Source organism: Ranitomeya variabilis, chromosome 2 (assembly GCF_051348905.1).
Source record: "Ranitomeya variabilis isolate aRanVar5 chromosome 2, aRanVar5.hap1, whole genome shotgun sequence".
In the NCBI taxonomy this organism is placed as follows: Eukaryota; Metazoa; Chordata; class Amphibia; order Anura; family Dendrobatidae; genus Ranitomeya; species Ranitomeya variabilis.
In genome coordinates this window covers 238,028,286-238,083,591 of record NC_135233.1, presented here as the reverse complement: position 1 = coordinate 238,083,591, position 55,306 = coordinate 238,028,286, and the positions used below count along the sequence as shown (strand labels likewise).

At 46.1% G+C, this 55,306-nt stretch overlaps 1 protein-coding gene across 1 annotated transcript; it reads right to left on the bottom strand.

Moving 5' to 3' along the window:
- Window positions 1-709: 709 nt before the first annotated feature.
- Window positions 710-53,747, bottom strand: ATP6AP1 (ATPase H+ transporting accessory protein 1). Its single transcript, XM_077284194.1, has 10 exons — window positions 53,589-53,747; window positions 51,988-52,114; window positions 51,768-51,842; window positions 11,058-11,251; window positions 10,893-10,933; window positions 10,658-10,743; window positions 8,983-9,215; window positions 3,079-3,114; window positions 2,697-2,940; window positions 710-1,701 (listed from the first exon to the last, which is right to left on the bottom strand). Exons 1-10 carry the CDS (start codon window positions 53,696-53,698, stop codon window positions 1,492-1,494), a joined length of 1,356 nt encoding a protein of 451 aa, XP_077140309.1. The 5' UTR covers window positions 53,699-53,747; the 3' UTR covers window positions 710-1,491.
- Between the last annotated feature and the right edge of the window lie 1,559 nt (window positions 53,748-55,306).

The following is a 55,306-nucleotide window of genomic DNA, read 5'->3' as shown; positions in this document are numbered from 1 at the left end:
CAGGTACAGAGTAATTTAGGGGTTTGGTGGGAGGGTTAATTCAGAGGTCAAGGGTCTAAAATTCAGGGATCGGATCTGGGGTCTAAATGTAGGGGTTTAGTCTAAGGCCAGAATAAATGTAAAGGTCTGACTCATTTAGGAGGTCTGCATTCATTTAAGTCATCTTTTGGACCCCCAATGCTCCATTGTACGGTTCCTGACGACCCCTGCCAGTCTCCTGGCCTCTTCTTCCATCAGGGGGGCACTAAGTCACCACTGCAACCAATCCATGGCCACAGACTGTCCGCTTCTGAGCCAGAAGAAAAAGACTCCTAGCTCTTTAGTTTAGGGGTCTGAGGTCTAAATTAATTTAGTGATCTGATCCAGGATCAGAATTGGGGTACAGCAAGACAGGGGGGCCAAAATTGCGCCCACTAATGGCTGCATGATTGTGAACCAGAATCGTGCGACAATCAGCCATCACGGTGGGAAGAGCTGTCCTTTCACTGTCAGGCCTTATTTAGGAGTCCAAGTCTAGCATCTGAAGCAATATAGGGGTCTTATCTGGGGGGGGGGGGGGGGTGTGTGTGTGTGTGTGTGTGAATGTCTGCATGTTGTACTTATGGGGCCGATTATATGTAGTGTATTATCCCAGCATGCTCTGGTCTTTGTACAGATGTAGCAAAGCTGAGTTTGTCAATATACAGTAAATGAAGCAGAAGCCACAACATGACAAACACAACCACAAGATTTATTTCATTTCTCATAATTTATACAGTGAATAGTTACAGAGGAAAAAAATTGTACTTAACTAATTCGTTTTAGAGAGCACATCACAATGAGCAGATATCCAACACAAAAGCATGTGACTGAAGCCGTCGATGCACTAAAGATCCCAGCATTATCCAACCAGATTACCACAAATAAATAGCGACTCTATGTACACATCCTAGAGAATTTATACATCGTGGTGGCTCCCCCTGCTGGGATCATGGGGAACGACAAGAAAACTTTGTGAATAGCTTTTTGTTTTCGGAGCCATGTTGTGCCCTCTTACACCCGTCCATGAGAGTATAGAGACCCCACAGTTACTATTTGTCAATGTTTTAAGTTCATCTGTGCCCGTGGATGGGAGGATTTCACAGAAGGGGCAACTGAAAATAAAGTCATGGCTACCGTTTCCTCGACTGACCTAAGCCTTAAATATGCAGTTCAATGAGAGGATGCTTGATTATGAGCTTAATTAACCCTTGAATCTATTAATACTATATCAGGATAGTAAACATTAAAAAAGTGACCCCCTTCTCCACCGCTGAGGTATGAGATCAATTACGCCTCAGTCATTGGTAGAGCAATCACCGACAACACATAGGTAAACCAGACCCCTCACACTTGGAAACTTGTGTGAAGACAACAGTCAGAAAAATGGATGGAATGTGGTAGGACCTGGACACAGACGTGGGAGGCGAGGACATTGCAATAAGGGGATTAGGGGAGAGTTCAATGGCAAGATCATTCGTTCTGGGGCACAGAGATGGAGGGTCCCTTGGGGTCATCAAAGCGATCCATGGTCTTTAGACTCATCACCATGTGCAGACCATAGGTCAGGATGAAAACAAAAAGCAGAGTGGTGATGAGACCCATCCAGATGCCGGGAGAGAAGAATCCTGCACAGTCACTGGCGTAAGAAAACCTCATGACAGTCACATTGAAGGCCTGGATCTAGGAGAGAAGGGTGGAATTAAATAGCAAAGACATATATAAAGTAAATATACAGCACCTCCTGTATTACACTCCAGAGCTGCATGCACTATTCTGCTGATGAAGTCAATGTGTACATACATTACTGATTCTGAGTTACATCCTGTATTATACTCCAGAGCTGCACTCACTATTCTGCTGGTTCAGTCACTGTGTACATACATTACTTACCTTGTACTGATCCTGAGTTACAGCCTGTATTATAGTCTAGAGCTACATTCACTATTCTACCGCTGCAGTCACTGTGTACATACATTACTGATCCTGAGTTACATCCTGTATTATACTCCAGAGCTGCACACACTATTCTGCTGGTGCAGTCACTGTGTACATACATTACATTACTGATCCTGTTACATCCTTTATTATACTCCTGAGCTGCGCTCACTATTCTGCTGGTGCAGTCACTGTGTACATACATTACATTATTGATCCTGTACTGATCCTGAGTTACATCCTGTATTATACCCCAGAGCTGCACTCACTATTCTGCTGGTGCAGTCACTCTGTACATACATTACATTATTGATCCGGAGTAACATCCTGTATTATACTCCAGAGCTGCGCTCACTATTCTGTTGGTGCAGTCACTGTGTACATACATTACATTACTGATCCTGAGTTACATCCTGTATTATACCCCAGAGCTGCACTCACTATTCTGCTGGTGCAGTCACTGTGTACATACATTACTGATCCTGTACTGATCCCGAGGTACATCCTTTATTATTCTCCAGAGCTGCGCTCTATTGTATATTGTCTGCTGTAAAGACGACATTTTCAAAAAGCTAAATCACCAGAGTGAGAGGAAACCGAACAAGCGGGATACTTGGAGAGATTTCAGCTCTGGCGTAATGTATTTATAAAGTAATCTCTATACAAGCTATGAAATATCCCTATAAAGATGGGCACAGGTTCATAATGTTCAGACTTCGGTGACACCGGCACACACCTACCTGAAAATCATTGATGGTGAGGCGCCAGTTAAAGCCTGGGGTTTTATCGCTGCTGTTCTGGACCAGGAGAGATCCGTACTTGGGCAGGCTGCTGACGTACTCACAGTGATAGGAGTAAATACTGGGAGCGGTCACTTGGGGTGCCAGGAAGGTGGCATTCAGGGTGCCGTTAAAAATTTCGACACGTTTCAAGGTGAACCAGAACCGTGCCGATACTGGATATCTGCGGCTCTCCAGTTGGAAACTGCAAAAGATGGCGACATACAGTAAGGCGGGGGGAGGAGAACAAGAAATCTTGGTGGTGACATCACTGAGAATTTTAGTCAGCACAATCCATAATCAGGGGTCACACAGGGGCTGCCGCACACACGCCAATACTTACATCATTCTGATCCCATTGTTGTAGTTCAGCACCAACCTGGAAGAACCACAATGAAATTGTTACGGCCATATTCACACATCTGATGTGTTTCACAGTCACAGTATGCACTACGCTGCACTGATCTCCTGACCCGAACATGAAAGATTCATATACAGTGGCATGTAAAAGTTTTGACACCCCTGATCAAAATTACTGTCATTGTAAACAGTTAAGCACGTTGAAGAAATGATCTCTAAAAGACCTAAAGTTAAATATGACACATTTTTCCCTCTCTCTCTATAATTACAGGATAATTTTATACATTATAAAACTTACAAAAGGGAAAATGGGCAGAAGCAAAAGTTTGGGCACCCTTGGAGCTTTGTCTGCTTCGAGAACTTTGACCAAGGTTTCAGACCTTAATTGGCCTGTTATGGATTGTTCATCATCGTTAGGAAAGGCCAGGTGATGCAAATTTCCCAGCTTTATAAAAACGCAGCCTCCTCTAACCTTGTGCCAAAAAGCAGCAGCCATGGGTTCTTCTAAGCAGCTGCCTAGCACTCTGAAAATTGTGGCGGCCCAGGTAGCAGAAGGCTATAAGAAGATAGCCATGCATATGTAATTAAGAAATGGCAGTTAACACGAACAGTGGAGGTCAAGATAAGGTCTGGCAGACCAAGCAAATTTTCAGTGAGAGCTGTTCATAGGATTGCTAGAGAGGCAAATCAGAACCCCCACTTGACAGCAAAAGATCTTCAGAAAGATTTATCAGATTTTGGAGGTGTGGTACATTGTTCTACTGTACAGAGACGCCTGCGTAAACATGGACTTCATGGAAGAGTCATCAGAAGAAAACCTCTCTGGCATCCTCACCATAACATTCAGCATCAGAAGTATGCAAAAGAACATATAAACAAGCCTAAAGCATTTTGGAAACAAGTCCTGTGGACCGGTGAGGGTAGAATACAACACTTTGGCCACAATGATCAAAAGGGTTTGTGTGGATAAAAAAGGGCACAGAAGTCAGGAAAAGAACATTTTGATAACCATTAAGCATGGGGGTGGATCAGTCATGCTTTTGGGTTGTGTTGCAGCCAATGGCACAGAGAAAATTTCACGGGTAGAGGGAAGAATGGATTCAATGACATTTCAGTAAATTCTTGATGCAAAGATAACACCATCTGTAAAAAAAAGGTGAAGTTGAATGAATGGCTTCTACAAATAGATAATTAATCATCCTAAACACACGTCAAAATCCACAACAGATGACCTCAAAAGGCGCAGGATGAAGGTTTTATAATGACCCTCACAGTCCCCTGATCTGAATATCATTGAAAATCTGTGACTAGACCTCAAAATAGCAGAGGATGCAAGACGACCCAGGAATCTCACAGAACTGGAAGAATTTCCAAGGAAGAATGAATGAAAAGCCATCAAACCAGAAAGTGAAAGACTTTTGTCTGGCTACAAAAAGTGTTTACAAGCTGCGATACTTTCAAAACAGGGAGCTACTAACCATGCAGGGTGCCCAAATGTTGGCATTGGCCCATTTTCCTTTTAGGAATTTTTCAAAATGTTGAATATATATGAGACATATATATGTCTTATATATATACCGTATTTTCCGGCGTATAAGACGACTTTTTAACCCCTGAAAATCTTCTTAAAAGTCGGGGGTCGTCTTATACGCCGGGTATCGTCTTGTACGCCGGGTGTATATGGTGGGTGGGGGAGTGGTCCTGATGACGACGAGGGGGCGTCTCACAGGAAAGTGCGTGGAGTATCCCCCATTACCTCATTGTAGCGCTGCAGCGTGGGGTCTCTGTGCTGGGAGCGGCGGCTGCTGCTCCTCTTTGTGCCGCGTGGGTGCTGTGCTGTGGGGCGGCGGCTCCTCTTCTGCAGTGTGGGGCCTCTGTGCTGTGGGGCGGCGGCGGCGTATTTTCATGCAGTCAGTCAGGGCTCCTCCGGCATCTCCTTAAAGCCCGGAGGCCCCGCCGGCAGCTCCATTGCTATGATGCGGTGGCCTCCGGGAAAATGGCCGCTGCTCAGATTCAGATCTCGTCTCCCGAGATCTCGGGACGAGATCTGAATCTGAGCATGCGCCGCCCCCAGCGGCCATTTTCCCGGAGGCCACCGCATCGCAGCAATGGAGCTGCCTCCGGGAAAATGGCCGCTGCTCAGATTCAGATCTCGTCTCCCGAGATCTCGGGATGAGATCTGAATCTGAGCATGCGCCGCCCCTAGCGGCCATTTTCCCAGAGGCCACCGCATCGTAGCAATGGAGCTGCCGGTGCCTCCGGGCTTTAAGAAGATGCCGGAGGAGCCCCGACTGACCGCATGAAAATACGCCGCCGCCGCCCCACAGCACAGAGGCCCCACACTGCAGAAGAGGAGCCACCGCCCCACAGCACCCACGCGGCACAAAGAGGAGCCGCCGCTCCCAGCAGAGACCCCACGCTTCAGCGCTACGATGAGGTAATGGGGGATAGTCCACTCACACTTTCCTGTGAGACGCCCCCTCGTCGTCATCGGGACCACTCCCACCCAAAAGGCACATTAGTCACCGGCCCTATAAGACGACATACGGCGTATAAGAAGACCCCCGACTTTTAAGAAGATTTTATATTTTAACTGGAAAAGTTGGGGGGTCGTCTTATACGCCCAGTCGGCTTATACACCGGAAAATACGGTGTATGTATGTATGTATGTATGTATGTATGTATGTATGTATGTATGTATGTATGTATGTATGTATGTATGTATGTGTATATATATATATATATATATATATATATATATATATATATATATATATATATATATATATATATATATATATATATATATATATATATACTATGTGCAAAAAGAAAAAAAAAAAGAGCATGAGCCGCACATCCCAAAATCATACGTTGATCTAAAGCCGCTAGGCAAAAATTTAAATACTGAACATGAGGTTTTCAGTTTAACATTCTGATCAGACTGTATGAAGCCCACTGCCCCTTCACGGCAAACCTCGTAGTGGGTCCTACGAGGTTTGCCGTGAAGGGGCAGTGGGCTTCATACAGTCTGATCAGAATGTTAAACTGAAAACCTCATGTTCAGTATTTAAATTTTTGCCTAGCGGCTTTAGATCAACGTATGATTTTGGGATGTGCGGTTCATGCTCTTTTTTTTCTTTTTGCACATAGCATGTACTTGTCTCTTTTTTTGGACCAGCACTCCTCCCATTTGGCTCAGGTGATTTTAATTAGCAGGAGACTGCAAAGTAAGGGGTCTAGCCCATTTTGGCTCTCACTGAAGAGCTGGAGGAAGGTGAGTTGAAATGCTCCCTTCATTTTGGTGCTGGTGCTGTGTGGCGGCCATTGTTGCTGTGGCTTTGTGCTGGTGGGGCGGCGCGGTCTGGAGTCTTGGGGACTCAGTCTCGCAGCATGGGTGCTGTGCGGCAACAGGCCGTCCACCCTGCTGGTGCATGGCCGCTGCGGCGGTGGTCGCCGCACGGCTCCGCTCCGTTAGGGCGTTAGGACCCACTACGAGGTTTGCCGTGAAGGGGCAGTGGGCTTCATACAGTCTGATCAGAATGTTAAACTGAAAACCTCATGTTCAGTATTTAAATTTTTGCCTAGCGGCTTTAGATCAACGTATGATTTTGGGATGTGCGGTTCATGCTCTTTTTTTTCTTTTTTTTTTTTTTTCTTTTTTTTTCTTTTTGCACATAGCATATATATATATATATATATATATATATATATATATATATATATATATATATATATATATATATATATATATATATATATATATATATATATATATATATATATATATATATATACATATACATATATATACACATACATACCCGTATTTTCCGGCATATAAGACGACTGGGCGTATAAGACGACCCCCCAACTTTTCCAGTTAAAATATAAAATCTTCTTAAAAGTCGGGGGTCTTCTTATACGCCGTATGTCGTCTTATAGGGCCGGTGACTAATGTGCCTTTTGGGGGGGGAGTGGTCCTGATGACGAAGAGGGGGCATCTCACAGGAAAGTGTGAGTGGAGTATCCCCCATTACCTCATTGTAGCTGCAGTGTGGGGTGCTGGGGAGCGGCGGCGGCGGCCACCACCCCACAGCACAGCACCCATGCGGCACAAAGAGGAGCAGCAGCTGCAGCCTCTCCCCAGCACCGAGACCCCATGCTGCAGCTACAATGAGGTAATGGGGGATACTCCACTCACACTTTCCTGTGAGATGCCCCCTCTTCGTCATCGGGACCACTCCCCCCCCCCACCATATATACACATTGGTGTCTGCACTCGGCGTACAAGACGGCACCCGGCGTATAAGACGACCCCCGACTTTTAAGAAGATTTTCAGGGGTTAAAAAGTAGTCTTATACGCCAGAAAATACAGTATATATATATATATATATATATATATATATATATATATATATATATATATATATATATATATATATATATATATATATATACACACACACACATATACATATACACACATATACATATACACACACACATATACACACACATACAAAATTTGGAACCGCACTGGACAGAATACCTTTACAATGTGCACACATCCCCAGCCAGCAGGCACAGAAGGCTCCTCAGGATAATGAAAAAAAAGAGGGGAAACAGCACAGCCAACTTTCAAAAAAGTGATGTTTAATGCCCAAACGGCATGGTGGATTGTATGCGAAACGTCGCCACGCTGTTTGGGGGTATATATATATATATATATATATATACACACACTCACCGGCCACTTTATTAGGTACACCATGCTAGTAACGGGTTGGACCCCCTTTTGCCTTCAGAACTGCCTCAATTCTTCGTGGCATAGATTCAACAAGGTGCTGGAAGCATTCCTCAGAGATTTTGGTCCATATTGACATGATGGCATCACACAGTTGCCGCAGATTTGTCGGCTGCACATCCCAAAGATGCTCCATACAAGGCAGGATGGATCCATGCTTTCATGTTGTTTACGCCAAATTCTGACCCTACCATCCGAATGTCGCAGCAGAAATCGAGACTCATCAGACCAAGCAACGTTTTTCCAATCTTCTACTGTCCAATTTCGATGAGCTTGTACAAATTGTAGCCTCAGTTTCCTGTTCTTAGCTGAAAGGAGTGGTACCCGGTGTGGTCTTCTGCTGCTGTAGCCCATCTGCCTCAAAGTTCGACGCACTGTGCGTTCAGAGATGCTCTTAGGCCTACCTTGGTTGTAACGGGTGGCGATTTGAGTCACTGTTGCCTTTCTATCAGCTCGAACCAGTCTGCCCATTCTCCTCTGACCTCTGGCATCAACAAGGCATTTCCGCCCACAGAACTGCCGCTCACTGGATTTTTTTTCTTTTTCGGACAATTCTCTGTAAACCCTAGAGATGGTTGTGCGTGAAAATCCCAGTAGATCAGCAGTTTCTGAAATAATCAGACCAGCCCTTCTGGCACCAACAACCATGCCACGTTCAAAGGCACTCAAATCACCTTTCTTCCCCATACTGATGCTCGGTTTGAACTGCAGGAGATTGTCTTGACCATGTCTACATGCCTAAATGCACTGAGTTGCCGCCATGTGATTGGCTGATTAGAAATTAAGTGTTAACAAGAAGTTGGACAGGTGTACCTAATAAAGTGGCCGGTGAGTGTATTTTTTTTTTACAGATCATTTCATGTTCAACTTGCCTGACTGTTCCTAATAACAGTAATTTTGAACAGGGGTGCCCAACCTTTTACATGCCATGCCACTGTATGCCTATGACTCTGCTGACTTACGGTCAGGACACTTGCGGCCGGTCCTTGCACTGAGCTGCGAGTAACACAGATGTGTGAATATGGCCCAATACTTGGTCGACCTGTTCCTTATTTTTCCTAGACTTTGGCATCACTGACCTGGCATCCGTATTGTTGCAGAAAGAGCCCTCGGTGATTGGTTCAGTCCCCTGGAACGTGGCAAAGGTGAGGTCCAGCTCCCGATCCATTGTCACTGTGATGTTTGAGGCCCAGAACAGGATGCAGGGTTGATTCTGGGTTCCGTTATAGGACAGAGGAGGATAAGTGGGTGTCGCGGCCGCCAACAGCTGACGCCCAAAACTGCCGACAGAGAAGTCAATTTCCCTGTTCACCTAAAGGAAAACAAAAGAGAAATTAAAGTTGAGAGTTTGCTGGGCGACACAGCAGCCACGTATGGATGCGCCATCCTGGAAGATCTGTGCCACCTGAATGGACAGCAGGCACCACCTCATCCTACCAGTAGTGACAAGGACACAAGCAACATTAAAGGAGAGAATGGTTTGTGGTCCCCATTCCCTTTTTGGCGCTGTCTTGCTGTTCCCTCCAGTCATCTGTTGTCACTTTCATTTACACCAAAGATGGTGAGATACAAGCGAATGCGAGTCTGCTTCCGGACTGGACATACACCCCCCAAATCACTAATATAAGGGCAGTTACGTGGCTGATTTTCTCATAAACCTTTGTCAAATTTTCTGCACTGAAAATCAACATGAATTCTGCCCATTACTTTCTATAGGAATCCATGTTGCTGATTTAAGAACCACATTACAGGGGAGGGTGGGGGCAGCCTCAGGTCAATTCATGGTGCAGAACCCTTGCTCAATTTTCCTACTGAAATCAATGGACGGCAGAAGCGTGCTGAATCTGTGCCAAAATCAGGGTGTATTTAAAATCAGGTGCTGATCTTGTACAGGGAAAAATCTGAGTCTTACTTTTGAGATGCAGTGAATTATCAATGTAAAAAAAAAAATTTGTTCCTTAGGACAACACAGTGTCAATACGGCCACTTGTGCGGGGGAGAATTATTCTTAATCATGCCAGATGTACTGTTCGTAGGTCAAGGTACATGGCCATTATTTCATGTGAAACTGTCCATTGACCCTTTTTGTATGTTAAATTAGGAATTCTTGCTGATTACGTACTGCATCATCCCCCTGCGGTGTGCGAGTATGCACAACTTGAAGGGCAAATATGCAGTCTAATTAACAATCCAACAAGGACAGATTCCCCCCCCCCCCCCAATCTTGTGGAACAATGCCCTGAAATAAGAGCTTTGGAAAATAAAAAGGTCTTGCTCCTGTCACCGGTGAGACTCTACAGGATGTCATCGAAGGAATCATGGTTCTAGCTGGTGGATTATAGATCTGCTCCACTGTCAATCACTGGAGAACCCAGGCCACATACCTCGATCAGCTTAAGTTTGCCGCTACCTCTTCTCTGTGAGTGCCCACCAAAAGCAGGGTGGTACTGTTTGGGGTAGTTAGCCCTGGAAGCACCAAAGGTTCTGATACCTGGCAAGCCAGCGGAAGGGCGAGACTGTCATTTGCACCATCTTGTGTACTTGCTAGGAATGTACTATATGTTGGTGATCCAATAGTCTTACTGGAGTGTGGTACCCTTACCCTGAGTTGTGTTCTGCCCATAGGAAGGAATACAGGCGTTCAGTGGGATGAGCCTGTGACCAGTGAAGTCTTTCTAAAGAAAGCCATGCCAGCAGACGAGACCATCCACTGACCCTTGTGTCTTTGCATTCCTGTCCCCTGACTGCACGTACCCGTGATGGCCTGAGGGCTGTTAGCAAGGCGGTATAAGGGACACCCTCGGACTTCAGGGTGCTCAGCACCTGTCCTATTACTTCATCTGGAAAAGAAACAAAGAAGATAAAATCATTTCTATTCCCCCGCAGCCTAGATCTACAGATTTAATATCAGCCAGTGACAGATACACAATTAAGCAGACATTATTTGAACGGTCAGAAGCCAGATTAGAGAAATAGTGATTTAGCTTACCGTTTGCTCTGAGGACGTCCTTAGCTGCCAATAACCCAGCACTAAAAAAAAACAAAAAAAACCTGATCATTTTAAAATGTTAAATCCAAGACTAGACGGGAACAGGAGGTTCCAAAAATATAAAATACAGAGGGTCAGCACACTACAGGAAAAACGATACCCCACCTATTGGCATAAGGCAGCCTCACAATGAGCAGGGATGGGATAGTCTCATTCAGCCTCAGCTCCAAGAGCGTCGCCTGATCCACATGTAGGGGGCTCACACTCAGCTTCTCCTTTAAGTAGGTTGGCAGGATGTTGGTAGCGTACCAGTCCACAGAGGGCAGCACCAAAGAGGATGGCGAGGACTCCATAATGTTCTGCAAAGCAAATAAGTCTTATGTGAGAAGATACGCGTGTACGGAAGGCACGTGACATGTACCCAACCCCATGGAAGCAGCGCTTACAGCACCAGGAGCCTCCCCTCCCTCCAAAACAAAGTCACAGTGTCTATAATAATCCAGACTTTTAGATAACCTGATACTTAGAAGGGTGGGAGATACAGTTTACAGGACTTGAAACAGAAGCCTATACTATGTCACTGCTGATTGTGGCCACATTGTGGACTTTGAGGCCACCGTCATGGATTTCTGGGTGTCCCAGTGGACAGACCCAACAGTGATATAGCTTTTTTCCCTCTTAACTATTACACAAAAATTGTCCTAAATCAAATCTCTCTGGGTTGAATTTAAAACATGGGATGTGGTCTTGCCCCCACAACATCCTTTTTTTTTGGAAAATAGTACTGAATATTGTAGATTCCCCTTGGAGTTCATCATTACTCTATTACTCTTATGAAACACTATATAGATATAGAAAAGACGGTACTGAAAAAGCAAAGAAATGCAGTAAGATTCATTTCCACAGAAGTGGAAACAATTTTTCTAAACTAGGTCAACTCCGTATTATTGCATATTATACATCTGGAATACAAGAAGTTGCTAAGTATGTAAAGGTTTCGGAGTTTCTCCCTCCACCTTGTAGGTTTTACAATACGGCATTGTTCTGCATGTTTATTTTTATTATGTACGTTATGACAACCTAATGATATATTATTTCTGAGTACTGGATATTGAGCTGTACACTATTGCTTTATTATACATGTTTACAAAGATTACAATAAGATTTATAAAAGTGTTTGCCCCTTCCTGATTTCTTATTCTTTTGCCTGTTGTCACAAGGTTTCAGATCACCAAACAAATTGAAATATTAGAAAAAGATAACACAAGTAATCACAAAATGCAGTTTTAAATGAAGGTTTTTATTATTAAGGGAAAAAGAAATCCAAACCTACAGGGCCCTGTGTGAAAAAGTGATTGCTCCCTTAAACACATAAATTAACTGCGGTTTATCACATCTTTGGGAAGCTGAGTTCCCATTCACTAGCCACACGCAGGCCTGATTGAGAACAGATGTGTCAGTAATCAAGAAATCACTTTAATAGGACCTGCCTGACAAAATGAAGTAAAACAAACAAGATCTTCAAAAGCTTGACATAATGCCGCGATCCAAATAAATTCTGGAACAAATGAGAAAAAGTAAAGGGAACCTGTCACCCCCAAAATCGACGATGAGCTAAGCCCACCGGCATCAGGGGCTTATCTACAGCATTCTGGAATGCTGTAGATAAGCCCCCGATGTATCCTGAAAGATAAGAAAAAGAGGTTAGATTATACTCACCCTGAGGCGGTCCCGCTGCGGTGGGCGTCGCGGTCCGGGGCCTCCCATCTTTTTACGATGACGTCCTCTTCTTGTCTTCACGCTGCGGCTCTGGCGTACTTTGTCTGCCCTGTTGAGGGCAGAGCAAAGTACTGCAGTGCGCAGGTGCTGGGAAAGGTCAGAGAGGCCCGGCACGTGCGCACTGCAGTTCTTTGATCTGCCCTCAACAGGGCAGACAAAGTATGCCTGCGCCGGAGCCGCAGCGTGAAGACAAAGAGCTTGATTGCAGTTGTTGCTGCTACGGGGGCCCAACCAGTTATTAGGGGGCAATCAATTTTTCACACAGGAGCCTACAGGTTTGGATTATTTTTTTCCTTAACGACCGCCAATACGCCTTTTAACGGCAGCAGTTAAGGGTACTTAAAGGGAACCTGTCACCTGAATTTGGCGGGACCGGTTTTCGGTCCGATGGGCGGTGTTTTCGGGTGTTTGATTCACCCTTTCCTTTCCCGCTGGCTGCATGCTGGCCGCAATATTGGCTTGAAGTTCATTCGCTGTCCTCCGTAGTACACGCCTGCGCAAGGCAATCTTGCCTTGCGCAGTATGCTTTGCCCAACTGCGGGCAAAGCCGAAAAGCATTAGTGCGCATGCACCAGCGCACTATGTCCCGGAAGTATTTCGCTGTGTTCCGGGACATAGTGCGCATGCGCCGGCGCACTATGTCCCGGAACACAGCGAAATACTTCCGGGACATAGTGCGCTGGTGCATGCGCACTAATGCTTTTCGGCTTTGCCCGCAGTTGGGCAAAGCATACTGCGCAAGGCAAGATTGCCTTGCTTAGGCGTGTACTACGGAGGACAGCGAATGAACTTCAAGCCAATATTGCGGCCAGCATGCAGCCAGCTGGAAAGGAAAGGGTGAATCAAACACCCGAAAACACCGCCCATCGGACCGAAAACCGGTCCCGCCAAATTCAGGTGACAGGTTCCCTTTAAACCACAGCGCCGTTAATTAACGGCGCTGTGGGAAAAGTGAATAGCACCTCCCAAAGTCGGATTTTCCCTGGGGTCCCAGTTACCGGGGGTAGCCGAGACCCCAGAGAACATGATTCGGGGTTTTTTTACCGACTCCCGGGTTGCGATCGCCGGTAATTAACAGTTTACCGGCGGTCGCAAAAACAAACCGCGATTTCCCATTGAATTTCTCTGTCCTCCGATGTGATCGCACATCAGAGGACAGAGAAATGGGGTCCCCGATCGCCCCCCCGATACTCACCTGTCTCCCCCGATGCTCCTCGTGGCTCTTGTTCCGGCCAAAAAAATGGCGGGCGCATGTGCAGTGTGCCCGCCGGCCGGCACCCGGAAGATCTTTGGGGTCTCGGCTGCCGGGGGTATCCGAGACCCCAAAGAACATGATCGGGGTCAGTTTTTACCGACCTCTGTTTTGCGATCGCCGGTAATTAACTGTTTACCGGCGACCGCAAAAAAACAGTGATGTGTAATTCTCTGTCCTCTGATGTGATCGCACATTAGAGGACAGAGAAATAGGGGGATTAGGGGACCCTATTATACTTACCAGTGTCCCTGGGTCCTCCTGCGTCCCCTCCTGCCCGCTGGCTTCTTCATCCGGTAAAAAAATGGCGGACGCATGCGCAGTGTGCCCGCCATGATCTGCCGGCCGGCATGGGTTGGAGTTAGGGTTGGAGTTAGGGTTGGAGTTAGGGTTGGAGTTAGGGTTGGAGTTAGGGTTGGAGTTAGGGTTGGAGTTAGGGTTGGAGTTAGGGTTGGAGTTAGGGTTGGAGTTAGGGTTGGAGTTAGGGTTGGAGTTAGGGTTGGAGTTAGGGTTGGAGTTAGGGTTGGAGTTAGGGTTGGAGTTAGGGTTGGAGTTAGGGTTGGAGTTAGGGTTGGAGTTAGGGTTGGAGTTAGGGTTGGAGTTAGGGTTGGAGTTAGGGTTGGAGTTAGGGTTGGAGTTAGGGTTGGAGTTAGGGTTGGAGTTAGGGTTGGAGTTAGGGTTGGAGTTAGGGTTGGAGTTAGGGTTGGAGTTAGGGTTGGAGTTAGGGTTGGAGTTAGGGTTGGAGTTAGGGTTGGAGTTAGGGTTGGAGTTAGGGTTGGAGTTAGGGTTGGAGTTAGGGTTGGAGTTAGGGTTGGAGTTAGGGTTGGAGTTAGGGTTGGAGTTAGGGTTGGAGTTAGGGTTGGAGTTAGGGTTGGAGTTAGGGTTGGAGTTAGGGTTGGAGTTAGGGTTGGAGTTAGGGTTGGAGTTAGGGTTGGAGTTAGGGTTGGAGTTAGGGTTGGAGTTAGGGTTGGAGTTAGGGTTGGAGTTAGGGTTGGAGTTAGGGTTGGAGTTAGGGTTGGAGTTAGGGTTGGAGTTAGGGTTGGAGTTAGGGTTGGAGTTAGGGTTGGAGTTAGGGTTGGAGTTAGGGTTGGAGTTAGGGTTGGAGTTAGGGTTGGAGTTAGGGTTGGAGTTAGGGTTGGAGTTAGGGTTGGAGTTAGGGTTGGAGTTAGGGTTGGAGTTAGGGTTGGAGTTAGGGTTGGAGTTAGGGTTGGAGTTAGGGTTGGAGTTAGGGTTGGAGTTAGGGTTGGAGTTAGGGTTGGAGTTAGGGTTGGAGTTAGGGTTGGAGTTAGGGTTGGAGTTAGGGTTGGAGTTAGGGTTGGAGTTAGGGTTGGAGTTAGGGTTGGAGTTAGGGTTGGAGTTAGGGTTGGAGTTAGGGTTGGAGTTAGGGTTGGAGTTAGGGTTGGAGTTAGGGTTGGAGTTAGGGTTGGAGTTAGGGTTGGAGTTAGGGTTGGAGTTGTCAAGGTGAAAATATACTTTCTTATATACCTTTGTACTTTTATATATCATATACTGTGAAACAATAAGTTTTCCCCTGCTAAAGCAAATGTAATTGTATTTAAAGATGGCCGCCAGAGTTCAGTTTCGTTTCAGGTTAGTGTCTGGAGGGATGAAGATTCATTTCTTTAGAAACGAAACTGAAGGAATGTGAAGAAAAGGAGGATCCACCAGAAGATGTTAGAACAAATCAGAAAGACTGAATGCTAGCTTAAACCCCGCCTAATGCACGCCTTCCCCTAACACTCAATATAGTATTGTGTATTTTTAGAATAAAGCCAGTTGCTGTGACCGTTACACACGTGTGTGGATTCACGAGCATGCACTGAGATTGAACCAGCTACCTGTCTGACTCATTCTTACCCGGTACCACATGCTTATAGTTTAATTTGGAATGACTGGTGAATGAGGATTTATATTGTCGTTTACGACCCCGACAATTTGGCAGCCCAACGGGGGGCGTGGCCAGCGATCCGAGACCCTCTGGACCCATGCCTGGATGTCTGTGGATGATACCCATAGTGGCTGACCTCGAGGACTGATTACCCTCCGTACACGGTAAGTGGCGATCATGTACATTGTATATGTCACACTTGCTAGTGTCTCAGCCGTTATTGGTTTGTCTGTGGTCTCCTTGGGTCTGGAGAGCGACCGGTCGAGTGGTGAGATCGAATGTGATCCTGTGCCACGCTCTGAACCAGCAACTGAGAGACGTCACATCCTGTGCGACCTCTGTACACCATACCTCCTCCACCGGTCATTGTACTCCGTTCAACCACCTTACCCGTGACTATTGTCCAGTAGTGAAGTGGAGTGAAAGATTGAGCTAGTTGTAGAGTGTGGGGCAGCTTAGAGAAAGGGATAGGAGACGCAGCCTCTGTGATATTGTACCAGCTAGGTAATTAAGACGTCCCGAGCAGGGACCACCTGTATTTCTGTGGAGGGCTCTCACTAGGAGACCGCCTCCCGACTGTTTAGAATATCGTGGCAGGATAGTCTGTTAATCACTGGTGTTCAGGTTAGGGACAGAAAATATTGAGCGCGAGGCTCTAATTTTTCTAATACGTTGAGCGAGATTCCGTATTGCAGAATACCAGTGTTGATATCGCTGCCAGCGATCCTGAGCTATAGCAGGGCGTAGTATTCTGTGAGCCAAGCTGCGTATCTTAAAGCAGAAGAAGTCAGTGCCCCACAAGTTAGATGAGGATGCCGTGGAAGTCAAGACAATAGTCACGGGAGGGCAAGAGGCAGTCAAGAAGCTTATCTGCGAGTTGCTTAAAGAATAAAGGATGAAAATAGGTTGAGAGGAAGGATCAGAGAATGCGGAGCCCATGTTTGGTTATAAAATGCCTTTGAACTGTGATTTTACAGATTGTAAAATGGCCGCCGTGCCACTGATGATGAAAATGCAGTCTCAGCCAGCGCCCTGTAATGGCGGCGGAAAGAGATCTCCAGAAGTGTAGGTGTGTCCTGTTTGTGTTGTGCAGAATCCAACCTGGGTGGAGACCTGCCTTGTGTGTGCGTACGGACCGTCCTTGGGGCTCCGCCCAGACCACGGAGGACTATAGGAAAGTTTTGTAGAAATTAAGTCTGAAAACTGCTGTAATTTGTGACTTAGTAGAGGATACGGAGCTTTGTATCAGTGCTATGTAGTGTAGGGGAGGGGCGGAGCAGACCGCTGCGAGACTTCTTTGTCAGTTCTTCTCTTTTCTCCTTATCTGCGCTACGTGCTGGAGTAAGGGGGGGCATACATCTGGGCTTTTGTATTCTCCCTTGTGCGCTGTGGAATGCAGTGATTTTTCTTATCACCGTGTTACTAGATGGGAGGGGCTGAGTGAGCCCCTGCGCGACCTGCTTGCAATTTTTCCCCTCGGTGCTGTGGGCTACAGAAAGGGGGGCAATGTATTGCATTCCAAAGTTTTCTCTGTCCTTGGTTTAGTACACACTGAGAGATTTATGTTTAAAGCAATAAGTACTGTATGAAATTGAAAGTGAAATAGACCTGCCTAGTCTTAGATGAAAACTTGTAAGTAATTGAAAGATTGGTAATTACCTGTATCCAGTTGAGTGGTTGATATATAGCAAATTGAAGAGAAACAGGGGGGGGGGGCTCCCTGTTAGATAATATGGTCCCTCCCCAAGAAATTAAGCCTCTACTCCTGACTGTAAACCCTGTGCCCCTTACAGTCAAGGCAGCAATATATATACTGGATTGCCGAGAAGTTCTATGGGCGTCTTATGGTAGTATTTAAAGATCTGAGATTCCCATTGTAATAAAAAGCCCATTCATACCTTTTTGTAGTAGATCCGATATTGAGATTTCCACTCCGGATGATGTATTGAAAATAGTAAAAGAGTTTTCAAAAGAATTTAGCCCAGCAAGAAAGGCAGGGGTTAAATCACTAGCCGTAGTAATTTTTGCTCGCTCACTGGCCCCCATCGCTGCTGCTGCAAGATCAGTGTTTCTTATCTCCATGTAACAGATTCCAGTTTTTGCCCCCTCCTATCGTACATGCAAGTCCAGCTTCACACTGCAATACGCCTTTAACCCTGTATAGGAATCTAACTCCCTCTCAGCTTCGTCATGTCAATTTTCAGACCAAGAGCTTGCTTTAATCGGTGTAAATGCCAGACCTCCCAGCCCGGAAAGGCCTCTACATCTCCTCTTCCCGTGAAACCTTCACACTTACAAGGCCAGACTTTCTAGGAATCTGAAGTTTGGTTTCCCTGTCATTCACGCTACTATATCACACCTCAGGAATCCCAGGTTCTTTTCTCAGTAGGGTATGGGGACATAATTACCCACCAGGCAGGAGCCATAGTGAACCCAGCTAATTCTACCCTGTCATATAGAGGTGGTTTGGCCCAACAGATAGCAAAAAAGGGGGGCCAGTTATAGCCCAAGAGTGTCAGGCCTACCTTGCCGCTCATGGCCCCTTGCATCCAGGAGACGCTATGTCCACCCAAAGAGGGAATTTGCCCTGTGATATAGTGTTACACATTGCAGGCCCCGTATATGATTGCAAGACACCCGAGCACTGCCGTACAGTATTGCAGACAGAGCTCACCTGCAGGACATGCTACAGGTGTGCTGATTCAGCTTCATGGAGACAAACAGAGACCTGTTGCTTATTACAGTGGCCGCCTGGATACGGTGGCAAGAGGAAGTTTCTCCTGTGTTTGGGCTGTGTTGTCTGTCCAGCTGTTGCTACACAAATCTTCAGAGATTGTTTTGGATTATCCACTGATGGTCCACACCCCACACGATGTACATAGTATCCTTAACCAGGTACAACCTAGCCACATGTCCATGGCTGGACAGCTGCGACTTCAGTCTGCTATTCTCATGCCTACTAATGTGACTTTGAAAAGGTGCACTGTCCTGAACCCCGCTACTTTTCTCCTAGTTCCCCTGGATCCAAAGGGGGGAGGAGTAGGTGACATGAACAAGGACACTTTTTCTTTCTAGAATGGATCCAGAGGAACAAGATTAGGTTTCCAAACCCCATGATTGTCTAGAATTGATGTCTCAGGAAACGGCTGGTCTCTAGTGTGCCTATTCTAATGCTGATTTTGAGCTTTTTGTAGATGGATCCCGTCACCAAGATGACCGAGGACGCTACTGTACCAGATATGCTGTGGTCTCAGAACATGAGGTAATCAAGGCAGAGTCAATGCCAGCTCATATGTCTGCACAAGAAGCAGAAGCTCAAGGCGCTTACAGAAGCGTGCAAACTAGCAGAAGGTAAGACTGTAAATATCTACACTGATTCCAGGTATGCTTTTGGCATTGCACACGGTTATGGGCCTATCTGGAGAGCCAGGGCTTTCCTGACAGCAAATGGCCACCCCTTTAAACATGCTGAGGCAGTCCAGCAACTTATGAATGCACTACAGTTTCCCACCCAAGCAGGCATCATAAAGGTAAAGGCACATACCAAAGGCACTGATGGACGGACAAAAAGGGTAACGCACTGGCAGACCAGGCTGCCAAGAAAGCAGCAAGCACTCCTGTAGCCTCTCAAGTACATCACCTAGACACCCCACCATCTCCACTTGTGTTGAAAGACATCTTAGCCCGGTTACAAGAACAGGCAAGTAAGGAGGAGAAAAATAGGTGGCAAAAGATAGGGGCTTGCTCTGATACCGTTACCGGACTATGGGGGAGGGGTGAAAAGGTCTGCCTACCACAGGTACTGTACCCAATGATGGCACAGGTTCTGCACGGGAATGTGCACCACTCGAAGACGGCCATGTGTGACACCCTACAGAAACAATGGATTGCCCCCGGGTTTTCCACCTGCGCAGAAAGGCAGGTACAGAGCTGCATGATATGTGCCACACATAATCAGGGTAGGACAGTGAAAACCCCATCCAAACACACTCCCCGGCCCTTTAACCAATTCCAGAGACTGCAGAATGATTATATTCAGTTACCCAGGGTAGGGACGTATGAGTATGTGTTGGTCTGCATTGATTTATTTTCAGGTTGGCCAGAAGCCTACCCAGTTGCCAAAGCTACGGCTAAGACAACGGCGAAGAAACTGATGGCTGAGATCATATGCAGGTATGGAATTCCTGAAGTCATTGAAAGCGATCAGGGTTCCCATTTTACTGGAGAGATCATGTCAGAGGTAATGGCAGCACTGGGGGTAAGTCAAGCATTGCATACTCCATCCGCAGAGTAGTGGAAGAGTGGAGAGACTAAATGGAATTTTTAAGCTTAAAATCCAGAAGGCAATGACAGAGACTGGTAAACCATGGACAGAATGTCTCCCTCTAGCTTTGTTTTCAGTAAGATATACCCCAAACAGGAAGATAGGACTGTCACCGTATGAGATTCTGTTTGGCAGGAGCCCCAATCTTGAATGTTTCTTTCCACAACAGTTGTAGCCCAAGTATCAGGACTTGACTAGCTATGTGCAGGCCTTACATGGACACCTTGTCAAAGTGCATTTAACTGTCTTCAGTTCTCTTCCAGACCCAGACAAGGTTCCTGGACACCATCCTTTTGTGCCAGGAGACCTGGTGTATGTGAAAAAGTTTGTGCGCAGAGATTGTCTCCAGCCGAGATTTGAAGGACTCCACACGGTGATCCTGGTCACCCCCACTGCAGTAAAACTTGAAGGAAAGAGCACCTGGATTCACGCTTCACACTGTAAAAGAGACCGAACCAGTGTTTAGTCACAGAAGTGACTGAAGGGAAATGTTGCTGTTGTTTTTGATCCTGGAACTGAGGGCCATCCTCGCCCCTACCTCTTCGGCCCCTATTGTAAATAAGAATTCTGGTCCCACTATACTCTGGGTAAACCTGACAGCCCCGGTGAATATCTGGCGATTTGATTTCTGTGATGTAGTCAAGTGTCCCGAGACTGAACGGGTGGTAGAGGGGACCATCCAGTTTTTATATGTGTGTTACCAGAAATGACAACAATAACTGTTATTATTGGTCAGATCAGGGGCGGACACAGACAGCTTAGGGCCCCTGTGCAAGAAATGTATCTGGGCCCCCCTCCTTTCATCGCGACCAAGCTACAGATATACATATTTTTTTTACAGTCTCCTCTCATATATATTGCAACCCTTATTACACAGTGCTCTCTCTTTATGTATAACACCGTCCCGTATCATATAGTTCCCTCTTGTTATGTACAGCACCGTCCCTTACATATCAGATTCTCATTATTTTTGTTATTTATACCTCCCTGTTCTTTATTACATATCATCCACTCCTGTTAGATATAAACTGAAATGATGGCTGATGGAACATGGGAAAGCTTCTTTTGTGATGGATGCGGCTGATGGACTGGTCTTCTGGTCAGATGCTGCTCCCTCAGCAGTCATTTTACATTTTACAGGAGAGGATACCATGCAATAAAGAGAAGACGCTGTGAATAACAAAAATAATAAGAATACTCAATGTAAGGGACGGTGCTGTAGATGGCAAGAGATGATACTGGGTAATAATGGACGGCGCTCCACATAACAGGATGCTGTTAGTGATGAGCGAATCTACTCGTTACTCGAGATTTCCCGAGCACGTTTGGGGGTCCTCCGAGTATTTTTTAATGCTCGGAGATTTACTTTTTCTTGCCGCAGCTGAATGATTTACATCTGTTAGCCAGCATAAGTACATGTGGGGATTCCCTAGCAACCAGGCAACCCCCACATGTACTTAGCCTGGCTAACAGATGTAAATCATTCAGCTGCGGCGAAGAAAACTAAATCTCCCAGCGCTAAAAAATACTCGGAGGACCCCCGAGCGTGCTCGAGAAATCTCGAGTAACTAGTATGTTCGCTCATCACTAGACGCTATATAATAAAGGACGGCACCATACATAAATAGGATGTTACATAATAAGGGACTGGAGGGTACCGATACCGCAGATGCGATTTCAGGATACGGTCACCGCCGAAGCAGTCACAGGAAGCGAGCACTAATAACAGTAAACAGGGTATGGGATATGGGCAGTGGCGTAACTACAAAGTTATGGGCCCCGGTGCGAACTTCCAAATGGGGCCCCACCCCGCAGCCCTGCCATACAACTCAAGGTAACCCCCATAGAATACAACGCAGCCCCCCTCATAGTCCGTTGATTATTGCCCCATAGATGCTCCATATAAAGCTGCCCCATATATAATGCTCTGCACCGTTCATTATGGCCCCATAGATACTCCATAGAAAGCTGTGCCATATATAATGCTCTGCACCGTTCATTATGGCCCCATAGATGCTCCATAGAAAGCTGTGCCATATATAATGCTCTGCACCGTTCATTATGGCCCCATAAGATGCTCCGCACAGCCACTTGCCCCTTATAGTGCTGCACAAGTGTTATGGCCCCATAAGAAGCTCCGCACAGCCACTGCCCCTTATAGTGCTGCACAAGTGTTATGGCCCCATAAGATGCTCCGCACAGCCACTTGCCCCTTATAGTGCTGCACAAGTGTTATGGCCCCATAAGAAGCTCCGCACAGCCACTGCCCCTTATAGTGCTGCACAAGTGTTATGGCCCCATAAGATGCTCCATCCAGCCACTGCCCCTTATAGTGCTGCACAAGAGTTATGGCCCCATAAGATGCTCCGCACAGCCACTGCCCCATATAGTGCTGCACAAGCGTTATGGCCCCATAAGATGCTCCGCACAGTCACTGCCCCTTATAGTGCTGCACAAGTGTTATAGCCCCGTAAGATGCTCCGCACAGCCACTTGCCCCTTATAGTGCTGCACAAGTGTTATGGCCCCATAAGAAGCTCCGCACAGCCACTGCCCCTTATAGTGCTGCACAAGAGTTATGGCCCCATAAGATGCTCCGCACAGCCACTGCCCCATATAGTGCTGCACAAGCGTTATGGCCCCATAAGATGCTCCGCACAGCCACTGCCCCTTATAATGCTGCACAAGAGTTATGGCCCCGTAAGATGCTCCGCACAGTCACTGCCCCTTATAGTGCTGGCGCTGCACAAGTGTTATGGCCCCACAAGTTGCTCCGTATAGCCACTTGCCCCTTATGCTTTTGCTGCCATAAAAAAAAATAAAAAATCACATACTCACCTCACCTCTCTCTCTTCGCTCAGGACCCGGGCACTATCAATATTTACCTGGCTGCTCCTCGTGCGGCTCCGTCTTCGGCACTGACGTTCAGCAGAGGGCGCGCACTGACTACGTCACCGCGCCCTCTAACCTGAACGTCACTGCCAGAGGACGCTGATGACAGAGCCGCACCGGAACGAGGAGAGGTAAATATCGCCCAGCGCTGTGCAGCGCTGTATACTCACCAGTCACCACCAGTCACCTGCAAGCTGCTCCTGGCGCTGCGTCCCTGCTTCTTCCACCGCTGCATCTTCTTCCTGTATTGAGCGGTCACATGACCCGTTCATTACAGAAATGAATATGAGGCTCCGCCTCTATGGGAGGTGGAGCCGCCTATTCATTTCTGTAATGAGCGGGACCATGTGACCGCTCAGTGCAGGAAGAATCTGCAGCGGTGGAAGAATCAGGGACTTCCAGGGACCGTGCCGGGAGTAGGTAAGTATAATTAGAGAGCGGTGACGGCTCCCTGCTGCGGGTCACTCACAAATGGGTGCAATCATGGGTCATTTCATTCTCCGGCTTACTGTCCATGGGGCCCCCTAAGTAGTCTGGGCCCCGTCGCAACTGCGACCGCTGCGACCGCGGTAGTTACGCCCCTGGATATGGGATACTATATCAGACTAGGGATGGGGACCTGGCAAGATACAGTTGCATACACACCAACTACCTAACATACTGTAACTATAGGGATTGCTCAGGCACCTCCCTACTGAGGAGGGTGCTTTTTATACAAGATGTCTCCACACTTTTGGCTGGGAGACACGTTGCAAGTGAACACACATTTAACTAAATGCCTCCCAGCTGAGCATTTACCATGTGTACGTGCTGCCCCTTTTAGAACAGGGGAGTGCGCACAGATGCACCCTAGGCACCCCATCGGGACACAGTGCAGCATGCATAGTGGAGGTAGAAGGCAGGAGCATGCTGGAGACAGTGCCATGGGCCGGTGAGTAAGCTGGTGTCACTGCATAGAGGGAGGAGGGGATACCATGTCAGGCATAGCGCTACATGCCCCTTTCTGAATTTGTCTTGTTCTTCTGCAACACATGGAAAAAAACTCGATTCTACTCACCTTTCTCCGCTCCCATGCCACACGGCGTCCTCTTCTGCAACCGGCGCAAGAGCCGCCAGCTGACTTGTCGTCACTGCCACATGCCCCCCAGTCATGGAAACACCGAGGTCAGATGCTGGATGCAAATTGGTCAGCGGCGTGTACTGCAGCGGAACTGGCGGATCACCGGTGCTGCAATATATTTCAGCTGAATGTGCGTCCAAGGATGCAGATCGAGCTGAAATATTCTCTGGTGTCAGTGGCCGCACTCCACTTCTGGGCCCAATGCAGCTGCGACTTGTCTGGCCCTGGGAATGCCCCGCTAAAGGGAACCTGTCACCAGGTTTGGCAGATATAAGATACAGCCACCACCTTTCAGGGCTCATCTACAGCATTCTATAATGCTGTATATAAGCCTCCGATCCGACCTGTAAGAGAAGAAAAATAAGTTTTATTATACTCACCCGGGGGCGGTCCGGTCTGATGAGTGTCACAGCTCCGGGTCCGGCGCCTCCCATCTTCTTATGATCGCCGCCGTGCTGCTTGCATCATGGCTCCCCGGCATTGCGCTCCTGCGCAGTCGTACTTATCTGTGCATAGTACTGCAGTGCGCAAATGCCAGGAAAGGTCAGAGAGGCCCAGCGCCTGTGCACTGCATGACTTTGCTCTGCCCTCAACAGGACAGATAAGTACGCCTGTGCAGGAACACGATGCCGGGGAGCCATGAAGCAACAGGAGGACGGCATCGCAAGAGGATGGGAGGCTCCGGACCCTGAGCTGCGACACCCATCGGACCGGACCGCCCCCCAGGGGAGTATAATAAAACTTATTTTTCTTATCTTTCAGGTTGGATCGGGGGCTTATCTACATAATTACAGAATTCTGTAGATAAGCCCTGAAAGGTGGTGGCCGTATCTTATAGCGGCCAAAACTGCTGACATGTTCCCTTTAAGTGATATTTACCTTTACACTTACTACCTACTGTGTCTCAGATACTAATATATATATATATATATATATATATATATATATATATATATATATATATATATATATATATATATATATATATATATATATATATATATATATATATATATACATATACATATACAGTGGGGCAAAAAAGTATTTAGTCAGTCAGCAATAGTGCAAGTTCCACCACTTAAAAAGATGAGAGGCGTCTGTAATTTACATCATAGGTAGACCTCAACTATGGGAGACAAACTGGGAAAAAAAAATCCAGAAAATCACATTGTCTGTTTTTTTTATCATTTTATTTGCATATTCTGGTGGAAAATAAGTATTTGGTCAGAAACAAACAATCAAGATTTCTGGCTCTCACAGACCTGTAACTTCTTCTTTAAGAGTCTCCTCTTTCCTCCACTCATTACCTGTAGTAATGGCACCTGTTTAAACTTGTTATCAGTATAAAAAGACACCTGTGCACACCCTCAAACAGTCTGACTCCAAACTCCACTATGGTGAAGACCAAAGAGCTGTCAAAGGACACCAGAAACAAAATTGTAGCCCTGCACCAGGCTGGGAAGACTGAATCTGCAATAGCCAACCAGTTTGGAGTGAAGAAATCAACAGTGGGAGCAATAATTAGAAAATGGAAGACATTCAAGACCACTGATAATCTCCCTCGATCTGGGGCTCCACGCAAAATCCCACCCCGTGGGGTCAGAATGATCACAAGAACGGTGAGCAAAAATCCCAGAACCACGCGGGAGGACCTAGTGAATGAACTGCAGAGAGCTGGGACCAATGTAACAAGGCCTACCATAAGTAACACACTACGCCACCATGGACTCAGATCCTGCAGTGCCAGACGTGTCCCACTGCTTAAGCCAGTACATGTCCGGGCCCGTCTGAAGTTTGCTAGAGAGCATTTGGATGATCCAGAGGAGTTTTGGGAGAATGTCCTATGGTCTGATGAAACCAAACTGGAACTGTTTGGTAGAAACACAACTTGTCATGTTTGGAGGAAAAAGAATACTGAGTTGCATCCATCAAACACCATACCTACTGTAAAGCATGGTGGTGGAAACATCATGCTTTGGGGCTGTTTCTCTGCAAAGGGGCCAGGACGACTGATCCGGGTACATGAAAGAATGAATGGGGCCATGTATCGTGAGATTTTGAGTGCAAACCTCCTTCCATCAGCAAGGGCATTGAAGATGAAACGTGGCTGGGTCTTTCAACATGACAATGATCCAAAGCACACCGCCAGGGCAAGGAAGGAATGGCTTCGTAAGAAGCATTTCAAGGTCCTGGAGTGGCCTAGCCAGTCTCCAGATCTCAACCCTATAGAAAACCTTTGGAGGGAGTTGAAAGTCCGTGTTGCCAAGCGAAAAGCCAAAAACATCACTGCTCTAGAGGAGATCTGCATGGAGGAATGGGCCAACATACCAACAACAGTGTGTGGCAACCTTGTGAAGACTTACAGAAAACGTTTGACCTCTGTCATTGCCAACAAAGGATGTATTACAAAGTATTGAGATGAAATTTTGTTTCTGACCAAATACTTATTTTCCACCAGAATATGCAAATAAAATGATAAAAAAAACAGACGTTTTGGCGTAGTGTGTTACTTATGGTAGGCCTTGTTACATTGGTCCCAGCTCTCTGCAGTTCATTCACTAGGTCCCCCCGCGTGGTTCTGGGATTTTTGCTCACCGTTCTTGTGATCATTCTGACCCCACGGGGTGGGATTTTGCGTGGAGCCCCAGATCGAGGGAGATTATCAGTGGTCTTGAATGTCTTCCATTTTCTAATTATTGCTCCCACTGTTGATTTCTTCACTCCAAGCTGGTTGGCTATTGCAGATTCAGTCTTCCCAGCCTGGTGCAGGGCTACAATTTTGTTTCTTGTGTCCTTTGACAGCTCTTCGGTCTTCACCATAGTGGAGTTTGGAGTCAGACTGTTTGAGGGTGTGCACAGGTGTCTTTTTATACTGATAACAAGTTTAAACAGGTGCCATTACTACAGGTAATGAGTGGAGGAAAGAGGAGCCTCTTAAAGAAGAAGTTACAGGTCTGTGAGAGCCAGAAATCTTGATTGTTTGTTTCTGACCAAATACTTATTTTCCACCATAATATGCAAATAAAATGCTAAAAAACCAGACAATGTGATTTTCTGGATTTTTTTTTCTCAGTTTGACTCCCATAGTTGAGGTCTACCTATGATGTAAATTACAGACGCCTCTCATCTTTTTAAGTGGTGGAACTTGCACTATTGCTGACTGACTAAATACTTTTTTGCCCCACTATATATATATATATATATATATATATATATATATATATATATATATATATATATATATATATATATATATATATATATATATATATTGTACATACATGCATAGATAACCAAAGTACACATCGATACATGAAAACACTTTTGGCCATGACTGTGTGTATGTGTGTGCATTATATGTAGCATATACAGTATACTGTATATATATATAACTAGCTGTACTACCCGGCTTCGCCCGGGTTAATGACTGCTGTTAGCAAAATAGAATGTGTTAACAAAAATTTATTCTGCACACAAAAACCACAAAACAAATAGAAATGTAATTATTAAAAGGCAAAAACTAAGAAGACTAATAGAAGAATTTCACAACATATATTAGCTTTGTTATACTGAGAATGTCTTTGTTGCCTATATTAACCAATCAGAGCTCAGATTAATTAACTGTAGCAAAATAGAAGCTGAGCTGTGATTGGTTGCTATTGGCAGCCTGATAAATCCCCAGCCAACAGTAAGCCCACCCCCTGGCAGTATATATTAGCTCACACATACACATAATAGACAGGTCATGTGACTGACAGCTGCCGTATTTCCTATATGGTACATTTGTTGCTCTTGTAGTTTGTCTGCTTATTAATCAGATTTTTATTTTTGAGGGATAATACCAGACTTGTGTATGTTTCAGGGCGAGTTTCATGTATCAAGTTGTGTGTGTTGAGTTGCGTGTGGCGACATGCATGTAGTGACTTTTGTGAGATGAGTTTTGTGTGGCGACATGCGTGTAGCAACATTTTGTGTGTCGAGTTGCATGTGACAGGTTAGTATAGTAAGTTGTGTGCAGCAAGTTTTGAGCATGGCGAGTTTTGCGCGTGGCGAGTTTTATGTGTGGTGCGTTTTGAGTATGTGCAAGTTTTGTGTGAGGCAACTTTTGCATGTGGTGCAACTTTTGTACATGTGGCAATTTTTCTGTGTGTGCAAGTTTTGCATGAGGTGAGTTTTCCATGAGGTGAGTTTTGCGTGTGGCGAGTTTTGCGTGAGCCTAGTTTTGCATATGGCGAGTTTTGCATGTAGCGTGTTTTGCGCGTGGCGAGTTTTGAGTGGTGACTTTTGTGTTTCGACTTTTATGTGGCGAGGTTGGTGTATGTGTGGTGAAATGTGCGCTGAGGGTCGTATATGTGTTCAAGCACGTGGTAGTGTGTGGCGCATTTTGTGTTTGTGTTCATATCCCCGTGTGTGGTGAGTATCCCATGTCGGGGCCCCACCTTAGCAACTGTACGGTATATACTCTTTGGCGCCATCGCTCTCATTCTTTAAGTCCCCATTGTTCACATCTGGCAGCTGTCAATTTTTCTCCAACACTTTTCCCTTCACTTTTTCCCCATTATGTAGATAGGGGCAAAATTGTTTGGTGAATTGGAACGCGCGGGGTTAAAATTTCACCTCACAACATAGCCTATGACGCTCTCGGGGTCCAGACGTGTGACTGTGCAAAATTTTGTGGCTGTAGCTGTGACGGTGCAGATGCCAATCCCGGACATACACACATACATACATACACACATACACACATTCAGCTTTATATGTTAGATATATATATATACTAGCTGTACTACCCGGCTTCGCCCGGGTTAATGACTGCTGTTAGCAAAATAGAATGTGTTAACAAAAATTTATTCTGCACACAAAAACCACAAAACAAATAGATAGAAATGTAATTATTAAAAGGCAAAAACTAAGCAAATAGAAGCATTTCACAACATATATTAGCTTTGTTATACTGAGAATGTCTTTGTTGCCTATATTAACCAATCAGAGCTCAGGTTAATTAACTGTAGCAAAATAGAAGCTGAGCTGTGATTGGTTGCTATTGGCAGCCTGATAAATCCCCAGCCAACAGGAAGCCCTCCCCCCTGGCAGTATATATTAGCTCACACATACACATAATAGACAGGTCATGTGACTGACAGCTGCCGTATTTCCTATATGGTACATTTGTTGCTCTTGTAGTTTGCTTATTAATCAGATTTTTATTTTTGAAGGACAATACCAGACTTGTGTGTGTTTTAGGGCGAGTTTTATGTGTCAAGTTGTGTGTGTTGAGTTGCGTGTGGCGACATGCATGTAGCGACTTTTGTGAGATGAGTTTTGTGTGGCGACATGCGTGTAGCAACATTTTGTGTGTTGAGTTGCATGTGACAGGTTAGTGTAGCAAGTTGTGTGCAGCAAGATTTGTGCATGGCGAGTTTTGCGCGTGGCGAGTTTTATGTGTGGTGCATTTTGAGTATGTGCAAGTTTTGTGTGAGGCAACTTTTGCATGTGGTGCAACTTTTGTACATGTGGCAATTTTTCTGTGTGTGCAAGTTTTGCATGAGGTGAGTTTTCCATGAGGTGAGTTTTGCACGTGTGGCGAGTTTTGCGTGAGCCTAGTTTTGCATATGGCGAGTTTTGCATGTAGCGAGTTTTGAGTGGTGACTTTTGTGTTTCGACTTTTATGTGGCGAGGTTGGTGTGTGTGTGTGGTGAAATGTGTGCTGAGGGTGGTATATGTGTTCAAGCACGTGGTAGTGTGTGGCGCATTTTGTGTTTGTGTTCATATCCCCGTGTGTGGTGAGTATCCCATGTCGGGGCCCCACCTTAGCAACTGTACGGTATATACTCTTTGTCGCCATCGCTCTCATTCTTTAAGTCCTCATTGTTCACATCTGGCAGCTGTCAATTTTCCTCCAACACTTTTCCCTTCACTTTTTCCCCATTATGTAGATAGGAGCAAAATTGTTTGGTGAATTGGAACGCGCGGGGTTAAAATTTCACCTCACAACATAGCCTATGACGCTCTCGGGGTCCAGACGTGTGACTGTGCAAAATTTTGTGGCTGTAGCTGCGACGGTACAGATGCCAATCCCGGACATACACACATACATACATACACACATTCAGCTTTATATATTAGATATACCTGTATGTAATCTCCTGTATATAGTATATACCTGTGTGTCATCTCACCTATATATAGTATATATCTGTGTGTCATCTCCTGTATATAGTATATACCTGTATGTCATCTCCTCCTATACATAGCATATACCTGTGTCATCTCCTCCTGTATATACTATATACCTGTAGGTAATCTGCTCCTGTATATAGTATATACCTGTGTGTCATCTCCTCCTGTATATAGTATATACCTGTATGTCATCTCCTCCTGTATGTAGTATGTACCTGTATGTCATCTCCTCCTCTATATAGTATATACCTGTGTGTCATCTCTCCTGTATATAGTATATATCTGTGTGTCATCTCCTCCTGTATATAGTATATACCTGTGTGTCATCTCCCCTGTAAATAGTATATACCTGTGTGTCATCTCCTGTATATAGTATATAGCTGTATGCCATCTCCTCCTGTATTAGCCCTCGTTCACACGTTATTTGGTCAGTATTTTTACCTCAGTATTTGTAAGCTAAAATGGCAGCCTGATAAATCCCCAGCCAACAGTAAGCCCACCCCCTGGCAGTATATATTAGCTCACACATACACATAATAGACTGGTCATGTGACTGACAGCTGCCGGATTCCTATATGGTACATTTGTTGCTCTTGTAGTTTGTCTGCTTATTAATCAGATTTTTATTTTTGAAGGATACCAGACTTGTGTGTGTTTTAGGGCGAGTTTCGTGTGTCAAGTTGTGTGTGTTGAGTTGCGTGTGGCGACATGCATGTAGGGACTTTTGTGAGATGAGTTTTGTGTGGCGACATGCGTGTAGCAACTTTTTGTGTGTCGAGTTGCATGTGACAGGTTAGTGTAGCAAGTTGTGTGCAGCAAGTTTTGCGCATGGCGAGTTTTGCGCGTGGCGAGTTTTATGTGTGGTGCCTTTTGAGTATGTGCAAGTTTTGTGTGAGGCAACTTTTGCATGTGTTGCAACTTTTGTGCATGTGGCAATTTTTCTGCGTGTGGCAATTTTTCTGCGTGTGCAAGTTTTGCGTGTGGCGAGTTTTGCACGTGTGGCGAGTTTTGCATGTGGAGAGTTTTGCGCGTGGCGAGTTTTGAGCGGCGACTTTTGTGTTTCTACTTTTATGTGGCGAGGTTGGTGTATGTGTGGTGAAATGTGCACTGAGGGTGGTATATGTGTTCGAGCACGTGGTAGTGTGTGGCGCATTTTGTGTGTGTGTTCATATCCCCGTGGTGGTGTGATTATCCCATGTTGGGGCCCCACCTTAGCAACTGTACAGTATATACTCTTTGGTGCCATCGCTGTCATTCTTTAAGTCCCCCTTGTTCACATCTGGCAGCTGTTAATTTGCCTCCAACACTTTTCCTTTAATTTTTTCCCCATTATGTAGATAGGGGCAAAATTGTTTGGTGACTTGGAAAGCGCGGGGTTAAAATTTCACCTCACAATATAGCTTTGACGCTCTCAGGGTCCAGACGTGTGACTGTGCAAAATTTTGTGCCTGTAGCTGCGACGCCTCCAACACTTTTCCTTTCACTTTTTCCCCATTATGTAGATAGGGGCAAAATTGTTTGGTGAATTGGAAAGCGCGGGGTTAAAATTTCACCTCACAACATAGCCTATGACGCTCTCGGGGTCCAGACGTGTGACTGTGCAAAATTTTGTGGCTGTAGCTGCTACGGTTCAGATGCCAATCCCGGACATACATACATACATACATACATACACACACACACACATTCAGCTTTATATATTAGATAAAAGTACAAAGGTATATAAGAAAGTATATTTTCACCTTGACAATCCCCCCTAAACACTAAGTTTTTCCCTTAAAGAAAGATCCTTCGAGACTGTCCATGTGATGGGAAAAGGGGAGGTGGATTTCTTCATCCAGACACCTCAGAAACTCTCCCCTAGCGAGAGGCCTCCAGGCAGCTGAACCCTTCACTAACCTCACATGGAGTTCTCCCACTGTCCCTAAACTAAATCTCTTGGCATCATCTGAGAATGGGGGGTTTTGTCTATTCTCTTGAGAGGAATATACTTCGGGATCTCCCCTGGATCAGTACCATCGTACTCTGGTGGGTCTACTTCTTGATTGAGAAAGGTGTCAGTCGGAGTTGCTTTGGCAATAACCTTTTTGTACAAGGGAATAACACAACAGAGGATTATCGATTCAATTATAAGGAGGGCAATTAGTACTAAACAAACTTGTTGAAGGAATCCCTTGATCCCACCTAACCAACTGGAGAAGAAAGATGTGTCTACTCCAGCATACATGACACGTCGTCTTATTGTCCTAATTTGTTCGACTTCTTTAGAAACCTTCAGGTCTTTCGGATCTACATTTCGCCATTCAGGTCTGGCTGTCTATATTTCGTCTCGTATATCTTTGGTCATACCGTCAATGAATGTATTTACCAATATTCTAACATCAAGTGGGTTTATGGGACTGTATTCCATATCTTCCCATTTCAGCTGTAACCGTCCAAAGTATAGCTCTACACTCTCTCCTTTGTCACATCTGTAGAAAATCTTAATTTGCGTCCTAGCACGTCACCTGTTTTTGTGCTCACTAACTACCTAGGCCTGCCCAGGTGCACTTATACGTCCATCATATGGTCATTATTTGTCTGTAGAATGAGAAAGGCTGGTTCTCAGGGTCAGCCAATTGTTTTTGCGTAGCTAGCTAGTCAGAGGGCCTCCAGGGATAATACTCCTGTATCTGTTTTACCCTACCTGATGTGGTTGGTTCTCTGGTGGTGGGGAGTGACATGACATGCTGGTCTACAGCTCCTTCCCAAAAGGATTACTGTCAGCCTACTCCTAAAAGTTAATGTCCCCACTATCCGCCAACCACAATCCTGTGTCAGCTTCTTATATCACTACATGTGATCTTGTCTGGACAGGATTCAGTGTAATTCTCTTAGGTCGGGTTGCAGCACGGGTCATACAAGTGTTAGGGCCCAAATCCTCAACTATACCCTAAAAGGCATCACAGCTATAATTGACAAATCTTTGTTCACTGTAATATATATATATTTGATCCATTCAACATTTTTATTAATCTGCACCTGTGGGATTATAGAAGCAATGCCGGCATAAATCTGGTTCTGGGCTTTAAACTGGTCAGGCACCCCCCTTGGCACTCCAATGGCATCAATATATACTAGTGGATCTTCTTCATAACTCATGTGGAGCTGATCGAGACTTCTCCTCTTTCTGGTAAGTTCATCAGGTATCTTTGGTGTACATATATTGTGTATGTTTAATTAGCAAATCAGTATCTAGAGAACTGTTCTCTTTGCAGAAACTTGTCTTGAAGATCCCTACTGGTATACCTGTGGTGTCGTGGGAATTATAGCAGGTGTAATTGTCAGCTAATACGGTTACTTCTCCTGGGACCTTTAGTCTAGGTTCCTTATGAATTAGTGGGACATAATCTGGGCAATCAGTGGACTTCAAACCTTTCAACAAATTCATGACACAGGCGGTGGTGTTGTCATCAGGAAAAAGCAATGCATGTGTGTATTCGCAGCAGCACAAGCAATACATCCTACAGAGATATTCTGGACTCTTACATTGTATCTCACCCATTCTAACCACAGGTTTTTCCTTGGGGCTGTTTGTGTTTCTATGGAGAAAACCTCTTGCCAACTGAGACCTGGAATGGGGATCACTTCATTGACTACATTTTGCAAACGCTCACCTGGGCCTAAATTCCCATGGTATCCACTACTAAATACATAATTATAATGCCTTCCCAGTACAAATGTCTGCAGGTCAGCAGATTGGGGGCTTTCGAGATTTAGGAGGAGGGGGTGACAACTTTTACCCCATTTACAGCCCCTAAGTGGTTGCGGAAAGGCTGTTAGATGCATTCTCTCACGAAGACTCCTACCTGTCCCATCCTTGGGAACATGGCTTCACTAGGTTTATATCCCCAATCATCTCCCGTATTCCAGGCAGCATCTGACCCATGGGCGGACACACCGCATGTTCAGCCTGTGCAGCTGCACAGGGGCCCAGGAGGACAGAGGGCCCGATCAGCTGCTCAAATATCTTACTCTCTCATAGAGCCAGCGGCTGCATCTACACTGAGAGGAGAGGAAGGGGCCGCACCCCAGTCTTTTGCTGTCAGAGAGGGGCCCCTTCCTCTCCTCTGAGTTGATGCTGCCGCTGGCTCTTTGATATGATGAAGGAGCCCGGGATCACTGGACACGCCCCCTGGAATCCTTGGACACGCCCCCAGCTTCTCCTCCTGGTTCGTGCAGGGCAGGCAGGAACAGGCCTGGTAAGTATGGCTGATCTCAGCCAGTCCTGTCTCCTCACTGCTGCTGGGAACAGCCTCTGAGCAGTCAGTACATCTGACACCTCTGCTGCCTCCTGAGCAGTTCTGACAACTGAACTGCCTGATCAATGTTCACATGAGAGATCACATCAATCCCCCTGTAGCTACCTCCACCTCCTGTACCGAGGGGGCTTTATTGGAAAACCGCTGCACTGGCCCATTCAGATGCAGGAGCTGCAGTGTGAATGCTGACGAGTGGCCAGTGCAGCCCAGTAAAGACCCCTCAGTACAGGGTTGGTAAGTGGCTACGGGGGGAGGGGAGGGTGATGTGATGGCCGATGTTCACATGGGTCAGGCACCTGACAGAACTTCTCAGGAGGAAGAAGTCTCAGATCCACTGACTACGGGGAGAACACTGCAGCTATCAGAGGTAGTGAAGAGGCAGGAGGACTGGCGAGAGCTGGAGATCTGGCCAGTAAGTGCTGATGGAGGACTGAAGACCCCCAGGATGGAGCTGCTGGAGATGGAAGAATGCACCTGCCAGAGGGACGGCACGTGTAAGTAACAAAATGTGTACAGACTTACTATCACCTATGTGTATTACCATACTTCTGTGCACCTGTTTGTAAAAGTCTATATATAAGTATATGTATATATAATTGTCTAAGGGTCACTTCCGTCTGTCTGTCCTTCTGTCATGGTTATTCATTCGCTGATTGGTCTCGCCAGCTGCCTGTCATGGCTGCCGCGACCAATCAGCTACAGGCACAGTCTGGAAGAAAATGGCCGCTCCTTACTCCCCGCAGGGTCCCCGGCGATCCGCTCCATTATCTCCGCTCCCCGCAGTCAGTGTCCTCGGCGCTCCGGTCCATACTCCCCGCAGTGTCCCTGGCGCTCCGGTCCATACTCCCCGCAGTGTCCCCGGCGCTCCGGTCCATGCTCCCCGCAGTCACTGTCCCCGGCGCTCCGCTCCATGCTTCCCGCAGTTACTGTCCCCGGCGCCTGCTCCATACTCCCCTCCGGTCACCGCTAACACAGGGTTAATGCCGGCGGTAACGGACCGCGTTATGCCGCGGGTAACGCATTCCGTTACCGCCGCTATTAACCCTGTGTGTCCCCAACCTTTTACTATTGATGCTGCCTATGCGGCATCAATAGTAAAAAAAGTAATGTTAAAAAAAAAAACCTGCTATACTCACCCTCCGTTGTCCGCTCGCGCCTGCCGCCATCTTCCTTTCCCAGCGATGCTTTGCAAAATTACCCAGAAGACCTAGCGGTCTCGCTAGGAATGGAAGATTTCGCGCCCATCGGCACAGCACCGTTGGATCCCAGGAGGCGGAGAGACGGGACGCCGAGGAGCAGCGACGAGAATAGTGAGTATGTTAGAGCTACAAGGGGCCCTCGGATCCGAAGGTGAGTATGTTTATTTTTTATTTTTTAACCTGTGACATACGTGACTGGGCAATATACTACATAGCTGGGCAATATACTACGTGGCTCCGTGCTTTATACTACGTCGCTGTGCAATATACTACGTGGCTCTATGCTGTATACTACATGGCTGGGCAATATACTACATCACTGGGCAATATACTACGTGGCTGGGCAATATACTACGTGGCTCTGTGCTGTATACTACGTGGCTGGGCAATATACTATGTGGCTGGGCAATATACTACGTCGCTGGGCAATATACTACATGACTGGGCAATATACTTCGTGACTGGGCAATATACTACATGACTGGGCAATATACTACGTCGCTGGGCAATATACTACGTGACTGGGCAATATACTACGTGACTGGGCAATATACTACGTGACTGGGCAATATACTACATGACTGGGCAATATACTACGTCGCTGGGCAATATACTACGTCGCTGGGCAATATACTACGTAACTGGGCAATATACTACGTGACTGGGCAATATACTACGTGGCTGGGCAATATACTACGTGGCCTGTGTTATTTACTACGTCGCACTACATGCATATTCTAGAATACCCGATGCGTTAGAATCGGGCCATCATCTAGTGTATGTATATGTACCTATGCACAGTGCTCATATGTATCTGTGGGACACAAAGATAATCACAGTACACTATATATATATGTATATATCTATATATATAATTGTCTAAGGGTTTTTCTGTCTGTCTGTCTGTCCTGGAAATCCCGCGTCTCTGATTGGTGGAGGCCGCCAGGCCTCCACCAATCAGCGACGGGCACAGCATGGCGATGATGATGTCATAAAGGTTGCCTCGACCAATCAGCGACAGGCACAGTCTGCCGCGAATTCGCCTTGACCAATCAGCGACGGGCACAGTATCAACGTAGACGTCATAATGGTTGCCATGGCGACGATGATGTCATAAAGGTTGCATCGACCAATCAGCAACGGGCACAGTCTGCCGCGAATTCTGGAATCATCATTGTCCATATACTACGGGGACATGCATATTCTAGAATACCCGATGCGTTAGAATCGGGCCACAATCTAGTGTATATATATATATATATATATATATATATATATATATATATATATATATATATATATATATATATATATATATATATATATATATATATATGTATGTATGTGTGTGTATTAGAACCTGAGTGTACAGTAGTTATCTGTGTGTCTATAATCTAATATATAAAGCTGAATGTGTGTGTGTGTGTATGTATGTATGTATGTATGTATGTCCGGGATTGGCATCTGAACCGTAGCAGCTACAGCCACAAAATTTTGCACAGTCACACGTCTGGACCCCGAGAGCGTCATAGGCTATGTTGTGAGGTGAAATTTTAACCCCGCGCTTTCCAATTCACCAAACAATTTTGCCCCTATCTACATAATGGGGAAAAAGTGAAAGGAAAAGTGTTGGAGGCGTCGCAGCTACAGGCACAAAATTTTGCACAGTCACACGTCTGGACCCTGAGAGCGTCAAAGCTATATTGTGAGGTGAAATTTTAACCCCGCGCTTTCCAAGTCACCAAACAATTTTGCCCCTATCTACATAATGGGGAAAAAATGAAAGGAAAAGTGTTGGAGGCAAATTAACAGCTGCCAGATGTGAACAAGGGGGACTTAAAGAATGACAGCGATGGCACCAAAGAGTATATACTGTACAGTTGCTAAGGTGGGGCCCCAACATGGGATAATCACACCACCACGGGGATATGAACACACACACAAAATGCGCCACACACTACCACGTGCTCGAACACATATACCACCCTCAGTGCACATTTCACCACACATACACCAACCTCGCCACATAAAAGTAGAAACACAAAAGTCGCCGCTCAAAACTCGCCACGCGCAAAACTCTCCACATGCAAAACTCGCCACACGTGCAAAACTCGCCACACGCAAAACTTGCACACGCAGAAAAATTGCCACACGCAGAAAAATTGCCACATGCACAAAAGTTGCAACACATGCAAAAGTTGCCTCACACAAAACTTGCACATACTCAAAAGGCACCACACATAAAACTCGCCACGCGCAAAACTCGCCATGCGCAAAACTTGCTGCACACAACTTGCTACACTAACCTGTCACATGCAACTCGACACACAAAAAGTTGCTACACGCATGTCGCCACACAAAACTCATCTCACAAAAGTCCCTACATGCATGTCGCCACACGCAACTCAACACACACAACTTGACACACGAAACTCGCCCTAAAACACACACAAGTCTGGTATCCTTCAAAAATAAAAATCTGATTAATAAGCAGACAAACTACAAGAGCAACAAATGTACCATATAGGAATCCGGCAGCTGTCAGTCACATGACCAGTCTATTATGTGTATGTGTGAGCTAATATATACTGCCAGGGGGTGGGCTTACTGTTGGCTGGGGATTTATCAGGCTGCCATTTTAGCTTACAAATACTGAGGTAAAAATACTGACCAAATAACGTGTGAACGAGGGCTAATACAGGAGGAGATGGCATACAGCTATATACTATATACAGGAGATGACACACAGGTATATACTATTTACAGGGGAGATGACACACAGGTATATACTATATACAGGAGGAGATGACACACAGATATATACTATATACAGGAGAGATGACACACAGGTATATACTATATAGAGGAGGAGATGACATACAGGTACATACTACATACAGGAGGAGATGACATACAGGTATATACTATATACAGGAGGAGATGACACACAGGTATATACTATATACAGGAGCAGATTACCTACAGGTATATAGTATATACAGGAGGAGATGACACAGGTATATGCTATGTATAGGAGGAGATGACATACAGGTATATACTATATACAGGAGATGACACACAGATATATACTATATATAGGTGAGATGACACACAGGTATATACTATATACAGGAGATTACATACAGGTATATCTAATATATAAAGCTGAATGTGTGTATGTATGTATGTGTGTATGTCCGGGATTGGCATCTGTACCGTCGCAGCTACAGCCACAAAATTTTGCACAGTCACACGTCTGGACCCCGAGAGCGTCATAGGCTATGTTGTGAGGTGAAATTTTAACCCCGCGCGTTCCAATTCACCAAACAATTTTGCTCCTATCTACATAATGGGGAAAAAGTGAAGGGAAAAGTGTTGGAGGAAAATTGACAGCTGCCAGATGTGAACAATGAGGACTTAAAGAATGAGAGCGATGGCGACAAAGAGTATATACCGTACAGTTGCTAAGGTGGGGCCCCGACATGGGATACTCACCACACACGGGGATATGAACACAAACACAAAATGCGCCACACACTACCACGTGCTTGAACACATATACCACCCTCAGCACACATTTCACCACACACACACACCAACCTCGCCACATAAAAGTCGAAACACAAAAGTCACCACTCAAAACTCGCTACATGCAAAACTCGCCATATGCAAAACTAGGCTCACGCAAAACTCGCCACACGTGCAAAACTCACCTCATGGAAAACTCACCTCATGCAAAACTTGCACACACAGAAAAATTGCCACATGTACAAAAGTTGCACCACATGCAAAAGTTGCCTCACACAAAACTTGCACATACTCAAAATGCACCACACATAAAACTCGCCACGCGCAAAACTCGCCATGCACAAATCTTGCTGCACACAACTTGCTACACTAACCTGTCACATGCAACTCAACACACAAAATGTTGCTACACGCATGTCGCCACACAAAACTCATCTCACAAAAGTCGCTACATGCATGTCGCCACACGCAACTCAACACACACAACTTGACACATAAAACTCGCCCTAAAACACACACAAGTCTGGTATTGTCCTTCAAAAATAAAAATCTGATTAATAAGCAAACTACAAGAGCAACAAATGTACCATATAGGAAATACGGCAGCTGTCAGTCACATGACCTGTCTATTATGTGTATGTGTGAGCTAATATATACTGCCAGGGGGGAGGGCTTCCTGTTGGCTGGGGATTTATCAGGCTGCCAATAGCAACCAATCACAGCTCAGCTTCTATTTTGCTACAGTTAATTAACCTGAGCTCTGATTGGTTAATATAGGCAACAAAGACATTCTCAGTATAACAAAGCTAATATATGTTGTGAAATGCTTCTATTTGCTTAGTTTTTGCCTTTTAATAATTACATTTCTATCTATTTGTTTTGTGGTTTTTGTGTGCAGAATAAATTTTTGTTAACACATTCTATTTTGCTAACAGCAGTCATTAACCCGGGCGAAGCCGGGTAGTACAGCTAGTATATCATATACTGTGAAACAATAAGTTTTCCCCTGCTAAAGCAAATGTAATTGTATTTAAAGATGGCCGCCAGAGTTCAGTTTCGTTTCAGGTTAGTGTCTGGAGGGATGAAGATTCATTTCTTTAGAAACGAAACTGAAGGAATGTGAAGAAAAGGAGGATCCACCAGAAGATGTTAGAACAAATCAGAAAGACTGAATGCTAGCTTAAACCCCGCCTAATGCACGCCTTCCCCTAACACTCAATATAGTATTGTGTATTTTTAGAATAAAGCCAGTTGCTGTGACCGTTACACACATGTGTGTGGATTCACGAGCATGCACTGAGATTGAACCAGCTACCTGTCTGACTCATTCTTACCCGGTACCACATGCTTATAGTTTAATTTGGAATGACTGGTGAATGAGGATTTATATTGTCGTTTACGACCCCGACAGAGTTAGGGTTGGAGTTAGGGTTGGAGTTAGGGTTGGAGTTAGGGTTGGAGTTAGGGTTGGAGTTAGGGTTGGAGTTAGGGTTGGAGTTAGGGTTGGAGTTAGGGTTGGAGTTAGGGTTGGAGTTAGGGTTGGAGTTAGGGTTGGAGTTAGGGTTGGAGTTAGGGTTGGAGTTAGGGTTGGAGTTAGGGTTGGAGTTAGGGTTGGAGTTAGGGTTGGAGTTAGGGTTGGAGTTAGGGTTGGAGTTAGGGTTGGAGTTAGGGTTGGAGTTAGGGTTGGAGTTAGGGTTGGAGTTAGGGTTGGAGTTAGGGTTGGAGTTAGGGTTGGAGTTAGGGTTGGAGTTAGGGTTGGAGTTAGGGTTGGAGTTAGGGTTGGAGTTAGGGTTGGAGTTAGGGTTGGAGTTAGGGTTGGAGTTAGGGTTGGAGTTAGGGTTGGAGTTAGGGTTGGAGTTAGGGTTGGAGTTAGGGTTGGAGTTAGAATTGGGGGGTTTCCACTGTTTAGGTACATCCAAAGGCAACAGCCAATTTTGAGCTCAAAAAGTCAAATGGTGCTCCCTCCCTTCTGAGCTCTGCCGTGCGCCCAAACAGTGGTTTACCCCCACATATGGGGCATCAGCGTACTCGGGATAAATTGGACAACATTTGGGGTCCAATTTCTCCTGTTACCCTTGTGAAAATAAAAACTTGGGGGCTAAAAAATATTTTTTGTGGAAAAAATGTTTTTTTTTATTTTCACGACTCTGCATTATAAACTTCTGTGAAGCACTTGGGCTTTCAAAGTTCTCACCACACATCTAGATAAGTTCCTTGGTGGGTCTAGCTTCCAAAATGGGGTCAATTGTGGGGGGTTTCTACTGTTTAGGTACATCAGGGGCTCTGCAAACGCAACATAACGCCCGCAGACCATTCTATCTAAGTCTGCATTCCAAAACGGCGCTCCTTCCCTTCCGTGCTCTGCCATGCGCCCAAACAGTGGTTCCCCCCCCACATATGGGGTATCAGCCTACTCAGCATAAATTGCACAATAAATTTTGGGGTCCAATTTCTCCTGTTACCCTTGTCAAAGTAAAAATTTGGGGGTGAAAAGATCATTTTTGTGGAAAAAATATGATTTTTTTTATTTTCATGGCTCTACATTATAAACTTCTGTGAAGCAGTTGGGGGTTCATAGTGCTCACCACACATCTAGATAAGCTCTTTGGGGGGGGGGTCTAGTTTCCAAAATGGGGTCACTTGTGGGGGGTTTCTACTGTTTAGGTACATCAGGAGCTCTGCAAATGCAACATGATGCCCGCAGACCATCCCATCAAAGTCTGCATTCCAAGCGGCGCTCCTTCCCTTCCGAGCCCCGATGGGTGCCCAAACAGTGCCCCCCCCCCCCCACATATGGGGTATCAGCGTACTCAGGACAAACTGGTCAACAGATTTTGTGGTCCAATGTCTCCTGTTACCCTTGAGAAAATTAAAAATTGCAGGCTAAAAAATCATTTTTGAGGAAAAAAAAAAGGATTTTTTATTTTCACGGCTCTACTTTAAAAATTTCTGTGAAGCACTTGGGGGTTTAAAGTGCTCACCACACATCTAGATAAGTTCCTTAAGGGGTCTAGTTTCCAAAATGTGGTCACTTGTGGGGGGTTTCTACTGTTTAGGCACATCAGGGGCTCTGCAAACGCAACATGGTGTCCGATCTCAATTCCAGCCAATTCTACATTAAAAAAGTAAAACGGCACTCCTTCTCTTCCAAGCTCTGCAGTGCGCCCAAACAGTGGTTTACCCCCACATATGGGGTATCGACGTACTCAGGAGAAATTGCACAACTTTTGTGGTCTAATTTCTCCTGTTACCCTTGTGAAAATAAGAATTTGTGGGCGAAAAGATCATTTTTGTGTAAACAAATGCGATTTTTTTATTTTCACGGCTCTACTTTATAAACTTCTGTGAAGCACTTGGGGGTTTAAAGTGCTCACCACACATCTAGGTAAGTTCCTTAAGGGGTCTAGTTTCCAAAATGGTGTCCCGTGTGGAGCGTTTCCACTGTTTAGGCACATCAGGGGCTCTCCAAACGCGACATGACGTCTGATCTCAATTCCAGCCAATTCTACATTGAAAAAGTAAAACAGCGCTCCTTCTCTTCCAAGCTCTGCGGTGCGCCCAAACAGTGGTTTACCCCCACATATGGGGTATCTACGTACTCAGGAGAAATTGCACAAAATTTATGGTTACATTTCTGTTTTTACACTTGTGAAAATAAAAAAAAATGGTTCTGAAGTAAAATGTTTGCAAAAAAAAAAGTTAAATGTTCATTTTTTCCTTCCACATTGTTTCAGTTCCTGTGAAGCACGTAAAGGTGGAAAACCAAGGAGTTTGTGGCCAACTATAGCAGGATTAAGTTGGAATGCTTACCGATCACTATTGCTGGTCAGGAGGTAGAGCAGGTGGAGAGTTACAAATATTTGGGGGTCCATTTGGACAGCAAACTGGACTGGAGATGCCACGCAAGACTGTCTACAAGAAGGGGATGAGCAGATTGTATTTCCTAAGGAAACTGAGGTCTTTTAATGTGTGCAGCAAAATGTTAGAAATGTTCTACCAGTCTGTAGTGGCAAGTGCCATCTTTTTTGCAATCATATGCTGGGGTAGTAGTGTGCGGGCCTCTGATGCTAATAGGCTGAATAAGCTTATCAAAAAGGCAAGTTCTGCTGTGGGCTGCAATCTGGACAGGTAGTGGAGAGAAGAACTCTGAAAAAGTGTATGGCAATTATGAACAATAATGCACATCCACTATATGAGCTATTCATGAGACAGAAGAGCACCTTCAGTAACCGGCTAATACTTCTGAGGTGTAAGAAGGAAAAATATAGGAAATCGTTTGTGCCAACTGCTATGGGGATGTACAACAATAACATTAGGGTTAAATCATAAAAGTGAATGTCTACTTTATTTCTCTACATTTCAGTTCACCCGCGGTGTATGTCCTATTCTAATGTATAATGTCCTTCTGTCAACAAACTGTCATGTCAATTAAGTAATTCATTTTATGATTCTTATGATGTAAGTTGTACTGCTGTGATACCATAATTTCCCACGGGATCAATAAAGTGTATCGTATCGTATGAATGTGGTTTTGAGCACCTTGAGGGGTGCAGTTTTTAGAATGGTGTCACACTTAGTTATTTTCTATCATATAGACCCCTCAAAATGACTTCAAATGTGATGTGGTTCCTAAAAAAAAATGGTGTTGTAAAAATGAGAAATTGCTGGTCAACTTTTAACCCTTATAACTCCCTAACAAAAAAAAAAAAATTGTTTCCAAAATTGTGCTGATGTAGACAAGTGGGAAATGTTATTTATTAACTATTTTTTGTGACATATCTCTCTGATTTAAGGGCATAAAAATACAAAGTTTGAAAATTGCAAAATTTTAAAAATTTTCGCCATATTTCCATTTTTTTCATGAATAATCGCAAGTAATATTGAAGAAATGTTACCACTAACATGAAGTACCGTATATACTCAAGTATAAGCCGAGATTTTCAGCCCACTTTTTTGGGCTGAAATTGCCCCTCTCGGCTTATACTCGAGTCATACCGGGGGTCAGCAGGGGAGGGGGAGCGGGGGCTGTCTAAAAATACTCACCTAGTCCAGGCGCGGTCCCTGCTTCCCCGGCGCCGGCAGCAGCAGCTTCTTCCTGTACTCAGCGGTCACATGGTCCCGCTCATTACAGTAAATGAATATTCGGCTCCACCTCCCATAGGGGTGGAGCCGCCAATTCATTACTGTAATCAGCGGTACCATGTGACCGCTGAGTACAGGATGAAGCGCTGCGGCGTCGGAGAAGCAGGGACTGCACAGCGGCAGGACCAGGTGAGTATACGGGGAGGGGAGCGCAGCGCTGCACGATAGTCACCTGCTCCTCGTTCCGGGCGCCGATCTGTCTCCAGCAGTGACGCTGAGGTCAGAGGGCGCGGTGACATGGTAAGTGCGCGCCCTCTGCTGAACGTCAGTGCTGGAGACAGATCGGCGCCGGAACGAGGAGCAGGTGACTATTGAAAGTGCCGGGGGCCTGAGCGACGGAGAGGTGAGTATGTGATTTATTTTTTTTATCGCAGCAAATGGGGCAATTGTCTGTATGGAGCATCTATGGGGCCATAACGTTCCTGCAGCACTATATGGGGCCATAACGTTCCTGCAGCACTATATGGGGCCATAACGTTCCTGGAGCACTATATGGGGCCATAACGTTCCTGCAGCACTATATGGGGCCATAACGTTCCTGCAGCACTATATGGGGGCCATAACGTTCCTGCAGCACTATATGGGGGCCATAACGTTCCTGCAGCACTATATGGGGGCCATAATGTTCCTGCAGCACTATATGGGGGCCATAACGTTCCTGCAGCACTATATGGGGGCCATAACGTTCCTGCAGCACTATATGGGGGCCATAACGTTCCTGCAGCACTATATGGGGGCCATAACGTTCCTGCAGCACTATATGGGGCCATAACATTCCTGCAGCACTATATGGGGCCATAACATTCCTGCAGCACTATATGGGGCCATAACATTCCTGCAGCACTATATGGGGCCATAACATTCCTGCAGCACTATATGGGGCCATAACATCCCTGCAGCACTATATGGGGCCATAACATTCCTGCAGCACTATATGGGGCCATAACATTCCTGCAGCACTATATGGGGCCATAACATTCCTGCAGCACTATATGGGGCCATAACGTTTCTGCAGCACCATATGGGGCCATAACGTTTCTGCAGCACTATATAGGGGCATAATGTTTGTGCAGCACTATATGGGGCAAGTGTCTGTATGGGGCCATAATTAACGTTTGTAGGGCACTACGGCATATGGGGCAAGTGTCTGTATGGAGCATCTTATAGGGCCATAACGTTTGTGCAGCACTATAAGGGGCAAATATCTTTATAGAGCATCTTATGCGGCCATAATCAGCATTTGTGCAGCATTATATTGGGCAAATGTGTCTATGGAGCATCTTATGGGGCCTTTATTAACCTTTATGCAGGATTATTTGGGGCATATTTTAATATGGAACATCTTATGGGGCCATAATGAACAGTATGGAGCATTATATGGGGCTCCTGATTCAATATGGATATTCAAAGACACTTAACCTACTGATGTCTCAATTAATTTTACTTTTATTGGTATCTATTATTACTTTTGACATTTACCGGTAGCTGCTGCATTTTCCCCCCTAGGCTTATACTCGAGTCAATAAGTTTTCCCAGTTTTTTTGTGGCAAAATTAGGGGGGTCGGCTTATACTCGAGTATATACGGTACAATATGTCACGAAAAAACAACCTCAGAATCAGCAGGATCTGTTAAAGCGTTCCAGAGTTATAACCTCATAAAGTGACAGTGGTCAGAATTGTAAAAATTGGCTCTGTCACTAAGGGGTTAATAATAAATAATTCCAAAGACATACTGATGGGGAATGGAGATTGTGAGCCCCATTGGGGACAGGGATGATGTGTGCAAACTGTAACGTTTGAAATATAAAAATAAAAGATTAGATTATTAACCCCTTCACCCCCAAGGGTGGTTTGCACGTTAATGACCGGGCCAATTTTTACAATTCTGACCACTGTCCCTTTATGAGGCTATAACTCTGGAACGCTTTGACGGATCTTGGCGATTCTGACATTGTTTTCTCGTGACATATTGTACTTCATGTTAAAGGTAAAATTTATTCGATATAACTTGCGTTTATTTGTGAAAAAAATGGAAATTTGGCGAAAATTTCGAAAATTTTGCAATTTTCCAACTTTGAATTTTTGTGCCCTTAAATCACAGACATATGTCACGCAAAATACTTAATAAGTAACATTTCCCACATGTCTACTTTACATCAGTACAATTTTGGAACCAAAATTTTTTTTTGTGACGGAGTTATAAGGGTTAAAAGTTGACCAGCAATTTCTCATTTTTACAACACCATTTTTTTTTAGGGACCACATCTCATTTGAAGTCATTTTGAGGGGTCTATATGATAGAAAATACTCAAGTGTGACACCATTCTAAAAACTGCACCCCTCAAGGTGCTCAAAACCACATTCAAGAAGTTTATTAACCCTTCAGGTGTTTCACAGGAATTTTTGGAATGTTTAAATAAAAATGAACATTTAACTTTTTTTCACACAAAATTTATTTCAGCTCCAATTTGTTTTATTTTACCAAGGGTAACAGGAGAAAATGGACCCCCAAAGTTGTTGTACAATTTGTCCTGAGTACGATGATACCCCATATGTGGGTGTAAACCATTGTTTAGGCGCATGGCAGAGCTTGGAAGGGAAGGAGCGCCATTTGACTTTTCAATGCAAAATTGACTGGAATTGAGATGGGACGCCATGTTGCGTTTGGAGAGCCCCTGATGTGCCTAAACATTGAAACTCCCTACAAGTGACACCATTTTGGAAAGTAGACCCCCTAAGGAACTTATCTAGATGTGTGGTGAGCACTTTGACCCACCAAGTGCTTCACAGAAGTTTATAATGCAGAGCCGTAAAAATAAAAAATCATATTTTTTCACAAAAATGATCTTTTCGCCCCCAATTTTTTATTTTCCCAAGGGTAAGAGAAGAAATTGGACCCCAAAAAATGTTGTGCAATTTGTCCTGAGTACGCTGATACCGCATATGTGGGTGTAAACCATTGTTTGGGCGCATGGCAGAGCTTGGAAGGGAAGGAGCGCCATTTGACTTTTCAATGCAAAATTGACTGGAATTGAGATGGGACGCCATGTTGCGTTTGGAGAGCCCCTGATGTGCCTAAACATTGAAACTCCCTACAAGTGACACCATTTTGGAAAGTAGACCCCCTAAGGAACTTATCTAGATGTGTTTTGAGAGCTTTGAACCCCCAAGTGTTTCACTACAGATTATAACGCAGAGCCGTGAAAATAATTTTTTTTTTTTCTCAAAAATGATTTTTTAGCCCCCAGCTTTGTATTTTTACAAGGGTAACAGAATAAATTGGACCCCAAAATTTGTTTTCCAATTTGTCCTGAGTACGCTGATACCCCATATGTGGGGGGGAACCACTGTTTGGGCGCATGACAGAGCTCGGAAGGGAAGGAGCGCCATTTGGAATGCAGACTTAAATGGATTGGTCAGCAGCCGTCACGTTGCATTTGCAGAGCCCCTGATGTACCCAAACAGTACAAACCCCCCACAAGTGACCCCATATTGGAAACTAGACCTCCCAAGGAACTTATCTAGATGTGTTGTGAGAACTTTGAACCCCCAAGTGTTTCACTACAGTTTATAATGCAGAGCCGTGAAAATAAAACATCTTTTTTTTCCCACAAAAATGATTTTTAGCCCCCCAAATTTTTATTTTCCTAAGGATAACAAGAGAACTTGGACCCCAGAAGTTGTTGTTCAATTTGTCCCGAGTACGCTGATAACACATATGTTGGGGTAAACCCCTTTTTGGGCGCACGGGAGAGCTCGGAAGGGAAGGAGCACTGTTTTACTTTTTCAACGCAGAATTGGCTGGAATTGAGATTGGACGCCATGTCGCGCTTGGAGAGCCCCTGATGTGCCTGGACAGTGGAAACCCCCCAATTCTACCTGAAACCCTAACCCAAACACACCCCTAACCCTAATCCCAACGGTAACCCTAACCACACCCCTAGCCCTGACACACCCATAATTCTAATCCCAACCCTAATCCAAACGTAAATGTAATCCAAACCCTAACCCTAACTTTAGCCCCAACCCTAACTTTAGCCCCAACCCTAACTTTACCTCCAACCCTAGCCCTAACCCTAACCCTACCCCTAACCCTAACCCTAAACGTGACTGAAATACGTGGCACTGAAATACGTGGCACTGAAATACGTGGCACTGAAATACGTGGCACTGAAATACGTGGCACTGAAATACGTGGCACTGAAATACGTGGCACTGAAATACGTGGCACTGAAATACGTGGCACTGAAATACGTGGCACTGAAATACGTGGCACTGAAATACGTGGCACTGAAATACGTGGCACTGAAATACGTGGCACTGAAATACGTGGCACTGAAATACGTGATACGTGGCACTGAAATACGTGGCACTGAAACACGTGGCACTGAAACACGTGGCACTGAAACACGTGGCACTGAAATACGTGGCACTGAAATACGTGGCACTGAAATACGTGGCACTGAAATACGTGGCACTGAAATAAGTGGCACTGAAATATGTGATATGTGGCACTTAAATACGTGGCACTGAAATACGTGGCACTGAAATACGTGGCACTGAAATACGTGGCACTGAAATACGTGGCACTGAAATATGTGATACGTGGCACTTAAATACGTGGCACTGAAACACGTGGCACTGAAATACGTGATACGTGGCACTGAAATACGTGGCACTGAAATACGTGGCACTGAAATACGTGCAACTGAAATACGTGGTACTAAAATATGTGGCACTGAAATACGTGATACGTGGCACTGAAATACGTGGCACTGAAACACGTGGCACTGAAATACGTGATACGTGGCACTGAAATACATGGCACTGAAATACGTGGCACTGAAATACGTGGCACTGAAATACGTGGCACTATGACTGTCAGAAAATGTTCATTAAACGGTTAGGGGTGAGGTTAGGGGTAGAGTTAGGGTTAGGGTTTGGATCCCTTTATCACCTTGATGGTGGTGGGTGGCTTTTCAGTGTGTTTTCTGTTTTTTTCGATAAAAATGCATGCGTTTTTAACGCAAACAAACGCATGTGCTTAAAAACGCAAGAAAATACTGCAGGTTGTATTTCTGAAAATGAACGCATGCAGAAAAAAACCGCATGCGTTTGAAAACGCGACCAAACGCGTACAAAAAAACCGCATGCGTTTTCAATGTTAAATATAGGGAAAAAACGCATGCGTTTTTTTGTGCAAAAAACGCTGCAGACAAAAACGGAAGTGTGAAACCAGCGACGCTTTTTATAGCAAAAAAGTTTTTGCGTCTCCACATTTTGAGACCTATAATTTTTCCACATTTGCTCCACAGAGTCATGTGAGGTCTTGTTTTTTGCGGGACGAGTTGACGTTTTTATTGGTAACATTTTCGGACACGTGACCGTTTTTGATCGCTTTTTATTCCGATTTTTGTGAGGCAGAATGACCAAAAACCTGCTATTCATGAATTTCTTTTGGGAGAGGCGTTTATACCGTTCCGGGTTTGGTAAAATTGATAAAGCAGTTTTATTCGTCGGGTCAGTATGATTACAGCGATATCTCATTTATATCATTTTTTTTATGTTTTGGCGCTTTTATACGATAAAAACTATTTTATAGAAAAAATAATTATTTTGGTATCGCTTTATTCTCAGGACTATAACTTTTTTATTTTTTTGCTGATGATGCTGTGTGGCGGCTTGTTTTTTGCGGGACAAGATGACGTTTTCAGCGGTACCATGGATATTTATATCAGTCTTTTTGATCGCGTGTTATTCCACTTTTTGTTCGGCGGTATGGTAATAAAGCGTTGTTTTTTGCCTCGTTTTTTTTTTTTTTTTTCTTACGGTGTTTACTGAAGGGGTTAACTAGTGTGGCAGTTTTATAGGTTGGGTCGTTACGGACGTGGCGATACTAAATATGTGTACTTTTATTGTTTTTTTTTTAATTTAGATAAAGAAATGTATTTATGGGAATAATATTTTTTTTTTTTTTCATTATTTTGGAATATTTTTTTTTATTTTTTTTTACACATTTGGAAATTTTTTTTTTTACTTTTTTACTTTGCCCCAGGGGGGGACAATACAGATCGGTGATCTGCCAGTTTGCATAGCACTCTGACAGATCACCGATCTGCGAGAAGTGCAGGCTGCTTCACAGTGCTTGCTCTGAGCAGGCTTCTGTGAAGCCACCTCCCTCCCTGCAGGACCCGGATCCGCGGCCATCTTGGATCCGGGTCTGGAGCAGGCAGGGAGGGAGGTAAGACCCTCGCAGCAACGCGATCACATCGCGTTGCTGCGGGGGGCTCAGGGAAGCCCGCAGGGAGCCCCCTCCCTGCGCGATGCTTCCCTGCACCGCCGGCACATCGCGATCATGTTTGATCGTGGTGTGCCGGGGGTTAATGTGCCGGGGGCGGTCCGTGACCGCTCCTGGCACATAGTGCCGGATGTCAGCTGCGATATGCAGCTGACACCCGGCCGCGATCGGCCGCGCTCCCCCCGTGAGCGCGGCCGATCGCGTATGACGTACTATCCCGTCGGCGGTCATACGGGCCCACCCCACCTCGACGGGATAGTACGTCAAATGTCGGGAAGGGGTTAAAGACCTGACTTTAAAATCTACATTTTGTGATTATTTGTGTTATCTTTGTCTAATATTTAAATTTGTTTGGGGATCTGAAACATTTAAGTGTGACAAACATACAAAAGAATAGTAAATCAAGAAGGGGGAAAACACTTTTTAACACCATTGCGTACATATACATATATATCGTATACAGTATACTCGTGTCTAAGCTGACCCGGGTATAAGCCCAGGCACCTAATTTTGCCACGGAAAACTGGGATCTCAGTGCAGTGAATATTTGAATATTCATTTCTCTTTAGCAGCAGGCACAGGACTTAGCCCCCTCATTCCTCAAACTCTGCTTATTCTCGATATAGATAGATTTTCTGGCGATGGCGCTGTGTGAGGGAGGGATTTTTTTTTTCTGCATTGCGAGATGGTGTTTTTATTGGTACCTTTTTGCGTTACTTATGACCTTCTGATTACATTATTTGGAGGGGAGATGCGGCAACAGAAAAAAGGCGATTTTAGCGTTTAATGTAACACAACCAGCAGCGGTCACGATCTCGCTCCATACACAGGGACCCGACCTGAGACTATTTAGCACGGGTCGCTAAAGTGCCTTTTCCGTTATTTCATTTGTGGACAACATTGTTCTCGTCCTGGTTCCTGTCTGACAAGTACAACGTGCAGCAGAAAAGGGGGCAGGAGCCATCTTACCTCCAGGTTCGGGAAGGCGCTGTCTTGTTTGTTCCCATAGACTCCCCCAAAGGCCGTGAAGTCTTCAACACTAAGCTGGGAGAATAACAGAGACGTGTTAGTGATCGCAGCAGTCGGGGGCCACACAGGCTGCAATGCTACACTACATTGCATCCACTGATCGGCTCACTGCTGGGGGAAATGCGGGGTAGAAGAGGGTTAATAATGCTGCATACAATACCTTCTCCTGGAGGAAAAGAAGGAAGTTCTTGGGGCCACTGCTGAGGGCCGAGTCCAGGTACTGACCCAGCTGGAGATCGGTGGTCACATGGCCGCCATGCGTGCTGGGCTGCGCTGACCACAGGGAGCTGCCGGGACACAATATAATGTCTGATATATACAGATCTACGAGAGGTCACAAGGAGAGTTCATCACCGCCTGAAACGAGATCATGTGTTTTTCCAGGGCTGATTGCCTTGGATTGTGTGCAGTCAGTGACAATGGCTCATTCATAAGCAGTGGCGGCAGAAGGACGTGCTATTTCCAGGAAATTACAGATTAGGAGCTATTGCACTCTAGAGTTGTTGCAAAACTACAACTCCCAGCATGCTCAGAGGGGCAGTATCACAAGAGTCGGAGAGGACAGCTTTAGTAGGATCCATACACCCCTCCGGCATAATGTCCTGTGCACATTTCTGGGAACTATTTTCAAGAAGTGGAAATGAGAAGTCAACACTGCTGGAGGAGGCGCAGCCCAAAATGTGGCCTTGGTGTAACAGCAAGAACAGGGAGGGGCAGTGTGTGACACAACGTGTGCGCTGACATTAGGAAATGTGGTTTATATCAAGAAAGGAACAAATATACATGCAAAGCACCCTGCACTCAGTATACCGCGGTGATGTCACACCCCCATATATGGAGCCATATGCCCCGTGATGACGTCACACCCCTATACACTGAGCCCAATGCCCCGCGATGACGTCACACCCCTATACACGGAGCCCAATGCCCCACGATGACGTCACACCCCCATATATGGAGCCCAATGCCCCGCGATGACGTCACACCCCCATATATGGAGCCCAGTGCCCCGCGATGACGTCACACCCATATATACTGAGCCCAATGCCCCCTGATGACGTCACACCCCTATACACTGAGCCCAATGCCCCGCGATGAAATCACACCCCTATACACTGAGCCCAATGCCCCGCGATGACGTCACACCCCTATACATGGAGCCCAATGCCCCATGATGACGTCACACCCCCATATATGGAGCCCAATGCCCCGCGATGACGTCATACCCCTATCCAGAGCCCAATCCCCCGTGATGACGTCAGACCCCTATACACTGAGCCCAATGCCCCGTGATGACGTCACACCCCATATACAAGGAGCCCAATGCCCCGCGATGACATCAGACCCCTACACTGAGCCCAATGCCCCATGATGACGTCACACCCCTATACACTGAGCCCAATGATGACATCAGACCCCTATACACTGAGCCCAATCCCCGTGATGACGTCACACCCTTACACTGTAAATACTGAGCCCAATCCCCGTGATGACGTCAGACCCCTATACACTGAGCCCAATGCCCCGTGATGACATCACACTCCTATAAACTGAGCCCAATGACCCGTGATGACGTCACACTCCTATATACTGAGCCTAATGACGTCAAGACATAGCTCCATTTGTGCCGCTAACACAATAATGACGTTCCCGAGTGTTATAGTTGTGACATAATGACGTCATTACACGACATATCGCCGAGAGATCCTGCAATAAGAAGATTTTCGTTGGCAGCGGGTAAAAAAAAAGGGCCGCGCTCACCTCTCGCTGGACCACAGGAGCACTGGCACCTGATGCGAGGTGGCGGCTTGCCATGGCACCCCCAGCACAAGGAGGAAGCAGAGCGGCACGAAGACCATCCCATCCGCCATCTTCTTGCAGCTCACACAGGGAAAACCGTCACATGACCAACACCGATCAGGTGACAAGGGCAAAGATCATTGGACGCCGTCAGCGTCAATCAGGGAGCGGCCAGGAGGCGGGATACACAGACTGAAAGCTGATTGGACCATAGGAATCTAAACCGACGCATGCGCTTTAGAAGATAGTTATTACAAACCCGAGCATGCGCAGTGATATGCTGCCAGGCATACAGGTGCACCTGGGATAGTCCTTGTATATGTGACCCAAATCTGCAGAGGAAAAAGAGACTGCAGATTGCATAGCACCGGGCGCACGGTGGTTCCCACACTGCACAGCACAGGGCGCACGGTGGTGCGCACGGTGGTTCCCACACTGCACAGCACAGGGCGACTGGTGGTTCCCACACTGCACAGCACCGGGCGCAAGGTGGTTCCCACACTGCACAGCACCGGGCTCACGGTAGTTCCCACACTGCACAACACAGGGTGACCGGTGGTTCCCACACTGCACAGCGCCGGGCGCACGGTGGTTCCCACACTGCACAGCACAGGGCGCACGGTGGTTCCCACACTGCACAGCACAGGGCGACTGGTGGTTCCCACACTGCACAGCACCGGGCGCACGGTGGTTCCCACACTGCACAGCACCGGGCGCAAGGTGGTTCCCACACTGCACAGCACCGGGCTCACGGTGGTTCCCACACTGCACAGCACCAGGCGCAAGGTGGTTCCCACACTGCACAGCACGGGCGCACGGTGGTTCCCACACTGCACAGCACGGGGCGCACGGTGGTTCCCACACTGCACAGCACCAGGCGCACGGTGGTTCCCACACTGCACAGCACAGGGCGCACGGTGGTTCCCAAACTGCATAGCACGGGGCGCACGGTGGTTCCCACACTGCACAGCACGGGGCGCACGGTGGTTCCCACACTGCACAGCACGGGGCGCACGGTGGTTCCCACACTGCACAGCACAGGGCGCACGGTGGTTCCCGCACAGCACGGGGCGCACGGTGGTTCCCACACTGCACAGCACCGGGCGCACGGTGGTTCCCACACTGCACAGCACCAGGCGCAAGGTGGTTCCCACACTGAACAGCACGGGGCGCACGGTGGTTCCCACACTGCACAGCACCGGGCGCACGGTGGTTTCCACACTGCACAGCACCGGGCGCAAGGTGGTTCCCACACTGCACAGCACCGGGCTCACGGTGGTTCCCACACTGCACAGCATGGGGCGCACGGTGGTTCCCACACTGCACAGCACGGGGCGCACGGTGGTTCCCACACTGCACAGCACGGGGTGCACGGTGGTTCCCACACTGCACAGCACGGGGCGCACGGTGGTTCCCACACTGCACAGCTCGGGGAGCACGGTGGTTCCCACACTGCACAGCACGGGGCGCACGGTGGTTCCCACACTGCACAGCTCGGGGCGCACGGTGGTTCCCACACTGCACAGCACGGGGCGCACGGTGGTTCCCACACTGCACAGCTGGGGGCGCACGGTGGTTCCCACACTGCACAGCACCGGGCGCACGGTGGTTCCCACACTGCACAGCACAGGGCGCACGGTGGTTCCCGCACAGCACTGGGCGCACGGTGGTTCCCACAC

What these genes read in the sequence shown, in the direction of transcription:
- ATP6AP1 (XM_077284194.1), bottom strand. Translation starts at nt 53,698, where the DNA reads ATGGCGGATGGGATGGTCTTCGTGCCGCTCTGCTTCCTCCTTGTGCTG. An exon ending in GCGCCTTCCCGAACCTGGAG is followed by an intron (nt 11,252 to 51,767) that starts GTAAGATGGCTC and finishes TTTGCTTTGCAG; the next exon opens with AACATTATGGAGTCCTCGCC. An exon ending in AGGCTGCCTTATGCCAATAG is followed by an intron (nt 10,934 to 11,057) that starts GTGGGGTATCGT and finishes GTTTTTTTTTAG; the next exon opens with TGCTGGGTTATTGGCAGCTA.